We start from the raw sequence: 69200 nt of genomic DNA on the forward strand, positions 1-69200 counted from the left end.
TGTGTTTGGGTCCTTCTTTGGAAAGCTGTCACCTCTCCTTCACCTGAACACTGGGACTAACCCCAAATTCCAGGCAGTCACTTCATGTTTTTGAGCTGTAGTAGAACAAATGCATGGAGATTTCTTTAAGGCTACAAACTTTACAAGTTGGTTCCATTAACAATGACCTGGAGGCAGGAGTTTTTTAAACAGCATGAATCAAACACTTGCACATTTCAACAGAATACAGTTTACATTCATCTCTAAATCTGAGATTAAGAAACTATCAGCTGGTTTCTAACTGGTTTCAATACTGGTTTGAAGTTTGAATAATTTTACTGCATAGACATTAAATATTTTGTTTAAATATTAAACATTAAATCTTTTCCTGACTATCCAGACAGAAATAGAGAAAGCAGGAACAACAGGCAGGAGACGAAACAGTCCAGTTAACAGACTTGTGACTTCTATGCCATCTGTAACAAGGGGAGGGACTTCAGCATGGGTTTCAAAATTGCCTGGGAGCTGCTGTCTAAAGTCACCTCTACTTGGCATAAACCATTTTTTCTACACAAGGTGTCTGATTCCTACAAAGGCAAAAGAAACCCAGAAAACAAAACAGAAAGAACTGGGGTGGTCTCTCAATAAGTTATAGTGGATATCCTGTAGCACTAAAGGAACTGTCATTTTACTTCGTACTACTGAGCCCTTGCCATGCAGAAGAGCTCTTCCTGAGAAATAAAAAACTTCAATCCTGGTTACCCTCAGAGGACACTTTGAGCCTGGGTAAGGTCCTTAAGATGAAGATTTCCTGCTAGCAGGAAGCTATTCTCTACTAACTTTTAGGCTTGCTGCACAATAGTTGAAAAACAGGCCAGTTGGCTATTTCAGTAAATCTCAATGTCACAGCCCTTTTTTTTTAATGTTTATTTTTTTCAAAGGAAAACAGCAACAGCCAGTTGGAAACCTATTTATTCTTCAACTCCAGTTTTGTTTAATTTAGAAGTGACTTACTGATTCACTATATTAACCACCCCTCCCACGCCCCCCACCTTTCCTCTTTAAATATTTATCTTCTACTTTGCTGAATTCTTCTAAGGAGATTGTTCCAGTATATATCTCCAGGTCCTTGCTTTGCTCCTTTTACCAAATAAATAAATAAAAATAAAAATGCAAAATGCAATTCCACTGTGCATCTTAAGGGCTCCAATTGTCAGAAATAGAAAAGAAAAATCTTTGGAATAGCCAATTAAGTTGAATTAAAAAAAAAAACTTGCACGAGCATGTGTAAAATAGATAGTTCGTGGGAACTTGCTGCATAGCACAGGGAGCTCAGCTTGGTGCTCTGTCATGACCTAGAGGGGTGGGAAAGGGAGGGTGGGAGGGAGGCTCAAGAGGGAGGGGAAATATGTATACATAGAGCTGATTCACTTTGTTCTACAGCAGAAACTAACACAACATTGTAAAGCAATTATACTCTAATTTAAAAAATTAATTAATTAGTTAATTAAAAAAAAAAAACCCTTCACATGAATGCGGTTTCTTTGGGGGCAGAAATCCACTCCTATTATCCATCACAAGGTCCTGAGGGGTAACAGAAGCTGTGTGGGGCCTGCCTGGCACCTGATAGGCATTTGACAAGTGCTAATTATTATTCTTTTCAAAGCAGCTCTGTTGAGCTATAATTCACATACCATGCAATTCACCCATTTAAAGTGTATAACAAAGTGTTTTTTAGTCTATTCAGAGTATGCAACCATCATCACAGCCAATTTTAGAACATTTTCATCACACCAAAGAGAAACCCTGTACCCTCTACCACCCTATGCCACATCCCCTCCAGCCCTAAGCCACTCATCTACTTTCTGTCTCTATAGATTTGCCTGTTCTAGACATTTCATGTAAACAGAATTATACGATATGTGACCTTTTTGTCTGACACTCGCATTTAGCATGTTTTCAACGTTCACCCATGTTGTAGCACGGATCAGCACTTCATTCCTTTTTATGGCTGAAAAATAATTCCGGTGTATGAATATAGCCCACATAGTCGATCAGTTCATCCTTTGATGGCCACTTGGGTTGTTTCCCTTTTGACTGTTGGAATTGTGCTGCTATGAACATTCAGGTAGCTATTATTAATGTCACTGCCCTTGTCTTCCAAGATAACTAGGCCTGAGTGCCCCAGACTGTCCAGAGCACAAAGAAGGGAAAAAGCCGGGAGGGCTGTTTTGTACCAGATTCATCCCAAAGGGAGGCCCGGGTATCAGAGTTACATGGGATGGGGGATCCATCTCCCCATCAGCAGGGAAGCCCAGTATGTATGGATATGATTCAGGATATGAAGCAGGAGAGGAAGGCTGGGCCAGATTACGGCCAACTTTAGTACGGGGTGGGTAGGGGTGGTGGCGCCTGGGGAAGACTTCTGTGGGTGAGTTGGGCTTGGGGGTGAGTGGGCGTGGAGGGTGAGGCCGGTGGGAGGCCAGCAAGGAGGCTGAGGAAACCATGGCTGGTTTGTGTGTGTGTTGGGGGGTGGTTATTGCCATATCAGTTTGCCTCTGCTCTCTCGCCTTCCCTGTTCCCAGCAGCAACTGGTCAGGCTTGGGACTGGGGTGGGGTGGAAAGAGAGCCAAGGCTGAGGCAGAAGCTCTCCCTGGGCTTGACTTTGAGGTAAAGGCCAAGGTCAAGAAGAGCTGGGGTTTGGTGTTCTGGAGTGGGGACAGGAGGAAGGGATAGCAGAGAGATTCCTCTATTGGAAAGCAATGATGTGGGAGGGTGGGTGACTTGAGAGCGTGTGGCGTGTGGGAAGGTTCCTACTATGTGCTCCTACTATATGCCAGGCACTATTCACAGGAATGAAAGGTGATACCTTTCAATTGATGACTATATGGTTCCTGGACACTGATTTCTTTCTTTTTTTTTTTGGCCACGCCATGTGGCCTGCGGGATCTTAGTTCCCTGACCAGAGATGGAACCCACGCCCCCCTGCAGTGGAAGTGCGGAGTCTTAACCACTGGACCACCAGGGAAGTCCCGAGGCCAGTGATATCTGATTCCTCGGTGTTGCTGGGAGGCCACTGAGCCCCAGACCCTGAGGGGGCCACGCAGACTGGATCCTGGAGGTTTCCACAGCACCCAGGGCTTGGCAATGGCTGATGGCTCAAGGAAGGATTTCCTAATGTCCTGGGATGTCGAATATCCCTGGTCAGAGACGGAGCTGCAGGAAGTTCTGAGGCTGAGAGCTCTGCCAGCCCGCTGAGGTGGCAAAGAACTGGAATGAAGTGGATTAAAAGAAAATAAAGAAATACGCGGGATCCTTGGTGCATGCCCAGGTGTGTAGTGGCAGCTTCATGCTGACGTGGGGCTGAACAGCTGTGGAGTGATGCTGAGGGGCAGTGACACCAAGCCATTGGCGCTTGGCCAGCCCCCTGGGCACCTGCAGTCCCCCAGCTTCACTGGAGAGAAGCAGGGATTGTATGGAGGGGGAAGGGAGGGTGTGACCGAGGGCTGTGGGTGAGCTCTCAGGCCCTTGTCAAAAGTTCAAATCATGTAGGTTGGGGCTTCCCTGGTGGCGCAGTGGTTGAGAGTCCACCTGCCGATGCAAGGGACACGGGTTCGTGGCCTGGTCTGGGAAGATCCCGCATGCCGCGGAGCAGCTAGGCCCGTGAGCCATGGCCGCTGAGCCTGCGCCTGTGCTCCGCAACGGGAGGGGCCACAGCAGGGAGAGGCCCACGTACCACAAAAAAAAAAAAAAAAAAAAAAAGTTCAAATCATGTAGGTTAAACTCTGCTATAAAAAGAACATTGAAAAAGAAAAAAGTTCACACTAACCACAGGTGTGGCTGCTCCCAGCTGGTCCCCACATCCTGCTCCCCAGCCCACGGGGGCGGGGTGGGGGGGCAGGTCAGGGCCGGCTGTACCCTTCTTCAGGGCTAGACTGATCCAGAGCTGGGAGCCAGCAGAGAATGAGGGCTGGGTCAGTGGGTGCCCCGGGCAGTAGGACAAAGACCTGGCAGTTGAACTGGGCCCCAAGAAGGCCAGGGGTCAGGATCTGTGGGTGGTGTCTACCCCAAGCATGCCTGGAGGCACTCCCATAGAAGGGAAGGGTAATATGATCTCTGAGTCACCTGGGGCTGGGGTGAGATACCACTGATGATCCCTAGACTTTTGGTTTTGTCCTTGGTCTGTCACTGCTGACTCACTGGCTGCCTACCTAGGAGTCCCCTGGTTGGCCTGCTAGTTTCTCTCTCCCTCTTGGTATGTCATGGAAGTAGAGACAGCTTCTCTGTAAGCTGTCGTCATCAGGTGTAACCTGCCCAGGCTGCTGGGAGGGAAAAGGTGCTCGGTTCCAGGATCCCCTAGGGTCCGCACTCGTGGGGGTGGGCAGGAAGCAAGTAAGGATGACTCCAGCCCCTGGCTCTACACACTGGAGACAAGGTCTGTCTTGGCCCGGGGGAAGCAGGCTGCTCTGGGGGTCTATCTGGGCCTACCCTTGCTCAAAGCCTGTCCATGGCTCCCCTGGGCACCCCAGCTCTTGAGCTGGGTCCTTGAGGCTTTTCCTGATGTGCCCAACTTGCCTTCCAGCCCAGCTCCACCACCTGCCCAGCTCCAGACCCCACAAGGCCCCCGAAAGGCCCCTAGCCTCTGCCCCTTGCCGCTCCCCTTTTTAGAGAACTCTCTCCTTTCCATAGGCTTCTAAGCTTTTACTCACCTTTTACAGCTCTCCTTCCCTCTCCCTCCTCCAGGAAGCCCACCTTGGGCCCAGGATGCTGCTTTCCTCCAGAGCCCACACAGAGCTGCCTTCTCTGGTCTAGGGAGTTGTCTGTTTAGATCAGGGGGTCTCGAGGGCAGGCACTGGCCCAATTCCCACTGTTCTCATGATTCTCATGGCCCTGGAATGTCACATCAGTTCTCCGAGGCTTAGTTTTCTCATCTCTAGAATGGGACGGATGGTGCCCTGCATGGTTCTGTAGGGAGAAAAATTGATGTCTCATGATACTAAGGCACCTAGCCTGCTGTCTGGCCCAACTCCTGCTGACCAGTGGGAGGAGAGGGCTGGTGGAAGGAGGCTTCCCTGGCTGGGGGGTGTGGGCTGGGCAGGACTGATCCTCCAAAAGATTAGAAGGTCCTCGGGGATCCCCTGGCCTTTAAGTCCTCTTCTTCCTCTGCCTCTGGAAAATGGATGATTCTTACAATCAAGAGACAGGGGCTGCTCTGAAGTGAGGTAGGGGAAGCAGGAGGGAGGGATGGGGGGGTGGGAAGGAGTTCTCCTGTCCCTGGGATGGACCCCTCTGAGAAGCAGGGGAGTGGCCTATGAATGGTGGACAGCAGGGTGGGACGGTGAGGATGGCTCCAGTCTTGCATAAATATGGGCTCTTTGAAACTGCCAGGAAGAAGCTGGACTCAGAAGCACTAATATTATGGAAAATAATTAAAAACTCACTCAGTCCCATCCTGTCTTTCAGTCTCCCCCACTTCACAGAGCCCTTCCCCCCTCTGAGCCCCTCTCTCTAGCCAAGCCCATTCAGAGCACCCGCATCACCCCCCCCCCCGCCCCCGCTCAGCCCCTCCCTCTCTCTGAACCCAGCTCCATCCCTGCCATCTCTCCATCCCATTCCCAGAAGTGCCTGGGCTGTGGGGCTGCAGCCAGCAGCCTGGCCTTGCTTCTCTTCCTTGGAGATGCCACCCCACTCCAACTTCTCCCTCCGTGTATGTGGGGAACCAGGCCTGTCATTACCCCTTCTTGGGCCAAGTGGGGAGGGTGGCCACCTGTGTGGGCTGCCAGGCTACGGGCAGGGGGCTACCCACTCAGCCCAGGGCCTGGCCTCCACTTCTGAGCCCAGAGCCCGTGGCTTTCTAGGGCCTGGGCTGGGCCCACCGGACCCCTGTCAAGGCGGCGAGAAGAATCTCAGTGGACTGAGTGGGCCTTGATTCCGTGTTTTCACAGAGCCACCCAGTGCCTCAGAGGGAGATGTTGTCCTCCTTCCCCGGATGAGGAAATTGGTTGAGAGAGTTTAATTCTATTGCCCAGTGTCACAGAATTGGTAGTGACAGAGCTGGGACTCAACCCAGGGAAGGCTGGGGTCATCTCAGATGAGAGCCATAAAAGGGCCACCACATTCTGCCCCAGATTCTGAAAGTCCCAGCCTGGGGCCCAGCCCTCCCAGCCAGGGCTGGGCCTGCCCTAGTGAAATCCCCATTGTTGCCAGAGCCATCAGGAGGCGGCCAGCGCATACCGGCCCCGGGGTCTAGAAGTGACCGCCTGTTTGCTGGAAGCATCCAGGAGATCCTCCTTCTGGGACCATCCAGGGCGATGGCTCTGAAGTGACTCAGAGACACAATCTTTACACTCACAGAGAATTATGACACCCCATTGCAGATTATTTACTAAAATTTTTTTTTTTTACTAAAATTTAAACAAATTTTTAACTTAATGACATTGTCTCTGGTTAAAAAAGAACAGGATCTTAACTTGTGTCTGTGGGCAGAGAAGTTAGTGAACTCCTGCAAAAATAAATCGTTTTGAACCAACTTCCAGCTAGATTGATTTCTGAGCTGAGAGTGAGGTTTCTTCTTCTTTTTTTTTCTTCAGAAAAGCCATTTGGTTTTATACAGATCAAAACATATGTTTGGTGGGGAAGAATAATTTTAAGTTGACACCTGGCCTTAGAGTTCCCGGTCCCAGAGGAGACGAGTGAAGGGTCCCAGGACCCAGGTCCGCTCAGCCCTCAGAGATTCCTCTGGCTGCCTCGGCAGGGGTCTGGTGGACCCGCACAGACCAGAGAAGGACAAAGAATGCTCAGATAGCAGCAGGTCACCTCAGGGTTGGATGGGAGACTTTATCTGCCACTTTCCCAGGGACATGCGGGGAGCTGGGCACAAGGCTGTGTGGTGTGTGTATGTGTGTGTTGTGATCAAAGACTTGGCTGAGGGCTTCCCTGATGGCGCAGTGGCTGAGAGTCCGCCTGCCGATGCAGGGGACACGGGTTCGTGCCCTGGTCTGGGAGGATCCCACATGCCGTGGAGCGGCTGGGCCCGTGAGCCATGGCTGCTGAGCCTGCGCGTCCAGAGCCTGTGCTCCGCAACGGGAGAGGCCACAACAGTGAGAGGCCCGCGTACCGCAAGGAAAAAAAAAAAAAAAGACTTGGCTGAGACCCTGGGGACCATGGTCTGAGAAGTCCTAGCTCCCCTTTGGTGCAAGAGTAGAACCACAGCTGAGGGCCTGATGCTTTGTGACATGAACTTGGCTCTTTCCTCCTCACGGTCCCAAGCTTTTCAGCTCGCAAAGCATGTTCACATCCTCGTCTTATTTCACATCTGTCTTAGATCGGGAAAGGTGCTAATGTCTTCAATTTACAGAGAGCAGTTGAGGCCCAGAGATGGAGCTGGCTTCCCCAAGGTCACAGGGCTGGTGAGAGGGTTATGGGCAGAGATGGGTGACCTGATCTGGCTGGGGAGAGCGCTGTCCTTGATAAAAACCAGCGTGTAAGATACAATTCTATTGGCGTAAAATTAGACAGTGTATGTTGGGAGAAAGAAAAAGAAATAAGTGCTAACCCTGCCCTCTCAGCCCCAAAAGCAAAAGTAATGAATGGCAGACACATTAGTAAAGTGTCACAGTGAAAGCTTGTCTAAGCTGTTGGGAGGATCAGGCCCAGGGAGCCAGAGTAGGTGTAGGAAAATTGTTCCGGCTTTGCCGGTGTTTTTCCTGCAGCAGGTGCGTGGGACCCAGCCAGTGTCTCCTGGCATAAATGAAGCCTCAACAAATATTTCTCCAGCTCCACTCATGTGCAGAGGGCTCACGGCTCCCCCAGGACTGGCTCCTGTTTCTCTTTCACACCTGAGCACCTCGGGCTCCGCCTGAGCTCCCCGAAGACCTCCCCTGCCCTGGGCCTGCCCTTTGCCTTGGGCCCTCCTGCACCTGTCCTCCCCCTAGCTTTCAGCCCCTCCCCTGCCTCTGAAGTGCTTGGCTGAGCTGGGCAGGGAAGGACAGCTTCTTAGTCACTTCTGTTGGGCCACAGGTGGAAAGTTCTAGGGCCTGTGTGCTCCCCCTCCCCCCCCCTGCTTCTCCAAGTGCCAGTCAGCTGTGTCCCAGAACAAGAGCTGGAAGTTGGGGGGTGGTGTAGGGGGTGAGTGAGGGTCTAGCCGTCGGGCCAATTCACTTCTGTAGGCAGAAACCTTACTGAAGGGCTGGAATGACCAGCCCACCCCGTTCTGGGCAAGCCCCACACAGCCCTCCCTGGGCCTCAGTTCACCCATCTGTGCAAAGGCTGTAAGAGTCTTGCCCTGATTACTGATAGGCAGGCTGTGATGAGGTCACTGCAGGGAAGCGCTTATCGTCCCTCTGGAAGGGCAGTATCTCCGTTGCTCAGTCCACAGACCTGTTTGCGTGCTGTTCCTCGAAGCCTGGTAAGGAGAACGCCAGGGAGGCGTGGTCCTGGCAGAAACTATTCCTGTTTGTGTTGGTGTGTGTGCCTGGGGCTGAGAGGGAGTGGGGGAGGGCAGCTGGGAACCGGGATAATGCCTCCTGCCTTGTTGAGCACCTAGTATGTGTCAACCCCTGCGCTGAGCTCTGAGGCTGAATATCTATCCTTCAGGAGCCCCCAGCCTCATAGGGGAGACCGAAGTGTTTACAGTCAACCACAGCACAAGGACCTCAGTTTCCCCATCGCGCTAGATTATCCCTGCCAGCCCTATGGTTCCACAGGCTGTCAGCACGCTTTAAATAGCTCACAGAAGGCTTCTACCCAAATCACGCACGCAGGATAGCTCTCTTTCTCGGGAAGCTCAGGGACCACTGTCAGGGTCAGATTAGACACCCAGCTGCCCCAGGGCACCAGGCACGGGGCTGGACAATGCTGGGGACTCAGGGACTCATTGGAGCCCTGGCCCCTGGGATGAGCTCCCCAGCACGTGGGGAAGAAAGGGTGTGGGGTTCCCTTGATCCAGCCAGGATGAGCCTGGCCATTCTCTCTCCCCACCACAATGACTCCTTCCTTTAGGTTCCCAAAGCCCTGCCCTGAATCAGGCCCTTCCTAATCCTCGCCCTCTGCCCGGCTTTCACCTCCATCCTGTTTCCAGAGACCCCTTTCTCAGCCTGGCATCCAGTGCCCTTGCTGGTCTCACAGCCTCTGTGCCCAGCCCAGGGCTCCCTGATGCCTGAGACAGAGATTTCTGGCTCTTTTGCTCTGGCCCCTCCCCCACTACCCCATCTCTGGTCAGACTGGATTCCTCTGAATCTGTTCTGGTTCCCAGAACTAGCTGCATTTCCCCATCTTGGGCACCTTGGCCCTCGCTGTTGCCTCTCCCTGAAGTTCTCCTTCACCTAGTCCTGCTGCCTTGCCCAACTCCAGAGGGCCCCGTCCATGGCGATTTCTGTCATCAGTGCCCTCTGCAGCACAACCCAAGAATTCAGTGCCCGCTGGAGTTATGCCAGGCAACTCCCCTTCCGTCAGGCCCCCTCCCAGGCACCACCCCCTACACCCCGGCTGAGTTTTTCCTCCCCTTCCAAGTCTCATGGGACTTTGCTCCCATTTTGGCTTTATCGGAGCACCGTTCTGTGTATCTTCACTAAGTAAACACCTGTTTGCTGGACTGATGTCCCCAGGGTCTGGCCCATGGCTTTCTCTTGGTGACCTCCCCGACCTAATTCTGGCCAAGCCGGCTTAGCCCCAGCAGAAACTGGCTGAAACTTCTGAGGTGGGGGGCAGGCTTCCTCCTCTCTTTGGTCAAAAGGGCATCACCTCCGAGACCCCTCCTCCGGCAGGGCTGGGAAGCCAGGTGATGGTGGTGAGAGATGGGGAGGGCACGTGATGGACCCAGGAGTCCGGGCCCCCCAGCTCCTTGGTCCTTAAAACTGGACCACATCAGGCCAATGTCCAGAGGCGGGTAAGGTGGATGCATGGATGGCGAGACTCTTAATAGTAATTATCAGGCCAGTGATGCAGCTGATGTGGACTCTGACAACAGTAATCATGGTGGGGCTGCTCTTTGACGTTCCCAGGACTCTATCCTCAGACCCTCTCCCTGAAGGTCGCCACCTTCCATCCAACCACCCAAGCCTGGAATGAGGGAGTCCTGGGGTGTGGGGACCCTGGTCTCCAGGCCCCAAACCTGGCTGGGCCCAGCTCCCCCCTCTAGCCCCCCAGGTATGTCCAGGTGTTTGCAGGCTGTGACTCAGTGTCTATCTCCCAGATGACCTCAGCACAGGCCTGGGGGCAGGGGGAAAGGGTAGTTTCCTCTGACACTGGGTCTCCAGCGTGGTGACTCAGGGGCCAAGGGCTGGGGCCTGAAAGTTCCTTTGTTGGCAGGCTCAGGAATCTAGAGAAACTGGTCAGGGGGCGGCTCCAGGGACTGAAACCCCTCCCTCGGCCCCCGCCCCTCCCGCGGAGCCATATAACTGCTCCAGTCTTTAGCCTGAGAGCTTGCGGCAGCTGTTGGCAGGAAGGAACTGGTTCTGTTACACTCTTACGCTCGCTGGGTTTGTGCCTCTGAAAGGCATCCGGAGCTGCTCCAACTGGCTTTGCCTCTGGACTTGCTGTGAAAGACCTCCCTGCGAACGCTGAGTGTTCACCCTCGGCACTTGGACACCTACAGCCTCCAGGGCCGGATCCCCACAGCCTTCCAGGTCCTAGACCCCAGCAGACGCTAAGCTATGGCTTCCATGGGGCTGCAGGTGATGGGTATCGCTCTGGCCGTGCTGGGCTGGCTGGGCGCCATACTGAGCTGCGCGCTGCCCATGTGGCGCGTGACGGCCTTCATCGGCAGCAACATCGTCACGTCCCAGACCATCTGGGAGGGCCTGTGGATGAACTGCGTGGTGCAGAGCACGGGCCAGATGCAGTGCAAGGTGTACGACTCGCTGCTGGCGCTGCCGCAGGACCTGCAGGCGGCCCGCGCCCTCATCGTCATCTGCATCATCTTGGCCGTGCTCGGCGTGCTGATCTCGGTGGTGGGCGGCAAGTGCACCAACTGCGTGGAGGATGAGAGCGCCAAGGCCAAGACCATGATTGTGGCTGGTGTGGTGTTCCTGCTGGCCGGCTTGCTGGTGTTGGTGCCCGTGTCCTGGACGGCCCACAGTGTCATCCGTGACTTCTATAACCCACTGGTGGCCTCGGGCCAGAAGCGGGAGATGGGTGCCTCGCTCTACATTGGCTGGGCCGCCTCTGGCCTGCTGATGCTCGGTGGGGCCTTGCTTTGCTGCAACTGCCCGCCCCGTACCGACAAGCCCTACTCCGCCAAGTACTCTGCGGCCCGCTCCGCCCAAGCCAGCAACTACGTGTAAGGCGCTACCGTTGACTCTTTTCCTTTCGGCTTTGTTTCTCCCTGGACTGAGCTTACTGTGACCCCAGGATGGCCCTGCCAAGCAGGGACTGAGCCAGGCCGCTGGCCAGGAGCCCTCAGCCCCTTCTGGCCCTCTCGGACATTTTCTCAAAGTCACCTCCAACACTAGCAAGGATGGATGGAAAGAGACTCCTGTACCACCCTCCTCGGAATGGCTGTGGATACAGGGGGCTGGCTCCTGCTGGCCCGGACAGCTCAGCCCTGACTTTGCTTGGGCTCTGCCTGAGTGGGTGTTCAGCGGACCATGGGACTATGCCCGTCTTGATCACTGTCTCCTTCTTTGATCCTCCCCACTCCCTCTGCCAGCATCCTCTGGGTGGGTCAGCAAGCACTTGGGCTGTGCCTTGCCCATGGAAACCTGTGGCCACGAGAACGGCTGCCTTGCTCACCCACCTGCCCTTGGAGCATAGTTGCCGAGCAGAGAGTGGACAGACAGGTTTAGAGGGGAGGGGCGGAGGTGCTACAAACTGGTTTGGGTAGTGGCGGGGGAGGGGGCTACAGGTGGCCCAGGCTGCACACACCCCTTCCTGTCCCTGCCCTGCGGGCTCCGAAGGACCCCGGGCCCCTTGAGACTGGCCACCTCTGGATCCTCGCCCCTGCCAAGGTCATTGGAGAGCCTGGAGAGGCAGGGGGAATGCTCTTTCTCTGGCCCTAACCCCAGGAAGTCCTGGGGCTTTCCCCTGCTGCTACGTGGTTTCTGTTTTGTAATTTAAAACTATTTGTCACGGTAATTGCTATTATTTTCTACAATAAATGGGACCTGTGCACAGGAAGACTGTATCGTTTCTGATTTCAGCTGTGGAGGTGGAGGGGAGGGCAGGGTTGGAAGCCTGGGCAGGGGGCTAGTGAGGGGCAGGACGACCGCGTGGTGGCCAGGACCAGAAGACTTACAAAACTGGTTTTGGGGAATTGTGAGACATCGAAACTGGCCCCGACCTTTGGAGTCACCTTGCTCAAGCCCTCCATTTGTCAGAGCGTAAAGCCCAGGACCTTAGGAAAGTGCTGGGAACTGTAGGAGGGCGGAAAGATGCGAACAGCCAGCCCTGGGGGATGGGCCACCTGCCCTCCCCTCCTTTTGTTCCAGCTCTGTCTGGGCCTCCGGGCTGGTCTGCTCACCCCCCAGGTCCCTTCTCCCAGCCTTTGCTCAGGCTGTCTCTGCCCTCAGCCTGGAATGTCCCTTTTCCTTTCTCCACCCTTCTGAATTCTGCTAGTCCCGAAGGCTCAGCTCTGCGCCTCCTCCTCCATGAAGCCTTCCCCTGGCTCCTGTCTGGAGGCATTATCATCAGCCCTGTTCACATCCCCACCTGGTGCTGGTGTGGACAGTCACCGAGGCCCTTTCACCTGCCCAGCTCTGGGGCAGCCTCCAAGCTACGCCCTGAGCCCCTCAGCTCTGCATTCCGATCCCTTTAGAGATGAGGAAACTGAATCCTGGACACGTGAAAGTGTTTGGCCAAGGCCCAGATGCGTGAGCACGGGTTCCTGGTCTGTGAGTTAGAGGGAGAGGGCCCTCCACCCTGGGAGGGGTCAGAGTCACATCTGTGGCCCTATCGTGCCTGGCACAGGGACAGCCAGGGATGGGGTCCCTCTCTGTCCTGTTTCTTCTCTTCTGTCCTCCATAGGGACAGATGTCACTCTTTGCAGGGGTGAGAAAACTGCCGAGCCAGAGTTCTGCTGCCGCTTCTGGGATTCATTTAATAGGCATAGCTCTCCTGAGGGGCAGGGTTGGTGCAGCGGCCTCGTTTTACAGGCAAAGCAGAGGAGGCCCGACGAAGGGCCTGGCGAGGCCTCATGGAGGGCCGGAGGCCAGCTGGGGGCTAGGCACTGGGCCTCACTCCCTCAGCCTGGGCTGCCTCCTGCTTTCGGTACAGATAGACGATGCCGGAGATGAAGCCGGAGATGAAGCCGTCGCTGTCAGAGGCACCAGGCCCCACCTCGAGCTCGGAGGTGGCCAGTTCCCACTGGTCCACAGGCCAGGCCACCAGGCGTTCCCAAGCCCCGGCCTGCTCCAGCCTGGCCAGGGTGGCCTCCAGCGCCTCTTTGTAACGCAGGTTGGATGGGTTGGTCCTGGTGGTCAGACACAGCAGCCCACCTGGGGAGGGGTGGGGAAGGAGCAGGTGAGTGGGGGAGGGGCAGGAGCCAGGGACAGGAAGGTTGTCCCCTTCCTGCTCACATCCTCAAGGGAGGAAGTTCTCCCAGCTTTGTCCCCGGGCCAGCCTTTCCCATCTCCAAGCCCCTGGTGCTCACTGATCCCTCCTCCAGGAATACCCTCTGCTTCCTCAGCTTACTGGCCTCCTACACACCTTTCAAGGCCCGAGTGTCCTTTATGCTGGGAATTTTTGGCTGAATCCCCTTGACAGAGGGGGCTCCCTTCTCACCGTTCACCCAGCCCCTCTGCTGGAGGATACGGCTGTGTCTGAATGCTCATGGGCTTTGGACCTTGGGCAACTCCCTTCACCTCTTGGAGCTTCAGTTTCCCAGCTTGCAGGGATGGTTACCCTGTCTCACAGGAAGGCCAGCACAGTCAGTAAGCACTGGCTGAATGAATGAATGACCTTGTCACTCCAGGTCTTCTCCAGGCACCTAGCGTATGCCCAGTGCGGGCTCAGATATACCCAGGAGAGACAGGAGTCTGGAAGGCCTCCTGGAGGAGGAGGTAAGGAGAAGCAGGGTGCTACTGGCGGAGAGGGGCTTTGTGAGAGGAAAGGCTCTGAAGCAGGGGAGCCTGTGACATGTGGGCAGGCAGTCTGGTGGCTGAGGGGACTGGCAAACACAGGCTGGGCGAGGAGGTCTGGTCCTTACTGGTTCAGGTGATGGGAGTTTCCTGTCCTCCTGAGCCTGATCACTACCTCTCTCTCTGATGCCACCAATGTCCCTGCATCTGTCAGCCTCTGTGGTTCCCTGAGGATGAGGCCTGCCTCGACCTGCCTTGACTTAGCCAAAGCCCCTGCTGAGCCCAGCAGGGGTGAAGGGGCAGGGAGCAGATGCAATCTTGCTGTGATGGGGCACCTTCGGGGCTTCTAGATCCTGTCCTGCAGCCAGGTCTGAGCCTCGTGATCCTCACACTCCACCACTCTCCTTTCTACGTGGGACTTCACTTAGGCTGTGTTCCTGCATGGACTGCCCCATTCCAGCTATCCCAAATGCCTCTCTTCTCTGAATTCTCAGGGCATGGAGCACCCACAGCCTTGTGGGCCCACCTCGGGCTTGGTCTTTTTCCCCTGGCCCCTTTCCGGGGCACGTGGGTTGGGTGTGTACCTTCTCCCCAGGGCAGAAGCAAGCACGGGGCAAGGCACACAGTAGCAGCACAGTAAACACAACCCTCACCTGCACATCAGCCCCACTTGTGGAGTTTATAGAAAAGCACTCACATCTATCATCTCACCTGAGCAGCCCCATTTCACAGATGAGGAAACTGAGGTCATGCAAGAGAAAGAGACTCCCCCTAAGTTAGTGGGGAAGCTGGAAGATGAGGGAACTAAACGGAGCCCCTACTATGTGCCAGGACTGAAACACAGGCCTTACAGACACTACTTGACCCAATTCTCACTGCCATCCTACGGGGAAAGGACTGTGCCACTCTGCTTACTGATGAGGAAATAGAGGCTGGAGAGGAGAGTGGAATTGTTTCCGGTTTCCCAGTGGATAAGAGGCAAGCTGGCAACCTGCCTGCCCTGCCTGTTTGCCTGGGTGTTGATGGTGGCAGCTGAGGCCGAGCCTGGGCCGGCAGCTGTGGCTGGGATGCTAGGCTGTGTGACCCTGGGCATAACCCTACTCTCGCTTGGCCTGAGGCTTTCTGAGGCTTGTGTCTGTGGGTGTGGAAAAGGGAAGGTGCCTGCGTGTGGCTGGATGGGTTGCTTCTCACCTGGCTTGGTAACCCGCAGGAGCTCAGGTATGGCACTGCAGGGCACCTGGCCGTCACTGAGGGCGCCCACCGTCAGCACCGCGTCGAAGGTCCCTGTGTGGAGGTGAGGATGTGGTGTGGTGGTTTGTCTTCAGTGTGGCCTCAGACCACACTGGAGGATGGTGCGCATGATGGCGCCTGGGGAGGGACCAGGCCTGCCACTGGTGTCTGTGGGACCCAGATCCCGTGGGGGATATGGCAGATGTGGCCCAGTCCTGGACTGAGGTCAGATCATGGGACGGAAGTTTCAGAAAAAGCATCTCAGTGAGGGATTGGGGGGCTCGAAAAGAGAATAGGACTCAGTGTGGGAGGGGGCTTGTGGAGGGCTAGGCAAGGGGGATGGAGTCTTGGCAAAAGAAAGGGGCTCCGTCAGGTGGGCTTGGTCAGAGGGTGTGCCTTGGGGTGCTGAAGGGGGAGGGGGAGTACCTTCAGAGCTGGGTAGAGGCTCCTGACCCAGGGTGCAGAGGCTGAGACGCTGGTAGAGGCCACGGGCCCGGGCCTGTTCCAGCATCCCTGGGCTCCCATCCACCCCATGCAGCTGGAGGAAGCCCCGAGCCTGCAGCTGGGGTGGGGGGACCCAGTCACAATTCATACCTGCCACCTCTCAGTTAGGTCCCTGCACCTCGGGGAGGACAGTGGTCCCTGCAGTGGATGTAGCCCAAGTGTTTGGAACCAGTGAGTCTGAGCAGGGAGGCGGGGATCTGGGGCCTGGGGTAGTAGGAATTTTGAGCAAGTGGGGGCTGAAGGGAGGGCAGGGGATCTAGGGTGGTCTCACCTCTGCAGCCACTAGGCCAGTACCACAGGCCACGTCCAGGATCAGGGCAGCATGGGGTGGACCTGGAAGGGCTTGGGTGAGGCAGTCCACTGCGAGCTGGGGAGCGCGGTACTGCAGGGCGGCCACGTCCTGGGGACAGAGTGCTGCACCAACTGCCACCCCGTGCCCCAGTGTTTGGGGGACCTCCTTTTGGGTGGTCTAGGAGTCAGCCTGGCCAAGCTGTGTGTGTTGGGGGCCCAGGGCCTGCTGGGACTACAGTGAGGGGAGAACCAGGTATGAGGTGCTTTCCTCTGTCAAGGGGCAGGGACTGGAGAGTAGCCGTCAGCCCACTGCTGGGGTCTTTTCTGTGGGCCTTGGCATGGCTCTCTGCTTAGTTCATAGTGACCCCTCAGTGGCACCTCCGCCTGGACTTCAGTCCCAGGGTGGGGACGTCTTGGCCCCTGATCTCTAGGGTCTGCCAGTCTGGAAGATGGGGCTGGTGAGAGGGCAGGGCCACTGTGGATGCACTGAAGAGGAGCCAGTCCCAGAAGAGACAGGACTGCAGGGCTGCACCCAGGTCTTACTTCCCTCTCACATTCGTTGCCCTGGGATGATGCAAGGCTCACTATTCCGGCTTTACAGACACGAAAACTGAGGCCGGGCGAGCGGATGGAAGCAGAGGTGAGGACCCGGCCGGTTTACCTGGTCATAGTCCAGAGCCCATTGGTCATAGAAGTGAAGCTTGTGGGCCAGGTCGGTGATGCCATGCGAAGCCCCCACTCGCGCCCGCACCTCGGGCAGGCTCCGGCCCTCTTCCAGAGCCATCCTCCTGTGGGACACGGCTTCCGTGTCCTGAAGCCCACCTCAGTCTCACCTCCCTCCCACCCATCATGCCCAGCAGAGGAGGCTGTCAGGAGGGGGCCTCTCCCGGCCACCAGCACAATGCAATCCCATTTCACTGGGGGTGGGGGTGGGAACACTGAGCGCAGGGAGGACGAGGCTGGACACCTGGGGGCTCAGGGCTGCTGGAAGGGGTGTTCCCCGCGGCGGGAGGGAGGACCTGCCCCACCTCCTTGTCGGCCACCGCGAGCGGGATTCCAGGGCGGAAGGGCCCCTTAGGCGGTAGGGGTTCAGAACTCACCACCAATCTGATCCGCCAGCGGGGTGGGTGGGCGCTGGAACTCGCGGATGGGCCGGTACGCGAGCCTGGCCACGCCCCCACCTCCCTCGATGATTGGTTTTCTGCTAAGAGAAAATGCCCAATCAGAGGAAAGCGCTGGCAACTCGCCCCCCACCTCCACCACCAGCCAATGAGTTCAAAGTTCTTGGCCCGCCTTCAGTCAGGGAAGATCCCAGGATCTTGTTGAGAAGTTTGGAAGGTATCTGGGTTGAGTAGTGTTCTCTGTGCCCTCCGGACTCCTGACGTCCTTTATGCTTCTCCAAAGCATGAGCTTTTAGGCATCAGCCTTCATTTTTAGAACAGTCACCAAGATCCATGCAAGGCTGTCCAGTAGAACTTTCTTTGGTGATGGAAATGTTTTATAAATACACGCTGTTCAAGTGGCTGCTGAGCGCTTGAAATGTGCCTAGTGCTGCTGAAAACAAACATTATAGGTTGGGACTTGAAGCGAGTCGCACTTCAGATGGGACTTGAACCCACCATCTCTGGCTTAGGAGGGGACTTGAACCCACAGTCTCCCTGGTGAAATCACATACCTGGTCTCAGGACTTAATGAAGCTCAGGTTCTTTACGTGTTGTTGCGGAAGGAATTCAGCAAGAGGCAAAGTGATAGGTAAAAAGTAGACTTACTGAGAGTGATACATACTCCACGGACAGAGTGTGGGCCATCTCAGAAAGTGACAGGTTGCCCTGAAATATGGGGAGGTTAGTTTTTTTGGGCTGGATAATTTCACACGCTAATGAGTAGGGGGAATAGTCTAACTATCTTGGAGAAGGGGTGGGGATTTAATGGTTGTGCCCTGCCCCCTTCCTTCCTGTCTCAGCACTGAGGAATGAATTTTAAAATTTATTTAAATAATTGAAACAGCCATCTGTGGCTAGTGGCCTCCGAGTTGGACAGAGCAGGGAGACTTGCTACTCAAAGTATGGTCCACAGACTTGCAGCACCTGCGTCAGCATCATTAGCTTGGGTTGCTCCAGGGGAGGACCTTAGGGGAAATGCAATTGTTAGAAATGCAAATTTGTTACAAATGCAAATTCTTGAGTCTTATCCCAGGCCTATCGAATCTGAATCTGATTGTGGGGGGATGGAGTGGTCATAGGGCCCAGGGATCTGCTTTTTAACAAACTCTCCGGGTGATTTCTATGCAGCTGAATTTTCAGAAGCACTAGCCTAGAGAACCCTCGTAGGGGATCGAAGTGTGGGCAGGCAGTTTGGGAGACTGTTGCGGTTAGCCAGGCAGGAGATTCATGTGCAGGGTTGATGGTGCCATTCATAGTGGGGGAACCCAGGAAGAGGAGTAGGTTTGGGGTGAAGAGGATACTAACAGTTTGGGAATGTTGACTTTGAGATGTGTACTTGAAGATGTCTACTTGATGCCAGAGTCTTGAGCTCAGGAGAGAAGCCAGGCTGGAGACAGATTCAAGGTCATGAGTACAACCTGTGGTGACTGAAGCATCTGGCACAGGTGAGATTGCTCAGAGAAGAGAAAGGGGAGGGGAGAGGCCTCAGGATCCAGCTTGAGGACCTCCAACACTTCAGTGTGGCAGAGTGTAAGGAGATCGGTTAGGAGGTCCCCAGAGAAAGAGAACCAGGAATGGTTTTCTGGACAGAAGAGAAGCCATTTTGGCCTAAGCCATTTTGTGATCTAAGCCTGGCCACAATGCTTGCCCTTGAACAGGTCTCAGTAACCAGTGATCTTAAAGGAACAAAGGAATGCAGGAACAGGGAAAAGGCAGTGAGACAATAGTGCAGTGATCAAGCAGAGTCCTAGTTCATCCTCAAAGGATATACATAATAATATATCTTTGAGTTCTGTGGGAACTAAGGCCCCCACCCAAGTGGAGGACGATGATGATGTTGATCCTCCTGACTTCAGTCAACTAAAGCTTGGACTCTGTGGGCCTTTGCTCCAATTCTATGCTGAATTCTCCTCTGCTCAGGCCCTTCATGAATATGCATATACCGTTAGCTTAAAACTTCCCCAATTTTGCCGTTCAGGGAGGTGCTGCTTTGGGAAAGATCCCAGGTGTCCTCCTTACTTGCTGCAGGTAATGAATCCTTCCTTCTTCCTATCTTTGGCTTGGTTGTGTCTTTTGTCTCAACACCCACCAAGAGGTGAACCCAGTTTTCAGGTAACAAGAGGAGCGTCTAGCAGTGTTGAAGAAAACCCCGAGAAAGTAAGGATGCCAAGAACAGAGTGTTTCAAAAAGATGGGGGAAAAAAAAAAAAAAAAAGGACTTTCCTGGTGGTCCAGTGGTTAAGACTCGGTGCTCCCAATGCAGGGAGCACAGGTTTGACCCCTGGTCAACGAACTAAGATCCTACATGCCACATAGTGTTGTCAAAAAAAAAAAAAAAAAAAAAAATCTGCGAAACAAAAAGATGGGGGACGGCCAACATTGCCCAATGTACTGGTAGGTGGTGTAAAATGAGGCTGAAGAATTGAGCACTGGATGTAGGGACATGGAGACCTTTGGTGGCTGAGGTAGACCCTGATAGTGCACACTAGTTACCAAGTTTGCCTCTTGTCCCTGAGTTAGACTACACATCCAAGCTTCCCTTACCTGTAGGTGTGGCCGAGTGGCCAAATTCAGGCCAGTAGACTGTGGGTGGTGGTGAAGTGCTCCATTTACAGACCTGGACCATAAACGCCTCCTATAAGATCCTCTATGGAGAGGGCTCCAAGCACCCAGAGGAGAGTGGGTCTGTAGATGGAGGAGTCTGGAGCCCTAAATGATTGTGTGGAGCCATGCCCTCTCCACCAACCTGCACTGCACTGTAACATGGACAAAAATAACTTTCATAGTGTTAGGCTACTGAGATTTTAGGATTTGTCTATTACAATAGCTATTGTCATTTCCCTTAATGACCTTGGCAAGAGCAGTTTTGGGGGAGCAGAGGGAGTGGGAGAGACCCAGATTTCAGCTGTTATCTGTGTAGGGGAGCAAAACTTGCCACCCCAAAATGTCTCTTTGGCATGTAGATTATGTTGAGCTGGAAATGATGACGGCCAAAAAGACTCAGAAAGAAACTTAAAAAAATAAATCTATTTTGTTGAAGTATAGTTGATTTACAATGTTGTGTTAATTTCTGCTGTACATCAAAGTGATTCAGTTATATGTATACACACACACACACACATATATTCTTTTCCATTATGGTTTATCACAGGATATTGAATATAGTTGCCTGTGCTATAGATTGTGGGTGGTGGTGAAGTGCTCCATTTACAGACCTGGACCATAAACACCTCCTATAAATCCTCTATGGAGTGGGCTCCAAGGATCTTGTTGTTTATCCATTCTATATATAATAGTTTACATCTGCAAATCCCAAACTCCCAACCCATTCCTCCCCTCCCCCTGTCCCCCTTGGCAACCACAAGTCTGTTCTCTATGTCTGTGAGTCTGTTTCTGTTTTGTAGATAAGTTCATTTGTGTCATATTTTAGATTCCACATATAAGCGATATCATATGGTATTTGTCTTTCCCTTAATGAAACAGTAGGGAAGGGGGCAGGGCACAACCTTTAAAAGAATGACATAGCCATTGAGGATATGACACAAACTGGTTAGAACCAACTAGGTTCAAGATGGCAGAAGGGGCTTCCCTGGTGGTGCAGTTGTTGAGAGTCCGCCTGCCGATGCAGGGGACTTGGGTTTGTGCCCCGGTCCGGGAGGATCCCACATGCTGCAGAGTGGCTGGGCCCGTGGGCCATGGCCACTGAGCCTGCACGTCCAGAGCCTGTGCTCCGCAATGGGAGAGGCCACAGCAGTGAGAGGCCCATGTACAGCAAAAAAAAAAAAAAAAAAAGATGGCAGAAGATTCGACTACCAGTAGAACTTGAGCCTCACTATATACTCATTGTAATTCATTAGCATATGCTAAATGACACATCCACAGGCACCATGACAGTTCTGAGGCCAACCATAAAAGAAAAGTGAGTGGGGCCCAATTCCTGGAAATCTCCTCCCCTTCTCCAAAATAGTTGGAATAATCCTCCCACTCGTTAGCCTGTGAAATTACCCATCCCATAAAAACTAAGCACCCCATATTTCGGGGCTCTTGCCTTCTGAGATGGCCCACACTCTGTCTGTGGAGTGTGTTTCTCTCTAAATAAATCCACTTCTTACCTATCACTTTGTCTCTCACTGAATTCTTTCTGCGATGAGACATCAAGAACTTGAGCTTTATTAAGTCCTGAAACCAGGTGTGTGATCTCAATTAAAAGACAGTGGGAGGGCCTCCCTGGTGGCGCAGTGGTTGAGAGTCCGCCTGCCGATGCAGGGGATACGGGTTCGTGCCCCGGTCCGGGAGGATCCCATATGCCGTGGAGCGGCTGGGCCCGTGAGCCATGGCGGCTGAGCCTGCGCGTCCGGAGCCTGTGCTCCGCAACGGGAGAGGCCACAACAGTGAGAGGCCCGCATACAGCAAAAAAAAAAAAAAAAAAAAAAAAAAGACAGTGGGGGGCTTCCCTGGTGGCGCAGTGGTTGAGAGTCTGCCTGCCGATGCAGGGGACACGGGTTCGTGCCCCCGTCCAGGAAGATCCCGCATGCTGCAGAGTGGCTGGGCCCGTGAGCCATGGCTGCTGAGCCTGCGCGTCCCGGAGCCTGTGCTCCGCAACGGGAGAGGCCACAGCAGTGAGAGGCCTGCGTACTGCAAAAAAAAAAAAAAAAAAAAAGACAGTGGGTTCTGGCTGGGTTAGAGTCCCAGCCCATGGGTTCAAGTTCCAATCTGAGTTTAGGCTGGGTTTGAGTCCCGGCACCTGGGTTCAAGTCCCAATCCGAGGTGCACAGTTTCATTGACTCAGAAAGAAACTTTGACCTTCCCCCTTACTGCCTAAATCATTTAGATAGAGTGGCTGTTCCTGGAATAGAGCTATCACCAGAGGTATCTGCAAAGAATGTGGGCGAGGTGTGGTGGGAGGAAATTCTAGGAGGGGTCTAGAGATCAGAGTACACTCTGTATCCCATTGTCTCTGCTTGGTTCAGGAACATCTGTTTACCAAACATTTACTTTTCCATCTGTGTCAACTGCCTTCCTCCTTTCTGAAATTCCAACCCCCCACCCTAACATCCTCCTTTGTCTTTAGCTGAAGATGATATTTAAGGTGAGTGTTTCTGCCATTTTGGCAAGTTAATCAGTTTTCCTGGGTCTCTTCCATGAATGCATGTTATTACATTTTGTTTGGTTTTCTCCTCTTAATCTGTCTCATGTCAATTTAATTCTTAGGTCAGCCAGGAGAACCTAGAAGGGTAGAGGAAAATTTCTTCCTCCCCTGAAACCGAATCCCCCTGAAACTGAGCTCTCCTGCCAAGTTTATGATTAACCTCTATCCAAACGTTATTCTCTTTCTTGTCCTGCACCTGTTCCCCTCAGGATTGAGGAGTATCAAAGTAAAGGGGGGAATGAAACCCTCCTGAGTACAAAAGCCTCTCTGTGTTGCCCAGTTCCTGTTTATAGAAAACGGCTTTTGTCTCTTAGGCCTTCTCTGAGTTCCAAAGAGCAGGCACAAGCATTACTTATTAGGGAAGTGAGGGAATGCGGAAACAAAGAAAAAGCAGTTAAGTGAGAAAATGACAGTAATTCAGTGATAAAACAGACTCCTAGTTCCTCTTCAAGGAATATATTGACATAACCGTCTGACACATACCTTGGTGTTGTTCTGCAGGAAGTAAGGCCCTCACCAAGGTGGAGGATGGTGACTACATGCTGAGTATAATCAGTAGATCCCAAACCAGTTGGTCAGAACCGGAAGGTTGATGATGTTCCTGGAACACCATCCTGTTACCTCACTACCAACCAACCAGAAGAAAATCATGCACTCTGCAGCCCTCACCCCAAGCGTTGCCTTTAAAAACCCTTCCCTGAGGACCGTCGGGAGGTTCAGGTGTTTTGAGCACAAGCCACACATTCTCCTTGCTGGGCTCTGCAATACACGCTGTACTTTCCTTGACCACAACCCCTTGTCAGTAAATTGGTTTTGCTTCACGTGGGCGAGCAAACCCAAGTTTGGTTCGATAAAACCCTGACACCAGCCAAGATCCAAACCCCAGTCTGTCTTAGTCTAAAGCTGTACCAAGAACATGCTGTGAACCCGTTGTGTTCAGCTGCAAATAACAGAACACCTGTATAGCTGTGGCTTAAACAGAGAGGGATTTACGGGTCTCAGACAGGAAGCTGAGACTGGGCAGCATGGTCTGGGGCTCAGTTATGCCATCAGGGACCCAGGCTCTTATCCTCTTTCCTCTTCTGCCACCTTTTGCATGGAGACCTTTGTCCTCATGTCTGTCACCTTGTCACAGCTGCTACACCTCCCAGTAGGACAAAGGAGAAAGGGCAAAAAGCTAGACCAGCTGAGCTTACTCTGTTTATTCCAATAAACAAAAGCTTTATTGGAAGCCCCGCCCCATGACTTCTGCATCATCTTATTGGCCAGACTGGGTCACATGGCCACCCCTGAATCATTGCTGGAAGGTGAGTGGGAAGTGGGGCTGGAGATGGGAGCTAGCTCAATCAGCTGATGTCTGGGCCCTATCTCTGCAGCCTCATGTTCCATTTAGGTCAATAAATATTTATTGTGCACCTTCTGTTTGCCAGGTCCTGCACAGGGCACTGGAGGCAGTCATAGAGATGAATCAGAAGTAGCCCCCACTCCACCCTGTTCTAGTGGAGGAGGTAAGGCTGGGGTGTCTTCTCCTGTCCAGGCTCTGGTCACCCACACCCTCCACATCCAGGACCACTGCTTTGTCTGGGGTGGGGGTGGATGGGTGCTATGATGTTGAGGAATGTCACTGTGGGGAGTGACCCTTCAAGTAAGGTGGATGCCCCAGTAAAGGCAGTCCTGTTGGACCATCTGAGGGTGGCTTGGGTTGTCCCAGAAGAGGCCCTGGTTGGGGAGAGGGTCCCGTGGGCCCTGCCTATCCGATCTGTCCTCGTAGGCCCTCAGTGGTGTCCTGCTCACCAACCAGGGCGTGCAAGGTGTGTGGGCACCTGTAGCTAAGGCTCCTGCTGGAGGATGAGACTTGCCATGTAAGACACTGGTAAGGGTGCTGGTGGCCTCTGGACACCGCTTTGCTCCCCCCAGCCGTGGACCCCAGGCCCCACAGACTTCTCTCTCCACAACCGACTACATTCCTTCCCCTCCGGAGCCCAGGAATCTGTCCCAGCCTCGGGGTGAGAGGCCTTTCTCTGACCTATCACATTTCTGTCTCCTCTAAGTCAGTCTTCTCAAGTTTCTGTAACTTTTGCCAAACACCATCTTCCCCCCGGGCAGTGGATAACACTGGGTCCCGCAGCTGTCAAAATGGGGGAAAGGATCAGGTAACAGAAAATAGTTTTGGAGTGAGGAAGGGGTCACTATGATCTCGGGTGGCCTCGGCCTGCAGCGGCTTGAAGCAGGGTTTCGGTTCCTGGCCAGAGATTGAGATCTAGCCACGGCAGTGAGAAAGCTGAATCCAAGCCACTAGGCCACCAGGGACCAGGGGCCAGTGACAAGGCCCTGGCCCGTCAGCTGCGTAGAGATGCATTTCCACATAGAGATGGAAAGTAGTGAAACAAGTAAAGTGTTTATTAGGAGGAAATAGGATACATGTGGATAGACACATGGGTGGGCTCAGAGAGCGAGTGACACTCATGGCAGTTTGAATCACTCTTACGCGGCATTTTTTCTGGCTTTCTTTTGGCCAATCATCTTGCTTTGCCTGGTTCTGAGTCCATATTTGGTATATCTCAGGGTCCTCCCCTGTGTGCACACACATCTTTTAGCCAAGATGGATTCCAGCGGAGAGGCTTATGGGTAGGTTGACATCACTTATTATGAGGTGACGCCCCCTCCTTTTTGACCTCTGAGGAGCCTTTCTGTGCACGTGTAGTCCGGAAGGTCTCCTTGACCTCGAGAATGAGAAGTCTGTGGTCTCTGTGTTTTATCTGGGCGGGTCCCAGCTCTCCTCTGCTCCTGCTGTTTTGGAGGATCTGCCCACAGCAGACAAACTCTAGCTGCTCAGCCTGGGGCCCGTCTATCTCCTGCTTCAGTCGTAGCAGCCGTTCACGTTTCAAAGCTATTGTCGGATCTCAGATGTACAAAGGCCAAGGGTTGCCGGTGGTGGAGGAGAGGCCAGAGTCATCCTGTGGCCAGAAGGAGTGGACAACGGCGAGGGCATGACGGGGCAAGACCTGGCAACGCCAACGGGCATGAGTTCTGGTGGGAGGCACGACTTTCAGGGCATCAGGTGTGCGAGGGTGGGGTGTGTGCATGTGTGAGTATATGGGGGTCAGTTGGGATGTTTCTGAATGCAAGTGTCAGAAACCCAAACCCACCCGAGTCAGTGTTAACAGTAGGGGTTTGCTATTTCCTCTTACAGGAAGTCCGGCGGTCACCAGAGCCAAGGCTGAGCCTACTGATTTCACTAAGGACCCAAACTCTATTCTCTGGTTTGCCATGCTGTACGTTTGCTCTGTTGGCCCCTTCTGGTCAGAAGATGGTGACAACAGCTCAGGCAATCATGTGTCCTCACAGACAAAGCCCCAAGGCACGCTAGGGTTGGCCTTGTCTCCTGGTCTCTCTCTTTTCCTTTGGGGATGGAGGATATTTTCACCGGAAGCCCCAGAGGCTGGGAAAGCGAGGTCTGGTACTTCCAGGCTCAGGTGTAGGAGGTGAGCATGGTCTCCAGGAAGGAGGGAGAGGCGAATGGCTGTTGGTACAAGCTGCAGTGCCTGCTCCTCGGGTGTGTGCAGACTTGTGCAGAGGGGTGGGAGCGTCTGCAGGTGTAGCTGCTGCCTTGGGCAGGACCCGGGCCACAGGGAGTGCGGTCACCAGGCTGTGGACTTGGTTTTCTACCCTGAATGAGCTACGGGGAGTTACAGCGTCAGATCTGCATTTTACAAAGATGGTGAGAGTGGACCCTGTGGATTGCAAGGGCAGAGCCTGTTGCAATTATTTAGGCAAGAGCTGGAGTCCTGAGCAGTGTCAGGGGCTGCCCTGGGGTTAATGCTGTGGCGTTTTGGGGGATGAGGAGAGAGCAACTCCCCTTCTGTTGAGCTTCCTCCTGCCCCAGGAGCTGCTTATTCTGATCTCCTTTGCCGCCGCCTTCTCCTTTCCTCTCCTTCACCTGTACCCAAAGGCGGGCCCCCGGGCTCAGTCCTGGGTCCTCTTTCTTCTCCATCAACACCTACTTCCTAGGTGATCTCATCCAGTCCCATGGTTTTAAATGCTATTTATATGCCAACGATTCCCAAATGGGTGAATAGCCCTGATTCTTCCCTGAACTCTGGACTTGTTCGCCTGACATCTCCCCTCGGAGCCCACTCCCAAACCCCTTGCCCTCTCCGCAGTCCTCTGAACCACTAGGCGTCCAGAGGCTCAGCCCAAACTAATTTTCTCCCATCCCTCTTTCTGTCCGTGGGCAAATCCCGTGGCTGCTCCACTCCACCCCTGCCATTCTGGTTCCACTCACCTTCCCCTTTCGCCCAGACCCCTGTGGTGGCCCCCAAACTGGCCTCCCTGCCTCCCCCATTGTCCCCACACCCAGTCCGTTTCCCTCACAGCAGCCAGGGATCATATTATTATTTTTTAAACTTCTTATGGGAAATTTCAAACACACACAAAAAAAGAGATTAGTACAATAACCTTAGTGTTTGTTTATCACTCAATTTTAGTTGTTAATAAAACATGCCCAACCAGAATGATGTCTTTACAGTATAAGTTTGGTGAGTTTACCCTCCTGCTTAAAACCTAAAATCCAGTTCCTTACCAACCTCATCCTTAACCTCTCTCCTCCTCACTCTGGCATCCTGGCCTCTGCTGATCCTGGAACATGCCACGGTGACCTCAGGGCCTTTGCACTGCTGTTTTTTAATGGCCTGGATCACTTCTTTCAGATCTTTGCTTGACTGGCTTGTTCTCAACCTTGAGGTATCCACCATTTAGAATGAACAAATGTTAACATTTTGCCATTATGGCTTCTGAATCTTCAAAAGTAGAAAAAAGGAAAAAGCATGACAGATGAAGCTGACGTTCTCTCTGACTTTCTCCCTCCTCCATCTGCTGCTCCAGGGAACCAGCTACCATCACAAATGGGCAGGGACCTTCTAGGTCTTGTATCTTAAAAAAGATTTTCACTGTATATGTGTTCAGAACAACATATAATATTGCTTAATGGGCTTGAAAAAATTATACAATTGCTATCATTTCACAGCTATTACTCTGTAACTTTCCCTTTTCATGTAACACCGTGTTTTTGAGATCTGTCCACATTGATGCACACAGATTGCATTCATTTTAACCACTGCTTAGTCATCCCTGAGACAGATACACCCAGTTTATTTATTTCCCAATTGATGGAAAAATGCTACCACACGTAGTCTTGCACATGTTTTTTCATTCACAGGTGGATGCTTCTGGAAGGAGTGCTTTTCAGACTGGGGTTTGCAACCCATTAGGAGGTAGTGAAAACAATTCAATCAGTTGTGAAATAAAATAGATAGAAAATAAATGCGCACATTGCACGTAATAAGGGTAATTACTGTTTTGTTAACTTCGTGTTTCAGTTTCACATGTCTGAGTAGTGGGCAGCTTTGTACAGCACACTCCTTACTGTGGGTGGCTCTCAAAGTCTGAAAACCAAGTCTGAGAGCCACCCACGGTAAGAAGTGCTGGGTCAGGGGATGAGCAGTGTCTGATGCTCTGGTCGCCCATGAACATATCCACGCACGGTGAAACGTCAGACTTTTTTTTTTTTTTCAAATGAGTATGAGATAGTATCTAATTGTGGTTTTTTTTTTTTTTTTTTTTTTTTTTTTTTTTTTTTTCTTTTTTTTTGCGGTATGTGGGCCTCTCACTGCTGTGGCCTCTCCCGTTGCGGAGCACAGGCTCCGGACGCGCAGGCCCAGCGGCCATGGCTCACGGGCCCAGCCGCTCCGCGGCATATGGGATCCTCCCAGACCGGGGCACGAACCCGTATCCCCTGCATCGGCAGGCGGACTCTCAACCACTGCGCCACCAGGGAGGCCCCTAATTGTGGTTTTAATTTGCATTTCCTTCGCTTACTAATGAAGTTGAACATCTTCTCCTACGTTCATTGGCTCTTTGGTTTTTCTCTTCTGTGAAGTGCCTTTACCTATGTGTTCTACTGAGTCATTTGATTTTATATTATTGATATGTAGGTGTTCCTTAGATATTCCGTGTATTCTGGCTACTGGTCCTTGGACTGTCTCATGGGTTGCATACATTTCTTCCAGGCTGTCACTACCTTTTGGCTTTGCTCCTACTGTCTCTACACCAGATTCAGCAACAAGGAGTTTACCAGTGACTTGGGCCAGGGCAGTGGCCATGGAAGTGGGGAGGCAGGGGCTGAAGCTGTATGGCCAGTGGCTGGTGACTGCATGACTTCTTTCAACAATATCATTTAAATGGTCAAGTGAAGGGGCACTGAGGAACATTTTTTTTTCTTTTAATAAAAATTGTATACATTTTTTTTGGCTGTAACTTGCGGCTTGGGGGATCTCAGTTCCCCCAGCAGGGATTGAACCCCAGCCACGGCAATGAAAGCGCCAAATCCTAACCACTAGACCACCAGGGAACTCCCCAAGTTGTATACATTTAATGTGTACAACTTGATGTTTTGATACACATATACATTGTGAAATGATCACCACAAACCAGTTAAACAACATTTCTGTCACCTCTACATAGTTACCGTGTGTGTGTGTTGAGAAGATTTAATAAAAGCTATCCTCTTAGCATATTTCAAGTATACAGTGCAGCACTGTCAGCTGTCATCACCATGCTGTACATTAGATCTTTATGCCTTATTCATCCTGTATAACGGAAACTTTGTACCCTTTGATCAATATCACCCAACTTCCTGAGCCTCTGACCACCACCATACTACTTTCTGTTTCTAAGAGTTCATCTGTTTTTTAGATTCCACATATAACTGAGGTCATGCGGTATTTCTCTTTCTGTGTTTTGCTTATTCCACTGAGCCTAATGTCCTCCAGCTCCATCCATGTTGTTACATCTCACGTGTGGGAATGTAGATTAGTACAGCTATTATGGAAAACAGGGTGGAAGTTCCTCAAAAAATTACAAACAAAACTACCTTAGGATCCAGCAAGCCCACTTCTGGGTATATATTCAAAGGAATTGAAATCAGTATTTGAAGAGATATTGGCACTCCCATGTTCACTGCAGCATTATTCACAGTAGACAAGATATGGAAACACCCTAAATGTCCTTTGATGGGTGGAGGAACATTTTCTTTAGGACACAAGGAACAAGCAGGGAGAGTAGTTGAGGATGGGCATGGGTGTGGGTGTGTGGAAGATCCCAGAGGGAGGTCTAAGTGAGCTGGCAGAAAACAAACACATGAAACACATTGGTTCTGAACAAACTGATCAGTAAATGAATTGGTGAAAATTATTTGCCATGGTTGTTTTTCACATGTTGATTTTTGTACCACGCAGGTGTGACTTTGCGCAGGTGTTGACGTGTTTTTTCCCATTTATCCAAACTTTTTTTTTTTGGGGCGGTGAATGTTTTTGAACAATGGGATGGTTTGGCAACTTTGTATCCTTTTAAAGAACACTTTTAAAAGCATTTCCATTCATTTTTGTGTAAAAAAATTCTTTTTTTTTGTGGTACGCGGGCTTCTCACTGTTGTGGCCTCTCCCGTTGCGGAGCACAGGCTCCGGACGCGCAGGCTCAGCGGCCATGGCTCACGGGCCCAGCTGCTCCGCGGCATGTGGGATCTTCCCCGACCGGGGCACGAACCCGTGTCCCCAGCATCGGCAGGCGGACTCTCAACCACTGCGCCACCAGGGAAGCCCTAATGATTTTTTTTTTTTTTTTTTTTTGCATTTAAGTGGTTTCAATCAAGCCATCTTTAGAAAGAAAAAAAATACAAATTCCAATAAGTTTGAAGGCATATTTTATCATTTTTGCGTACCTCTGGGGGGAAAAATGAAGATTTGAAATAAAGTGAAGTTTTAATATTGGAACGAGAAAGAAAGGAGAATGTCCTGAACATTTCTCGGTCGTTTCGCCTCCAGCAACCCAGGCAGGACGGGACCTGCACCGGGCGAGCTCCTCGGAATGACTCAAGGTTGTTGTCGCAGGCTGAGAAGGGACAAAATCAGCGACGGAAAACTTTGCATCAATTTGCGCAGCGCGCTCGGGTTCGGCGGGCCCCCGCGCCCCTGGTGTTTGCTGCCCCCGTGCGGTCGCGCCGCCGTCCTGCACCTTCAGGGAGCGCATCTGAGAGCCCCTGGGACTGCGAGGAAGTCGAAGGCGGGCTTCCTGCCTGTCGCGGCCTCTGTCCTGGGCCGGGGAGGAAAATCTCCGCGGAGACGGGCAGGGACTGGGGAATGGCGCCCCCTGGCGTTAGGCAAGGCAGCGGCCACTGATAATTCGGTTATGCCACCAGGTCCATCCCATTAGGGAGTGGAGGTATTGCCCGATACCACATAGCACAATAGTTCATGGATGGCCTGGAACCTAAGTGTTGAGTAGGAAAGAGAAAGGAGTGGAGGGCTCCCTACTGAAGGATCCAAGCCGGGGGTGGGGTGGGGGGGCTCCTTCTGCAGCAGCTCCTGCTGCTTTCATTCCAGCCTGGCAGGTGGGGATCTCCGAGGCCATTACTCCTTCATTCATTTATTAATTCAACAAATATTTATGGAGTTCCTGCTATGCACCCGGCGCTGTTCTAGGCACAGGGCACAGTAGTGAACAAGATTCATGGTCCCGGCCTTCAGAGGTGTCTTGACATGAAGGTCAGGAGGGAAGGTGATGGGGTGACTCTGACTCTGGGGTTTCTGGCCTTTGGGACGGCATGGCTGGGACTGCCCTTCCCTGAGCTAGGTTACGAGGAGGTCCTGTGTTGGTTTTACACTCCAGGAGCAATCTCTGACCTCTGTTACTGGATTTCCAGCCCTCTGTGTTCCTCCCTTCTGTGGTCTGAGAGCCGCAGAGAAGCCTTGCTATAATCTAGCTTGGGGACCAAGATGAGGGCCCTGGTGAGGGTGGGGGACAGTTGATTGGAGCTGAGACTGAGGCCTGGGCCTGGCATCCTAAAGGAGCTTGAGAGGTAGGTACCTTGAGGGGCAGCCCTGGGGGCAGTGGGGCAGAATGAGGTCTCCAGCTCCTGCCTGGACCACATGGTCCAGGGAGTTTGGTCAAGATGATATAAAGGATGATCAGCTCAGCCTTAGTGACAGTGGAATTCTGGGTATGGTGATGCCAAGTGTTAAAAAACCAAAAGTCAACTAAGTAAATTGAATATCTAATTGGCTTTATTCAAAAATTCATGAGTAGGGCAGCATCCCACCTAGCAAGTAGAAAGGTGCTCTGAGGAGCTGTTCAAAATGGAAGGCTTTTACAGGCAGAAGGAGGGCGGGGCAAGAAAGTAAAGACAGTGGATTAATTTAGGCAGGGTCATCTTCCCTTAGGGGTAGGCAGGGGGTCTTAGGCAGATTACCTCACTGGTGTTGACCAGGTAATTCCAGACTAATTGGTTTAAAACACCACTCCTGGGAGAGGCTGAAATTGCAGTTAGGTTAGGTATTAAGTCTTGGTGGGGCTTAGCACAAGTGACTCCATTTTGGGCCTGTTGTTTCTTTCTAACAACTCTCCCCCTTTGATCAAACTCTCAACATAACTGAGAGATGTGATCAAAATTTTAAGTGTTAGTACCACTCACCTACTGCTCTATAGTTCTCAGTTTTTGGTGATGCTGCTTTGTTGCTGAATCTGTGTAGTATTCACAGGTTGCACAGACTTCAGACTCACAATTTTTTAGTCAATCATTCTCTTTGTTCCTTTTTTGAGGTCCAGTCTTAGGGAGATTTGTTTGGTGATTAGCAGCTGTAAATATGCCTTTAAAGCTTTAGAGAGAATGAAATGCACCAGAGATATTATTATAACTATAAGCGGGATAATTCCCAATGTTAAGAGTGCACTTGGGAGCCATGGGTCTCCAAGACCCAAACCAGTCAAAATCAAATTAATCAAAGAAAGACCCCATTGAAGGAGTCACCTTTTTAAGCCAAATCGTTTGCTCAGTGATCTTATGTAATTGAGTTTCAGCTTCCCCAGAAGCATTCATTCTAGGTACAGCAGGTGGTGTTGGCCACAGAACAGCTCAGCTAAAAGATAATCCTGTTATAAAGAACAACTTTGGCCAGAGAGTCTAAGGATCTTTGCTGGGTAGCTAGTGTCTTAGCAACGGAATCGGCAATGTTTTAAGAGTTAAGGAGAGGGTTTCTGATCATACTCCCATTGGATTTACTCCTAAGCCAGGGGTCATTCAGGTTTTTAGTGCATATGGGGTTAGAATCTTCTAGCCTGAAATAAAAAATTGTTCTAAATTCCAGAGCTTACACCCCCTAGCAATGGCCTGGGAGATATGGGTGATGACATTATCTTTCCAGGCCAATGCCAGGGTAAAGGAGAGGAAGAAGAGAGAGTTTCATGTTTAGTTAAAGTATAAAATCTTGATCCAGTGTCCTGAGTGGAAACAGTCTACTTTGATGTTAGCTACTTTTCTTCCTAGCCAATTTGATTTCGATGTCTCCAGTGTTTGCACAGCACCCACCAATTTTTGCAACTTTTTGGCTTCTGAGATTCCTGTTAGCAATAGTCTTTACTGGACCCAGTCCAGCTCAAGTTGGACCCAATCCAACTCCAGCTGGTAACCACCAATTCCTGGGGAACTTTGGACTGGGGGAAAGCATTGAACCAGCAGACCTCAGCAAATGAAGAGGGCAGCCTGAATCCAAACAAATGGGGAACTACTGTAGCCATGGCAGTTCCCAATGTGGAATGTGGGGAAAGATTCCAAACAAATGGGAAACTGCAGACTAAACCACCAGCAGTTCCCAACATGGAATCTGGGGACAGAATCAAGGGCTGGGGTTTCCAAACAAATGGGGAACTACCTGGAAAGCCAATTAGACCAGGAGCTTGACGCAAAGAGAGCAGAGCTCGCAGTCATGAGGAACTTCCCCTGGCTTCAGAAATGGTGAGAAAGACAATGAACTAACAAAGGGGTGTGCGGGTACCACACTTGTCTTTCTCATTGTCCCCAAAAGCCATCAGAAGTTCGCTTTGGATCCCACTACTGCCACCAAATCTGTTAAAAGCCAAAATTCAACTGAGTACATCTGAAGATCTAATTGGCTTTATTCAATAATTCATGAACAGTCAGCATCCCATCTAGCAAGTAGAAAAGTGCTCTGAGGAGCTGTACAAAATGGAAGGCTTTTATAGGCAGAAGGAGGGCAGGACAAGGAAATTAAGAAGGTGGATTATTTCGAGCCAGGTCACCTTCCCATAGAGGAAGGCAGGGGGTCTTAGGCAGATTACCTCATTAGTGCTGACCAGGAAATTCCAGATGGATTGGCTTAAAATTCCACTCCTGGGGGCTGAAATTGCAATTAGGTTAAATATTAAGTCCTGGAGGGACTTAGCACAAGTGACTCCATTTGGAGCCTGTTGTTTCTTTTTAACAGGGGTCATGGTGGGGGGCAAGCCAAAGAGGGGAGGAGGGACAGGATGGAAAACAAATTGCAAATGCTAGTTTCAGCCCCCATCATCTGACTCCCAGCAATCGAGCTCTTCCCAAAACCTGCTCCTCCTCCAACCCCCACCTTAGTGGGCAGTACCTCCATCTACCCTTTGCCCAAGCCTTCTGAGGAGGAACCCCTGACCCCTGCCTTGCTTTACCTCTCTTTCCTCAAACTTCTATTGGGAAACAATTCCCCCCAGGTCTCCTGTGTTTCTGCAGAGGAGATGGTTGCTTTTTGTTCTGGGTGATCTTTTCCAGCATGCCTTGGAATATGTAACTTCTTCTCAAAGCACAGGCGTGGTCCAACATGATAAAGATAATGTCTCTCTCAGGAGCAAAGGGCAGGCTTGCTTATTGCCCATCAGAAAAGATTGGGGTTCCCTAAGCTCAGGGTTTCTCTTCTGTAATTCACCCATTCAGTGTACAGGTACCATCTGCCCCTTTTCATGTCATTTGGATTTGGGACTCAAAGAGCCAAAGCAAAATACTTATACTCCAGTTTACTGCTAGTGCTGTAATACATTGTCCATCCTCTCTGACCCATGAGTCTTGTGCCTTCTACCAGCATCCAAGAAACCCCAGCAGGCCGACTGGTAGCTTGCAGCTAGGGTACCATCTTGGACCTCTCACCATTCTTGACACTTGACAGCTTCTAACTCTGTCAGTTCCACCTTCCACACGTTTCTGGCATCTGTCCACTTCAGCCCCCGTCCTGGCTGCCATCATCTCGTGCCTGGAGGGCTTATTGTTGTGGGTTCCTATCAGATCTCCCCCTTTCCCCCCAAGAGCCCTTCTCTGCCCTAGTCTAGCCTCCTCATGCAGCTGGAGGGACTGTTGTAAAGTCCCCGCTGATGTCCAGTGCCTTGCTGCCTTGGCTCTTCGATGGCTCCTATCATTTGATGGAATATTCTATGACCCATGTGGTCCTTGCTGACCTCACCATCTACCTCGTGTTCCTCCCCACCTCCTACTTTATGCTCTAGTAATACTGAATTGTTGGAATCATGCTGTTCCCTCTGCCCAGACCATCCTTCATACTTTCTTCTCTGGAAAACTCCTACTCATCCTTCAAAACTTATTTCAAGGTGGCCTTTCTGAAGCCTCAGCGACCCCTCAGGGACATAGTGTTGGAGACATAGAGGGTGGGTAGGGGAGGGGCAAGGGCAGAGGACAGAGTGGAGGGACTTTTCACGCTCTACCCTCTGGACCGCTGCTGTTGCCCCGTGGGGAGGAAACAAATGGGTGAACAGGACTTGCCCTGGGCAAAGGTTGTCTTTGACCTTCCAGGGACTTATTATGGCAGGTTGCCATGTACAACTGGGCGGGTCGTATCCTGCACAAGGGTCCTGGCCGAGGAGGGTAGTGAGACTGGAATCGCGCTGTGTGCCAGGGCAGAGGGGCCCTTCGCTCACGGTGCCCTGCACTCACAGGACCCTGCCACCAGAGGGCGTCTTTAAAAATCTTCTAAAAGGTGTGAGAGCCTCATCTTGCAGCATCTTGGGGCATCTGCTGGGACCCAGACAGGAAAACAATGCAGGAAACGCTGTGATCAAGTTTCTGGATTCTCCCAGATTTCTAAGCCTTTGACTCTGATTCATGGCTCCAGAAACCTCTCTGAGATGCTCCAGGCAGCCTGTGGCCCTGAGGGGTTTCACTCAGCCAAGTGCCCCCTTTCCCTCTGAGAATGCCTCTCTCCAGGATCCTCTGAGGCCTTTTGTGGGCACATTTTCTCTCTCCTGCCCTCCTCTAACTGAATCTCAGAACCCACTGACATCGTAGAATAAAGGTCACAGCCGCACTTCTCTGCTTCTGTGACTGGGGACCAACCTTTAGCAAAATGCAAGAAGGATGGATGGGGGGAAGGGTTAGGTAGGAGATTTCAGATTTGGGTGGCTGAGGCTTCCATCTGCCTCCAAACATTTTGTCACCTGAGGCCCTGGGGGTGAAGATTTCTATATCCCAGGCCTTTGCTCCTTCGGGATTTGGAAGGACGTGGGAAGGCACAGCGCTCTCACGCTGCCTTGGCCGCCCGTGCTGGGTGGACGGGAGGTTCGTGGAGTTGATGTCCACGGGAGCAGTCTCCAGTTAGGAAGTCGACAGGATGTGGAAGACAAATATCCCAGTTTCCGTTCAGCAATGGGACGGGAGGCAGGTAAAGGACAGCCTTTTGCAGCAGCTGGGTCCCCGTGGTAACTTGACCCCCACCCTGCAGTATCTGAGAGGTCACCCTGCCTCTCCCACCTGGAGGAGGGGTAGGAGGGACAGACATGGAGGCTGTCCCTCCGGTCAGATCCAGCCTCTTGGGGACTCTGCTGGTGGTGGTGAAGCTCTCCACACTGGTGAGTGGGGTTTGGGGGGCAGGGGGCGAGGGCCACCTCAGAGCTGCTGGACTCCGCAGGTGAAACAAGGTGGCTGCCTCCCTCCCGGAGTAATCCGACAGTTCTCAGAAGCCCCACCTGCAAGCCACAGTGCTGGAATTTTCTCTATAGAGGGTCACTCCTGTGGGTTAAGTTTGCCCTTCCCATCTGTCTTTTTCAAACTTGCAAATGCTTACCATTGGGGTCATGTCTCCAAATCACAACTCCTCAGTGGGCTGAGTTATCAGAAAAAGGTCCCCTGAGTCTGCTCCTGTGGCAGAGAAAGGGGCGATTACACAGGGCAGTAGAAAGGCACACATGGTTGGACTGGAATCTCAGCTACTCTACTCTTTAGCTGTGTGACTTAGGGCAAATTGCTCCACCTCTCTGAGCCTCTCTTTCGTCTCCTGTAGCCTATCTTATAGGATCATGTGGGATATAACAGGTTTCTCTCCTTCCTGGTTTCTACCTCGCGAGCTGAGGGGTGGAGGTGCAGCTCCTGTTTCCTGTTTCCATCTTAATTCCTCTCCTAGCTGGACCCCTGGACCTCCTTCCTTTTTCAGCATTGCTCCACCCCCTTGGCTCTGCTGATCCCGCCCACCGTGGGGCACACAGCCAACCCCGGGGGACTGCCTTCCACACTGTCCCCTAGGGCTCCAGGTGGTCCTCTGGACCGGAGCATGTGGGGTCCGGATTGGTGGGTTGGCGATGCTTCGGGGCTAGAGGCTTTAGGGCTCTGATGAGGGGCTGTTCAGCTCCAGGACTCAAGTGAGTCTCATTTTCAGCCTCTTTCCCCATCCAGGCCCACTCTTTCTCCCAGTGGATGGGAGGCATCACATCTACTTTGTCACCCAGGACAGGAATCTGGACATCTTCTTGGGTTCCCCACCCCCTCACCCCTCACAGTAGGTCAGTCATTCATTCTGTCACTGTCCCTGTGCCTCACACCTGTCTACCCCTAATGGCACTGCCTCTGTCATGACACGAAGAGGCAACTGATAAGAAGGAATCCCAGGTGCTTGGGAGAAGGAAATGCTCTGGGTTCAAATCCTGCAGGATTAGAGGGCTGAGGGCGATCGTCATTCCTTATATAATGATGATGATGATGATGATGATGATGACAGTAATAAGTCAACCTCCTTCAGTCTGGAGGTTTGTAAATAACCATTTAAACCCAAAGGAAAGGGAATCCCTCGGTGGTCCAGTTGTTAGGACTCAGCGCTTTCACTGCCACCAGCCTGGGTTCCATCCCTGGTCAGGGAACTAAGATCCTGCAAGCCGTCTAGTGCTACAAAAACAAAATGCAAAACACAAAACAAACAAACAAACAAAAACAACCCAAAGGAAAGAAAATCAAATATGATATGAAACACCTCTAAAGCCCCCTCCTGAGAATGGAGCCCTTCCAAGTGACGGATAAAGATCATTCTTTGGGGGGGGAATTGAGGGGGGAGGGCCTGGCCCAGGGCGGCCTGGCATCCCCACCCCCACAATAAAACTTGGGACAGGGAGGGCTCCTGCCCCAGGTGAGTGGCAACGGGTGGTGGTCGTCTCCTCCTCCTGCAGCTGGCCCAGAACCGGGCCCACCTCTGCAATTTCCTGCCCCTCAAGACCACCCTCTTTAACCACTGGCTGTCAGGGCTGACCCAGGAGGCCCAGGAGTCCCACCCACACCCCAAGATCTCAGCCTTCCCCGTGGGCCGGGTTCTACAGGCTGGGCTGACACTGATAGAAGTCCCTGTGTGGCTGGTGTGTCAGGCGCCCAGGCTGGTGTGGACAGGTGTGCTGGGCTGTGCCCGGGCCTCGGGCCTGGCCCCAAAGTGGCTGGGTGCCTGGGAGCAGCTGGGCCTCTCTGCGGCCACCTGGACAGACCTGCTCATGTCATATCTGCACAGCCTGATGCTGGCTGCCGGGCTGCTACTACTGCTGACCTGGAGACTGCCAGAAAGCCCACTGTTGCAGCCTGGGCCAGCTGCCCAGGAAGGTGGGTGGGGTGGGTGTGGGACAGGCTGGGGAGGGAAGGCCTGGGGCACTGGGCCTGGGCTGGTGGGGTGTGGAGGCTGGCAGCAGGTAGTACAGCGTGTGAGCTCCTGGCCATCACCTGCCCATCCACCTGTCCCCTCCAGGCTCTGCTGGAGAACCGCGTGGTGCTGGGGACACCGGCGCCGCTGAAGCGTCTGCACTGCAGTGTGGAGAGCATGGCAGCAGTCACCTCCCGGCACCTGGCCTACCTTGTCACCTGGACCACCTACTTCGCCTCCCACCTGCTGCAGGCTGCCTTTGAGCACACAGCCCAGCTGGACCAGGCCCAGGAGGCTGAGCCCCAGAAGGCCTCGGGGCTCTAGTGTGAGTCCCCGCTCCCTGAGCCCCCAGCCCCCGAGGCTGGGCCAGTTCTGCCAGAGCCTGGAGCTCCTGTAGAATAAATGTGTCTCCATCTGCCTCTCCTGTCTGATCTGGCCTAGGGTCTCACTCTCTGCCCCTCTTCCGTACTGGGCTGGGTGTGTGTGTGTATGTGTGTGCGTGTGCACTCGGGCGTGTGTGTGGGTGCATGCGTGTCCTAGGGCCGCCTCTGGGAAGGAAATTTCCTCCTGTGAGCACCTGATATGTGTCAGGTAACCCTTGCAGACACTTTCCACACATAATTTTGTTTAAACCACTTACCAGCACAGGCATCCAGATGAGAAAATTGAGCCTCAGAAGGTTGAACCTTCCCAAGGTCCCAGAGTAAGTCAGGGGAAGAGGCAGCACTGGACCCTAGGTTTTTTTATTTCCTAGAACCCCTAACTTTATCGAGGTCCATGTCCCTGCTTCTCAAGACTTGGTGCCCAAGGCTTTAGGGATGATGGGTAGTTAGAGACTCTGGCCTCTGGGGGGTGCCAGGGCCTCACATTTCAGAGATTTAGAAAATTCCTTTGAGGAGAAGTTACTCCTGGGCCAGTCTGCAACTAGCCCATGCATCCACTCACACACTTGGCCACTCATTTTCCCACCTATCCATCCATCCATCCATCCACCCACCCATCCATCCATCCACCCATCCATCCATCCACCCATCCACCCATCCATCCATCCATCCATCCATCCATCCATCCATCCATCCATCCATCCATCCATCCATACACCCACCCACACACCTACCCATCCATCCACCCACTCACCCACAAATCCATCCGCAGATCCATCTCCTCCAGGGAGGGGGAAACACCCGATATCTCAGCACTCAGCCCTAGCTGCTCAGGTGCAACTGAAGGGGTGCTGATGTAGCCAATGCAAGCTCAGGCTGCAGTGGGTCAGATCCTCCTGACGGCACTCTTAGGTGAGTGATTCTGTGAGGGGAGGGGAGGGACGGTTTCTTGGGAGTTAGTGATCACCGCTTACTCATTCCCAAGCCTGACGGCGGTGTGAGTGTGGGAAAACATTCTAGAGAGCTCTGCCCTGCTTTCTCCTTCTCCATTCTGGTTCCCAGGGAAGCTAGGGCTGGATTCCTGCCCTGCCTCTCAAGTAAACCTGCAGATGGCCCAGGGTGGGTGTGGGGTGAACTTCCAGGCCCTTCTTCTGAGTCTAAGGGGGCAGGCCCGGCCTGCCCCTGTGGGGAGACTCTGAAGGGCTCCCAGCTGGCCGACCAGGCAGAACACCTGCTGGGGAAGGTCCTGCAAGGTCCTGGTGAAGGGATCAACACAACTGGGACTCCAGAACCCACACACAGCATGTGGGGAAAGCTGAGGGCAGAAGTGTGTGACATTGGCCCACTGCTGCAGGTGGGGACTGGGGGGATGGGAAGGAGGCCCCAGAGCAGGCCTGTGGAGCTGAATGGCCTTTGAGCTGCCAGGGACCAAGATGGTGTTTGACAGGGCTGTGGCTTGGGGGTGGGGTGGGGGGCGGGGGAGCTGGGAGGCAGGGAGCAGGTGGAGAGGGGCCTCAAAGGCCAAGAATGGAGGGAGGTGGCAAGTACCTGTGCCAGCGGGGGAGAGAGGACAAGATCCAGCATGGAGCTGGGGACCAGTGACGAGGCTCGTGTAGCCCTTGGCAGTGGACGGGGGTGGAGGGTCATGGGGGGTGAGGGGAGGGGGGTATGTTTTTCTTCTACTAAAAAAAGTTGTTGTTGTTGTTTTAATTACCTGAAGTACAGAGGTGTTAAGGTAAAACTGTTTCCTTTTCTCTGGTTCTAAACTTCTGAGAAACAGAGTCAACTGTGTGTGGAATATCTTTCCAGTCACAATATAGGTGCAAACCTGCGTGCATGCACACAATGCACCTATAGATCGTACTGATAGGGATCCAGTCACACTATACATATCGTTAGGCCTCCCCTCTGGGCCTCAGTTTCCATGTCTGTGCAATGTCGGTGACCTGGTGATCCCCGATGAGACAGCCAGCGTTCAGGGGACCTCAATATCCTGGACGCCCCCGCCGGGAGTTAGTTGGTCGCCAGCTGGACAGGAGGGGCCGGGCTGTGCAGCTCCGTTGGGCTCTTACATGAGTTGAGATCTGGCTGCATGAAGCTTACACTTCCAGGCCCTGAACATAAGTCCTCCCGGGCCTTCCAGGGGCCCTGGCATCACGGGGTCAGGGCTTGGGAAGAAGGGAGGAAGGTGTGAATTTGCCCTTGGCTTTTCCTCACAGGCAGTGGGAAGATCAGAGGCCTCTTGGGGTCAGGCAGCCTCAGGTTTGAATCCTGGACCCACCACCTCCTGTCTGTGTGACCTTGGGCAAGTCCTTAACCACGAGAGCCTCAGTTTCCCCACCTGGGAGCAGGTACAACCATAGCCTTGGGCCTCACTGGGCTGTGCTGGGCCTGTGCATGAACTGTGCCAGGCCTGGTGTGGGAGACGCTGGGAACCGCAGCTCCCACTCCTGGGCATGCGGCCATCCCAGGGGCCACGGGGACCTTGTTCTGAGGTCGAGAGGGCGGGTGATCAGTCCATCTGTCTCAGGCCTGAGAGTGTGGAGGGGCCCTGGCCTGATAGAGGAAAACAAGTGGGGGACGGTGGGCGGGAGGTGCAGGCAGGGTGGGGGGACTGGCTGCAGGGCTGGCCAGCAGCTCCACGCAATCTGTCTGCTATGCAGTCCCAGGCCTGGCCTGTATTTATTTATGCTGAGCGTGTATTTATATCAGCCCCTTTCTCATTAATAGGGCAGGAAATGGCTGGAATTGTTACATACCTGGCGGCCCAGGGGTCCCGCTCGGCCAAGACACACAGGGCCCTGGACGCCCAGCCACGATTGTGAGGGCCCTCCTCCTCAGCCCCAGTCCTAAGTCCCTGGCCTTTCATTGAACCCCCACCCCCCATGCTTTGCATTGAGCACCCATCTACTTCCTTGGGATCCTCGTCACCCCCTGAGCCCACAGCCCTCGGAGCGGGGCTCATTTCAGGTCTGTCCCTGTCCTCCAGCTCCTGACCCCATCCGAACCCCAGGAGGGCCAGTGGTGTCAAGGTGAATCTCGGAGGATGGGGGAGTACAGGGCAGACCCCAGGCAGAACAGCCAGAGTATGGGATGAGAAGTCAGGGGATGGGATCCTGGAGTCCCGGGGTGGGGCTCTGGGCAGAGGAGGAAGTGAGGGGATGTGAGAGGACCCTCCTGAGGCTTGGGGGTCATCCCAGGGCTCTGTTCCCCACCAAGCAGAGCTACACAAGTAGGCTTGGACAGACCCTGCAGCCCACGGAGGGTGTGTCTGTGTTTACCACCCAACAGGGGTCCGACAGGGGGTGGGGCTCATCCGTGTCTTGCCTTCTGGGCTACCATGGCTAAATGGGGCTTCTCCACTCAGGGCCCGGCAGCCCCCTCCTCGGCTCTCACGCTGCACGCAGAATCAAGCCAACATCTCTCTCCAGGCCCCAGCTCTTGGGCGCGGGCCCCAGGTGGGGCTGCCAGAGCTGAGAGGCGCGGCCCCCTCTCCAGAGCACTCGCCTGACATAACCTATTAGTGCATCTTGCCTTGGGGCAGCTGGGCCTGCCCACCTCTCTCCTCGGTCAGGCCCAGAGGCCTCCTCTAGGCTGGGATTCCCAGCAGTTGCTGTGGTCAGGTGGGCCTGACCTCCAACCTCTGCCCACTGTGACCACCATGCCCACTCTTGAACCACCACCTGGTTCAAGAGTCCAGAGCTGGGGCCACTGTGCAGACGTGGGGACTGAATCTTGAAGAGGATGAGGGGCTTTCTGAGGGCCTGCCCTTGGCCTCCAGCCCTGCCCTCTCAGCTGCACTGCTAGGGTCTGCTGGAAGGCGTGGTGGAGGGCAGCTCCGGACATTGAGGAGGGGCTGCCGCAGGGGCCTCTGGGCTCCTCTAGGCTGTCCCATCATAAGGACAGATGCACTATGTGGGGAGAGGAGGGCCAGGCCCAGGGACGGTACCCCCTTGGGGCTCCCTTAGGAAGGCTTTCCTCAGACACTGTGTTGATCCTCCAGCCCGCAGAGCCCCAAGTCCGGGCCAGGGGCTGGTCCCTGGTGCTCCTCCAGCCCTGCCTGGCCCAGCCCGGGCTCCTCTGGGAGCTCCCATCTCTGAGATGGGGACACCGCACTCACACAGGAGCTGTGGGGAACCTACGTGGCAGGTAAGGAGTTTGCACACGGCTTGCATACAGTGGTGCTCAGTGAGCAGAAGCACCTCTTTTTTTTTTTTTTTGGCCGCTGCCACGTGGCATGCAGGATCCTTAGTTCCCAGACCAGGGATCGAACCCGTGACCCCTGCAGGGGAAGCAGGGAGGCTTATCCACTGGACTGCTAGGGAAGTCCCCAGAAGCACCTCTTTCCAGCTTGGTGGCTGAGTGCCTGGGGTCGGGGGCCGTGGGGGACAGTGGTCTGGGGTCTTTTGCCTAGCTGGGCTCCTGTCCCTCCACTCCCCAGGGGGGCAGCACTGTTTGGAGGAGGAGGCTGAGGGGCGGGGCCTCCAGAACAAGGCTGCATCCTCTGAGATTCTCCTGGGGCTGCACTGTGTCCCCGCACCCCAGGGACACTGCTTCAACGGGCAGGGCAGCATCCCCTCCCACTGCTGCCCCAGCTAAGTCCTAGGTCACCTGAGTCTGTGGCTGAGAGTGTCTGGGTAGGGGTGGGGAGAGGCAGGCATCCAGCCCTGGAAGCTGCAGCCCCCAACAAGCTGCCTGTAGTCTGAGGGACTTCAGACCCTTTGTTCCCATTGGGGTCCTGCCTGTCCCTGACTTGCATGACCCTGGGCAGGTCCCTGGGCTCTGTCCCTGCTCATGAAATGAGGCAGGGGTAGGGCTTCCCTGGTGGCGCAGTGGTTGAGAGTCTGCCTGCCGATGCAGGGGACACGGGTTCGTGCCCCGGTCTGGGAGGATCCCACGTGCCGCGGAGCGGCTGGGCCCGTGAGCCATGGCCGCTGAGCCTGCGCGTCCGGAGCCTGTGCTCCGCAACGGGAGAGGCCACAACAGTGAGAGGCCCGCGTACCGCAAAAAAAAAAAAAAATGAGGCAGGGGCCTCTGGGCGCGGTGGCTCCTGGGTCAAAGTTTTTGTGAATCCTGAATCCCTCTCGGCCCCAAGGCCTGTGGGCTAGGGTTTGGGGCGCTGGAGAGGGTGTGAGGGGGGATGCCCTTTGGCCCAGGCCTCAAAGCCCCAGGGCCCTGGGCCTGGATGCTGCCGCCGAGCCCCAGAACCCCCCTGCTCTGATCGCACACATCTGGAGCTGCGTCCCGTCCCCGCCCCAGGCCCACATCTGGAGCCCAAAGCCACCTAGCGGCTAAACATGGAGCGTTTGGGCCCCGAAGAGCCTGCTCCCATGTTAACGCAGCGCATCTGGCCCCTGGCTGCTGCTCTGTTCTGTCTCCACAGTGGAATGCTGGCTACACATCTGGAGGCCGGAGCCCTGTGGCCATCCCGCCTCACCCCACGCCCAGAGGGAGTGGAGTTGGTGCTGCCTGGAGTGCCCTGCCCTGAGGTGGGGTTCCGGTGTGTAGAGGGCTCCCTCTTCCCTTCTGATGTCACAGCTCACAGGGCTTCTCCTGGGGGCTGCCTTGGGAATAACTGAGTTTTGACATAATGTAGACACATGTTCCCTGATGGGAGTGGTGACAGCTGCCACTCTGCACCAACTCAACTGGCAGCCACGTGGCATTGTTTGAAAGAGCCTGTAGGGCCTCCAGGATTGCCTGCCTGCCCACCCCCTCCTGGTGTGCCGAGGGTGCTGCAGGGTGAACCACCCATGGGCTGACAGTGGGACTTCACTGGGTCCCTGTCACGGAGTACACCTCACATGATGTGCCCACCTGTCACTTCCTTTCTACCCCCTTCTCTGCCAAGACATGTGCTTTGCAGGATGGGGTTAGATGTTTCCAGAGGCCCCAGACTCAGAGAAGAGAGCCTGGAAAAGCAGGTGGCCTGAGGGAACTGGGGCTGGTATGTGGGACAGACCACCTCGGGGCAAAGGGTTCCTGGGGCAGAGACACAGCATGGGGTCTCCCGGGGGAAGAAGGCAGGTCTGGGTTGGAGGAAACTTTCACGCCATGGGCACTGCCCAGCGGTGGCCTGGACTGGTTCTTCCTCAATGGGGGACATGACCCTTCTGACCCCACTGGGGACATGGGACCCTAAGGAGTGAAAGAATGTGGGATTCTCAAGTGATTGTGGTAGTGAGCTCCCTGTCACAGGGGGATCCAAGCTGGCAGGGCTGCTTACCGTCAGGAAGATGGCAGAGGCTATTCTCACAAGGAGCCCAAAGCTGTGTTAGATAGCTTTCTATCACTGTGATCCAACCCTATCATTCCAAGCGTCTAGAATTCTGAGACTCCTTGCCTTCTACGACAGGAGGCACAAACTGCCCCACCCTCCTGGGTGGAGGCCAGATATTTGGCATGGAGGGTGTGGGGGGGGAAGCAGAGGAGAGAGGCACTGGGAACGCAGAGAAGTGTTGCCAGCCTGTGGCCTGGGACTGAGGGCTTTGCTGCCTCCCCGCCCAGAATGGCCTCCGCTCTGGTGCTGGCCCAGCCTCCAGGGCCTGGGATGTGAGCACATAGCCGGCCGGTTCTGCATCCTGTGGTCAAGCTTTATTGGAGCATCACTGGCCCCAATTGAAAGGGATCCTTTATTGCCGTCGCCTCCAGCCTGGAGGCCCTGGGAGCAACACGCAGTTTAGGCCACAGAGCTTCATGCCTCCTCGTGCATGCACCTCCTTACTCATGGAAAATCTGAGTCAACAAACATGCAAGACGGAGACACAAATAAAAATGAACGAGGGCAAACATTTATTGAGTATTCACCAGGGGCCGGATACAGTTCTGAGCCCTTTACTTGTATTAACTCATTCCAGCCTCCCTGGAATGGGGTACCATTGTTATCATTAATCCATTTTACAGACGGGAACCTGAGGCTTAAGGTCCACTCAGCCATTGGGTGGCAGAGCTGGGATTCAAACCGGGTGGCCTGCCTCCAAAGTCTGTGTCCTTAACCACTGCTCCTCCCTGCCACTCTGCAAGTGGGGTGGGTAGGGAAGACGGAGAGCAGATGTAGAGATGGATGGGGTTGGGGCATGGGGCGCTGAGGGCTCTGAGGCCCTGAGAAGGGATGCTGCCATGCCCAGCCCAGGAGGGGAAGCAGACCAGCTCAGCTACAGGGGTCATCCTGTCCTGTCCCCCAGGCCTTCAGATGAGGTGTCAGGCATCCAAGGGTGGTCCCCTGCCTTGTCAAGCCTTCCAAAGTCAGAGGCAGGCTTTGTCAGTGTTGGAGCCGGTTCCCCAGGCTCTCCTGGAAGGCAAGAACCTGGGGCTGCTAGCGCTGTGAGGGTCAGCCCTAAGCCTACCTGCTCTGTGGCCAGTGTCCTGGGGGGACACCTGCTCCTGAGGTGGGGGCAGTTTCTGGAGGGTCACTCAGAGCTTCCAGGGCTGGGGCTGGTGGTCTCCATGGATGTGAACGTGTGTAGGGGGTTTCCCTCTGTCCACCTCTGCTGCCATCTGACCTGCCAGAGGAACTAAACAGACAGAAGGAAGAGAGGGCATTCTGGGGCCATGGGCCTCATCTGTGGACAACTCAGACGGACCTCCGTTGTTCCACTGGTACCTTCTTCTTTTTTTCTTTTGGCTGTGCTGCGCAGCTTGCCGGGTCTTGGTTCCCCGACCAGGGATTGAACCCGGGCCCGACAGTGAAAGCTCAGAGTCCTAATCACTGGACCTCCAGGGAAGTCTCCACTGGTACCTTCTAATAACGTCTCTCACCCAGAGCTCCTGCCCGTCTTGGGCACGAACAAAGCAGCCATCCTCACTGGGTACTTCCTTTGTTCCAGTCACCACCGTGAGGACTTGGCCATAATGGAATATCTCACTTAATCCCCACAACTGTGGCAGGAAGGTGTTATTATCACTCCCATTTTACAGATGAAGAAACTGAGGCTCAGAGAAGGTAAATCACTTCTCCACACAGCTAAGTGGTTCAAATCTAGGGCTGTCTGACACCTCCACCCCTCACTGAGCCCCTAATTCCCACCCCTACCAAGAGGGCTGGGAAGAAACCTACCCCCATTCCCCAGACTCCTGGGCCTGCGCCAGGCTTTCCAGAGCCCCAGCCCGATGCCCCCTGTTCCCTAGCTGGGCTGGCTTCAACCAGGCTCAGCCTGGCCTTTAGGGGCTGGCCAGGGGCCGAGGAGGAAAACAATGGGAGAGAAAGGGAGCGGAAACCCTCTGGAAGTGAGCGGGGAGGGAAGCCAGGCTGCCAGGGGGTTCTGGACAGGCTGGGTCCCTGAGTCCATGGGGCAGGGGGCAGTGGCGGGGCTTAGGGTGCCCAGACCATGCTTCCTGTGTGCGTTTGAGGTGCTCTGGCCCAACCCTGAATGGGGAGACCAAGGTAACAAGGACACACACGGGTCCCATCCTGTGGTCTTAGGGGTCTTGGCTTTCTCTGGGGGACCCCTAGGCTGAGGAAGTGGAGGAGACCCCTGGAAAGACGCAGATTAACTTGCCTCTACACTGCTGAGTTTGGCAAGAGGAGGAAGCTGCTGGTTCAGCCTTGATAGCATCTCCTCTGCCCCCGGGCAGGCAGAGAATGTTGGGAGAAGGGGAGGTGGGCTCAGGGCCCTTGACTCGGGCTGCACAGAAGGCCCTCGCTTGACCTCCCAGCTGGCCCAGCTTTCCCCACAGGCTCACCAGGTGAGCTTCCAGCGGCCCCTCCTGGCCCCTCGTCCCTTCCCCAAACCCTGGGGTGCTGTCCTTTGACATCCATTATGTTATTAACTTGGGGGAGAGCCCAGGTCACTCTGAACCCAGGGCCCTTCTGCTGCTGCTTGCCAAGGTCCCAGTGCCTGGACCACCTGCTCTGTGTCCATCCTGGTCCCCAGGACCAGGTCTCTCTTAGCCTCGGTGCTCTGGTCAGTGACCTGAGTGCTCAGGATAGGAGACTGGTCCTCAGAGTGGCCTTTGAATGCTGTGACCCTGCAGCCTTGCTCACTCAGGGCCATCACCTTGACCCCCAGGATGGCAGGGTCCAGCCCTGGTCTAGGCATCCGGGCTGAGCCCAGGTTTCCATCTGAGACTCTGGATTGGCAGGTCAGCAGCTCTCGTCAGTTGGCCTGAGGGACGCCATGGCTGAGGGCTCTGTCTCCAGACCCTCACCTGGAGGTGTCCCTGTCTTGCTCCCATCCCAACAGCCCCTGGCCTCACCTCAGGTGCATCTCTCTCCCTCTAGAAGCCACTGCCCTCTGGGCCCTGCTCCTTCCCAGCCCTGGGAGGGGCCCTCAGGTGCAGCTCTCACCATTCATATCGGCGGGGGAAGGAGATTATGGTGAACAGGCGCCCAGGGTGGTGGGGGGCTGCCCTCCTTCTCCATCTGCCCAGGGGCCCAGCTTCCCCTTTGTTTCCTCCGTCTGAGCTGAGGATTGGGATGAAGGGCTTTGACCATGCTCTCAATCCACCAACACTGTGGAGGCCTCCTTGGTGCCAGGTGCTTGGGGTGAACCCTGGTTGTACTGTTAACAGGTTCTGGTGCCTTGGATCACTTACTTCCTGCTTCTGGCCTCAGTTTTCCCCTCTGAGGAATGGGGGTGGACTTGAGATGTTGACGTGGCCTTCCAGCTCTTGCTGGGGTGAAGCTCACCTCTCGCCCTTGTGTCCAGGCCCCCCGACACACACACACACACACACACTTCTAAGGCCACAGGGCTCCCTGACCCGTCCCCAAGCTGTGACCATGGCAGTCTTTCCAGTCTCCAGCCTGGTGGGCCTTGTCACCAACAGTGAGAGGGTGGGGGTGGGGGGTGGAGGTCTTCCTGCCTCCCCCTCTCCCCCTCTTCAGGGCCAAGCAGCAGGGAGCTTGTCAGGGAGTGAATCCTCCCAGACAAACCAGGCCAGTCAACAAACAGACGACCAAAACAACAGAGAAAGATTATGAAATCCAGATTCAGGGAAAGAGGCCACTCCAAGCCTCTCTCCAGGACAGGGGGCAGTGAAATTGGGCCAGGCCTGTGGGTCAGAGCCGGCCTGGCCCAGACTATTTTTGTACTGTCTGGGGGATGGGGGCCGATGAAATCCCAGCTGTGTTTCACCAAAGCACTTACCCCTTAAGCCCGGGCTCCATGTGGTGCAAATTCATTGTCACTTAACTCATCACTCAAGGCTCTGAGCCGCACCCCTCTCCCCTCCCCCCTCCCAAGAAAGACAAAAACACACAGTCTCTGGCAAGGGGGAGGTGGGCGTAAGGGGCTGTGACAGGCAGGCTGACTGTCTTGACCTGAGCTGCCCCCGGCAGGCGGCTGGCCCCTCCATCTTCCCGCCTCCTTCCATCCAGCCCCGGCTTCCTCAAAGGCAGGCTGCTGTGCAAGCCCCACTGAGGTCAGGTTGGGAGCCTGGGGTCACTGACATCCGCCCCACACCCCCAGCCAGCGCTGGAAACAGGAACCTGATGCGCCCCGAAGTCTGTGCGCAGGAATGCCTGGAGGTCACCACGTGGCAGTGTGACATGCGGATGTGTCCGCGCCAACAACACAGGCGATTTCCATCTGCTTTATCTCCTTGTTGCTTTTCACGTTTGTCGTTTGTACCTGGTGTTCTGCACCGCGGGGCTGTGCTGGGGTTGGTGACGGGAGAATCAGACTGGATGGGAAGCGTTTCCGCCAGGGCATTCAGTCTTTATATCGGGTGTGGGGACGGAGACCTCTGCTTTTACAAACTGCACTGACCCCCCCTGTGGCTTACTGAGCCGGGTGGCCATGGCTGAGGGCGCATTTGGTGATGGGCTCCCCCAGCCCGCCCCACCCGCATGTGCACTGATCCCTCAAGCCCGTATTTTAGCCGACACCAGAATGGCTTTTCTCAGGAGGAGCTTCACCTGGGACAGAGCAGGCCCCCGACTGCCATCTTATCCCACTTTGGGTGCCTCTCTCTCCCCCTAGACCGAGAGAGGCAGGGTGGGGGGTGACCCACCCTAGATCCTCAATGCCTGGCACGGGCTTTGGTCTAGAACCCAAGTGCGGCAAATGCTTGTTGAATGAATTAATACATTTCTCAAGTGACCTCAGAGTGCTATGTGCATTATCTACAGGCCAGATTTATCCAGAGCGGCGGCTCTCCAGATAAATATTGACAATCTGGCTTTTGTATATTCTGCAGTCAGGGACAAAGCTCCCTTTCTGATTTGGGCAAGAAGGAAAGAAGTCCCTAGAGACAGATGACCCCTGAACTCTCCTCTCACCACACTGGGGATGCCTGTGACCCCCTTTGCTCTCGTGACCTTTCTGCTGGGCCACCCCATTAGCTTTGGTTTCTGGTCCCCAGAGGGAGGGGGGCAGCAGGGTGGAGCTGCAGGATTTTGCTTTCCTGGGCAGGGTCAGGCAGTTCCCGAAGCAGCGGAGTTGTTTGGGTGCAAACATTTCCCTGTATTGTCCGGCTTCAGAAGGCAGCCAAAAGTCTAGGCAGGAGGGAGGGAACGGCAACAGGATTTTTCTCCCTCCATCCCTAAGAAGACAGGAGCCTCAAAGCACACATGTGGGGCTTGGGAGGTCATGTCAGGCCCAGGGGGATACAGAGGAATGAGGAGGAGACAGAATAGGGGGCTCAGCTGGGCAGGGCTGGGGAGGCAGGTGGATTGATCTTTGATTCAAGTCCAGCCAAAGGATGAGGATGTACCTGCCCCAGGGGATGCCTGGAGATGCTGTCATTTCCTTGCAGGCTGGGTTTTCCAGACCAGCCATGGTTTTCTCTTCTGATGCAGCAGATAGCCGACCTCCCCTCTCGGCTAAGCTTGCCTCTCCTCTGAGGCTTCTGCTCTTTGACACCTTTTCCAGGGTAGGTGGCTATGAAGATGGGGCCTCCAGGAGGTTAAGAGAGGGACGTCCGTGCAGTATGTTATTTAGGTCTCAAAAAATGCCTGAGTTACGGATGGGGAAGCTGTGGCTCAGCAAGTAGCTGGGACGGGAGAGCCCAGAGCCCTCTGCTGCGGTAAGGTCCCAAAGCCTAGACCACCCACCCCTGTGGATCTCCAAGGTGCCTGCTCTCTCTGTCTTGGGGCCTTTTAACAAGATGCTCCCCTGACTTCTGCTTTTCCTCCTCTGGAATTCCAGAAAGATACTCCTCTGTGTCAAGATGGCAGTGGGCAATGCCACTTTGCATTTTGAGTGTGTTTCCCAAGTGATGCTTCATGGAATGTTGTTTTGGGAGAGGAAAAAAGATTCTGGACCCAATAAGCTGGGGAAACACTGGATCTGACAAAGTCAGACAGGCTTCTCTCTTGCGGGACTTCTCAGAGCCTTTAAGTGTCTACTTTGCTCTACTAAGGAGCCCCGGTGTGCAGTGTTTCCCATACTTATTTGATACAGGTGCCATTTTTCCTCCTGAAATCTTTCCTAGGAAAAGTGGGACATACTTTGGGCCATGCAGGTTTTGGGGACACCTCAGGAATTCTTGGACTTGAAATGTCAAGTCACCCAACAGAGATGGTGGCTGTGGGTAAAGATGCTTCTTTTATCATGTCGAGTGGGAAATTATTCTTTTGACATCGGAGGAAGTTGGCCAATGGAGGTTCCCTGGTGTCAAGCAAGTGTGGAGATCTGGCCACAGGATTTGCCTTCTTTTCCTTGGCACTGAATGGAGAAGAGCTGGCAGGTGGCCAGAACAAGGAGGTAAGGACAGACCTTGTTCGTCTCTCTAATTTATTTTGAAAGTATGAGTCATGATTCGGTCATCTGTGACCAAGATTGGGCAAGACCCAGGCAGTGGGGAAGTTGGATTTCACTCATCAAGTTGGTGTGAAGTTCTGGAATGGGTGATCCCAGCTTCGGGAGAGATCTGATTCCAAGACCAGATTTGGGAGTGAGTTACCAGGACTCAGGACATGCTGGGTTCTTACCATGTAGCTCCTTGTCCCCTCCTGACAGCTGGAGTCCCTGGACCCCACTGGCAGGCTCAGTTCTGCCCCAAACTCTGGGGCCGGGCCTGACCTCAGCTAGGACATTTCTGAAGGAGCCGAGTTCAATGTCCAATCTTATGTCCTGGTTCTAATAACGGAGGCTCAACTTCGCTCCCAGGGCCTCTCTCATCAATTCTTCCCCAGCAGAAGAGTCCTGAACCCCAGCTGTGTGCTGGGGACCTTCTTGCCTGCTACTGGATGTCCCCAGCTGTGCCCTCCTGCTTGGTTCCCAGGTCCCAGATTCCTGACACTAAATCCCACTGACCTGCTCGACCCCCTTCCTCCCATCAACTCTGGCTCCTCTTTGCATCTGCCTGGGCCCCAGGCCCGCTGGATGGGCTTTTTGCAGGTGATGTTGTCTGAGAGTCCACTCCACCTCAGAGGGAGTCCAGCTGCTCAGCCCAGAACTCTTCCGGTCTGCAGCTTTCTTGGACGCCAGCCGGGCAAGAAGGAACCATTCACCCCAAGCCTGGGGATAAGACCAGGCCTCTTGAAACTCATTCACTCACTTGTTCATTCATTCAATTACTTATTATTTCTTTTTTTTTTTTTTTTTTTTGCGGTACGCAGGCCTCTCACTGTTGTGACCTCTCCCGTTGCGGAGCACAGACTCCGGATGCGCAGGCTCAGCGGCCATGGCTCACGGGCCCAGCCGCTCCGCGGCATGTGGGATCTTCCCGGACCGGGGCACGAACCCGCGTCCCCTGCATTGGCAGGCGGACTCTCAACCACTGCGCCACCAGGGAAGCCCTACTTATTATTTCTATCAGCGTTTGTGGACTCAAGCAAGATCACACTCTAAGTCAGTGGTGCTCAAACTTGAATGGGCAGCATAGGGCCCTGCAGAGCTTATTAAAACACAGACCATTGATTTAGTAGGTCTGTGGTGGGGCCGATCATTTGCATTTCTAACAAATTTCCAGGTGATGTTGATGTTACGAGTCTGGGGACCACAAAGAGGGGAGAGGTCAAAGCTATTATCAGTAGTAAAAACCCACCTATGGACTATCTTACCAGGCTATTGAAACCAGAAGCTTCCACAAGAGAGGTCTGGATGGAGTGAGGCTGTGCAAGGACCTGGACCTGAGCAGGGAGAGGGGAGACAAACCGAAAGACAGACAGAGACCCAGAAGGCTGGTTGGGGACGCAGAGGACAAGGCTGTCTGTTTCCTTGGCTGGACCAGCCCTGGAGGTCAAGGTCTGGGGCAGGAGGGAGGCAGGCAGGCCTAGGAAGTCTGGGGCCACGCAGAGCGGAGGCTAGGATTCGGCCTCAGGCCCAATGCACCTGACCCGTAGGTCTGAGAACAATGGCTAGGCCAGTGTTGCCTGGCCTGCTGCCTGGCACATCTCTGTTTTCCTTCCCGGCTCCCATCTCCCCGACCTCTCCTCGCTCACTCTCCCTCTGGCAGGCCCATCCTGTCCGCTGGACCCTGGACAGCACATTCCTTCATGCTGATCTTTTCCCAGCGGCTGCAAGCACACATTCTCACAGTGAGGCTAGAAGAGAGGCCAGGGACTGCAGCGATGCGGACGGGGGCTCAGGCAGGAACCCCTGGGGCCCTGGACCCTCATTCAGAGACCAGAGGGCTCCCGGGAGGGGGAAGGGGTTCCCTAGTGCCCAGCCAGCCCTGGGAACTTGGACCGCTTCCTCCCCAACCTTGTGTTTCCTGCTGTTAGGTGAGGACCAGACACTGTGGGCCCCATGCACAGCCCCCTCTGTAGAGTGTGGCCCTGGTCCAGTTGGCGCTGGGCATGATCTGTCCCCCTTGGATGAAGGCTCAATGCCATAGAGGAATGGTCCCTTCTGGAACAGGGCCTCCCCCTGGGTCAGGCCACCATTCCTGAAAGTCCTGTGCTGCCTCTCTCTTCCCCATACCTGCATGGCCCCTACGTTCAGAGGGACCTGCTGTCCAGCCTGGCAGCAGAGAGGCTGGGGGCTCATGTCCTGGTCTCCCTGGAGTCTTTCCTGAGCTGTTTATGCCGGGCCAGGTCTCTGCCTTGGGGTCAGGTTCAAGGTTCAATTTGGGGTTGGGGTCAGGATCAAGGTTTAATTTGGGATTGGGATTAACGTCAGAGTTCAGCCTGGGCTGGGCTCAGGTGTCAGCCTATATTTCAGGTTAGAGTTCAGTCTGAGAGTGGAGTTGGGGTTCAGTGTCAGGCTCAGTCTGGGGTCATGGTGGGGCTTCGCCTAGGGTGGGGGTTGGGCACTCCGGGTTTGGGGTCAAGGCTTGGACTGGCCTCAGACTAGGTCCTCAGTGTGTGGACTGGACCCTGTGTGGAGCTGACTGAGGCACGTATGTGTTAAAGGTGATCCCTGTCCCCTCCCCACTGTCTCCCTGCCCCCAGTGACCCCCCACCCACAACCCCTCAAGCTGTTTCCTGATTCCTGAAGCCTCATAACAGGGCCAGAGGCAGAATGAGGCCTGGGGCTGGGCTTGGCGGCAGGAGAGGGTGTCCACTTCAGCTCTTTCTTCAGCAAAATGTGTCCTGATGCCTGGGCTGGGCCCAGGGATTCAGCGGGTACCACATAGTCCCTCGGCCCTCTCTGGGCCTCAGTTTCCCTGTCTCAGAAGCTCAGTGCTGGCGAGCTGGGCTGACCTGCAGAAACATGGGTCTGCAAGAGGATTGGAGGGGTGACGGCGGGTGGGGGCCACTTCTAGAGCTCTGGCCTGGAGGGAGGGGCTGCCCTGGGCAGGGGAGGGAGGAGGGGCAGGCAGGACAGACCTCCCTGGGAGCCCACTGGGGACAGGTCTGTAGCCGAGGAAGCATCTGTTGTCCCTTAGTGGCCGATGGCGCCACCTCCGTAAGCAAAGGGCCTCCTTCTGTGGCGTGGAGCCTCCCACATGACAAACGTGGCTTCAATGTTAGGGCAGTAAGAGGTCCCAATCCTGGCACTGGACTCCAGATGCCCTGACACCTGCCCAGAAAGTGACACCTGCCCTGCTCATCAGCAGGGCCCCAGAACACCGCAACAAGCCCTCTGCACGCAGGAGGGCAGGTCAGAAGACCGAGGCTGCCCTTGGCCTCTGATCCTTCTCTTGTTCTCTTAGCTCGGCCCCCTAATCTGGCCTCCTCCTGTCAAAGCCGCAGACACAAAGAGAAGCCCAAACTGACGTCAGGCAAAGCGTCCACAGGGCCTCTGTCTCTCCCAGAGATTTGATTCCGATGCCCAGCGTGGATGTCTGTGGTTTTTAAAAGGTGAAAATGGCCCACAACCCTGCTTCTGTGTCTCCACCAAAACCTGGCAAGATGCGTAGCTTGGAGGAAGATGGGCTCCAGGGTCCTGGTCCTAGACCAGAGTTGGGCTGGACTGGTGAGCCCCTTCCCCTCTCAGAGGTCCCCCCGACCCCTCTCCCCTGTTTCAGCTCACTGGCAGACCCCAGCATCCCACGCTCTCCCGCTGTCCCTAGCAGCTCCTGTCCCCGACCCTCCTGCCCCTTCTTCCTCCCAGGTCCTCTCCACGGCTAAGGCCCTGACCTTCTGGGCCCTTCCCATGCTGAGGCCCATTGCCCAGTCCCCCTGGGGGCTACCTTGTTCATGGATCTCTGGGTGCCCCTCCCCGCTGAGACCCCCGCCACACTAGCCCTGAGCCTGGACACAGAAGGTGCTCAGTGAGCCTTTGCTGGCTCAGGATGGATAAATTCCTCCTCGAATCTGCATTTGCTCATGCTTTGCCCCACTTCAGTGTGGACATTTGAACCACCGATTTCTGGGAACCATTCTGTGCCGCGAGCAGGGGCTGCTGGGAGGAGCCCAGGGAGCCAGATGGCCATTGTGCCCTCGGTCAGCATGACCTGGTCCAGCCCAGGGGTGGCCCCTCCAGGCAGTGGGCTGTGATGGCCAGGCTCTTTCAGGGTCAGCACACGGTCATTAGGCCAGTCCTGCTTCCTGATGCCTGCCCTGGGCACTAGAGCCCCTCCCTTGACATCAAGGGGCCCACAGTCCAGGATGCATGTGGAGAGGAAAAGTCCTCAATCTCTGATTCTTGCTCCAAGCCTTCTCGATTTCTGCTGCAGCCTCATGGCCACTGCCAGGCTGTACGATGACTCCTGTGGGCCAGGGTCCCCCACACCATGGTCAACCTGACCATGACCTTGCGTTACTTAATCCCCTTGCTTTCCAGTCATTTATGGAATATGGTCCAAACTGCTGACGTCAGCCACCCACACCCATACTTTCTATTCCCTGTCCATTCATCACTTCTCTGGCTCCTGCCAGGACTGTTCATATCTCTGAGGCTTTACCTGGTCCCTCCTCAGGCCTCACGTCTCAGCTAAGGCAGGGATTACCTGCACCTTTGCCTCCCCAGGTGCCCCACTAGAACTTGAGGGCCCCTAAGTGTGGTCGGTGTCTGGGAGTCCTGTGCTTGTCCTCAGAGCACTGTGCCATGAGTGTCTGTGCTGCTGAGTCACTGTGTGATCTGGCAGGCCAGCAGCCTTTGCCCCCTTGTATTCATGAGACCACTGAGGCCTGGAGAGGGGAAGTGACCATCCCAAGGTCACATGGGCGTTACAGCTCACCCTCTGATTCATCTTTGCAATTTTCCTTCTGTCGATCTATTGTTGCCTCTGGGCTCCCCTGAACGGGCTTCACAGAAGACTGGACTGCTGGGGAAAACACCTCTTCCAGGAGGCCTTCCCCCAACTCCCCAACCTTCCAAGCCATGGACATAGGCTGCGGACCAGCTGCCTTGGCAACAGCTGCCTGGCGTGGTACCCGTGAGCATCCTCATCAGAATCTCACCTTCACCTCTGTTGCCCTCTGACCATGGGCAAGCCCTTGTCTTTTTTTTTTTAAACCCCAATTTACCTTTTTTATAGAATGAAGGCATTGAACCTGCTGATTTCTGAGGCTCTGCTTTGGAACCAGGGGTTGGTCAGGCACGCAGAGCCCAGGGTCTTGGTGGCTTCCTGTCGTCAGGACAAAGTGTAACTGGAAGAACTTGGAGTGGGAGGCAGCGGTCCTGGGTGAGAATCTGCATCAACCTCTCAATAACTGTGTGGTCTCGCGCAAATTCCACTCTGGGCCTTCATTTCCGAAGAAACGGGGAAACCTGCCAGGCTTGGCTTCCTTCAAGGGTAATTAAGCGCGACCGTGGCTTTGAAGGTGTTTGCTGAGTTGAACAGCACCGTGCAGGTGGATGTGCCGTCTCCGCGGCCCACAGCGCTCCTCCCAGGGCCCGGCTCAGAGAGACTGGGCGGATGATCCCCACGTGGCACCCTGCCGAGGGAACGTGGCAGGTGACTGGACGCTGCGTCCCCAGGCGACTTGTGCGGGCAGCATTCCCGGCAGTGCATGCTCTGTTCCCAGCTGATCCCACTGCTGGGTAGCCCCCCCACTGATGGGAGGGAATGGGGGGGCCACCTGGCACTGGCCCAGCCTGGCTGGCCTCCCACCCCATGTTTTGTTCGCAGAGTTTGGAATGTCCTGGGACGCGGAGCCAGGCTCCCTGGGGGGACACTGGTGCCATCTCCTTGATCTCATTGCTGGACAGGTTTCTCCCTCATTGCAGCTTGGGACTCGGCAGGCTCCCAGCCCCAGCTGCTGCCAGTCCCACTCCGTCTGTGTCTGTCTCAGCACTGGCAGCCAGCAGCCATGCAGCTGGGAGCTGGGGGGCTTCCTGGAAGGTGGGGGGGTCAGTTCTCCCAGGCCGTCTGCCGTGGGCCCTGGGCATGCCTTGAATAGCCTCTCTACAAACCCTTTCTAGCTGCTCTTATTCACAAACCCCTTTGCCCGTGACCCCCTGATACTGGGGGTCTGTTTGAAACGATGTTCTCAGGACCTAAGAGACTTGGGAGGGGCAGAGTGGGCTAACTGCTCGGATTTCTGGTCTCCTTAGAGGGACAGTCTGTGCACAGAGTGAAAAGACACGTGTATGTGTGTGTGTGTGCATGCGTGTGTGTTTGCACGTGCATGGAGTCTTTTTTTGAGTTTCTAGTTTTTAGTATCCCTAGACTTGATTCATTGCAGGAAGAGGCTGGGGGGAAGGGCCAGGGAGGTCAGGGGTTTTAGTTCAGGAAAGAGTCCATCCTCTCCTGGACAGCACTTGCCTCTGGGTGGCTGTACGCTCCGTACCCCGACTTGGGCCCACCTGGCTGGAGAGAGGTATGGTGCGGCTAATCCTGCTGTCAGAAATGTGCAAATGTGTGTGTGTGCCTGTGCACACACACGCACACGCACACACACGAGTCATTCCTGAGCCCCCAGGTCAGGAAGGAGATTGATTCATCCTTGCCTAGCTACGGGACACTCCTGGTGTATGCAGCTCACACCTGGCTGGGTCGTGGGGCCTGGGCATCCTGGCAGTACAAAAGGGAATCCTCTCTGGGGGCACAGATCCCTGGAGGGACCCTGTGGTCTGTCCTCAGCTTGGGCAATCCCTGCCCTGATGTAGGTCAGCACCCGCCCCAGGCTCGGGTAAATGCTCTTCTTTCCACATCATTAATGAGGAGACTAAATAAGTCAGCGCCTCTGGCAGGCCCCCTAGCCCCCCTGGCAGCCTGGCTGGAGCTATTAATATTCCCCGCGTTTATGACGCCCCTGGCCCTGCCGATAGGCTCCTCTCTCTCTTCGCTGTTGGAATGAATTTTGTGAATCAGAAGGGGCGGGGGCGGAGAGGCAGCCTGTTGGAATCCAGGACGATGACATCTCCACCTCCTCCTGCGGCGGGTCTCACTCACTAATTCTATAAAACAGTCACCGTGTCCAGCCCAGCCAGGGGCCGCTTGCCTAGCCGGGCTGCCTCATACCTCTGCTATGCTCTACCTCCCCGGGGGGCGGAGGGGCGGCGCTGGCCCCGGCGCCAATGATTCAGGCCCCCTGACACCTTGCACTGATGTCAGTGGGAACAGAGGCCTCAGGCCCCGGGACCTTCTGGCCTGTTGCCTGGGTCCCCGCCCTGCACAGGGCTTGGCCTCAGTTAGTGCCTCTCGTGACCTTCCCATGGACGAGGCCTGGCTGGGGGAGGAGGCCACGCCAGACAGCCTCTCCCTCACGCTGTCCCTTTTCTGAAAGCTGCCTGCACTGGCGCCGGGCCGTCCCCCGGCCTCCTCGGGTTTCGAGGACTGTTCTAAAATTAATATGGGGGAATTCGGAGAATTTGCGAGCAAGTCCCCAGAGAACTGTGGCTGCCCTGAGGGCAAGGGTCCCTGCTTCTTCCCACCCTCCACCAATTCACATTTCTCTAATTGTCTATGCGGATAGATCCCCACTGGGCAAACTCACTCCCTGAAGGGCGGGGCAAGTTGCCTGCACTTCTTACCTTTGGAGAAGGGTTTTCCCCCTCCACACCCCCGCCAGGGAGGAGTCTTGTATACAACATATTCTCTTGTCACTTGAAAAATGGTTTGCAAATATTTTCTCCCATTCTATGAGTTGTCTTTTCACTTTCTTGATAGTATTATTTGAAGCACAAAAGTTATTAATTATGATGAAGTCCAATTTATCTATTTTTTCCTTGTGCTTTTCGTTTCATATCCAAGAAACCATTGCCAAATTCAAGGTCATGAAGATTTATCTCTATGTTTTCTTCTAAGAGTTTGATGGTTTTAGCTTTTACATTTAGGTCTTCAATCTATTTTGAGTTAATTTTTGTATATGGTGTGAGGTAGGGGGTCCAACTTTATTCTTTTGCTGTGGCTATCCAGTTGTTCCAGCACCATTTGTTGAAAAGACTATTCTTTCCTCATTGAATGGTCTTGGCACCCATGTCAAAAATCAGTTAACTGTAGGGACTTCCCTGGTGGTCCAGTGGCTAAGACTCCACACTCCCAGTGCAGGGGGTCGGGTTTGATCCCTGGGCAGGCAACTCGATCCCACATGCCACAACTAAGAGTTCGCATGCCACAACTAAAGATCCCTCATGCCACAACGAAGATCCTGCACGTGGCCATGAAGATCCCATATGCTGCAACTAAGACACGGCACAGCCAAATAAATAAAAACATATTAAAAAAAAGAAGAACTTATGTAAAAAGTGAGATCAGCATGTGACCCTTAAGCCTAGGTCAGTGGCTTCCCAGTGCCTGCTCTAGGGCCCACTGCTGGGGCCCTGGCCTCTGGGGGACATTTCATCCTCATCCTAGGTCTCCCTGCCTCTGGCCTGCCTTTGCCCTCGCCTGCCTCCTCCCCGCTGCCCAAACGGTTCTCCTAAAGCTGATGCTGCCGCTTCCCTGCTTAAAACCCATCTGATCCACGAGAGAAGTTTGAGCTCTTTGGCCTTCTATTTAAGACCCTTCATCCTTCATTGCCAGCTCTGTGCTGATAGCCCTTGTGGGTCTTCTCCACTGAGTCGTCCCAGATGCTGCAAAGCTGTCAGATGCAAGGGAGGCTCAGCGATGTTACCAGATCGGCTGTTCCTCTGCTGGACCCATCTCCACCTGAGGCAGGTCCATCCTCCCGACTTCCTAGACACATCTTCCTCCCCCGCCTCGATTCCCTACAGGCTGTTACCAAATCCTATAGATATCACCTACTAAGCTCCCCTTGTGTCCCTCTTATTCATGGCCACCAAATTTGGCTTTTATCCTGGCCGGCTCGTAGACCATCAGAATGATCTTTCTACAACACTGATCGTCTCTCCTTCAAACCTTTGATAACCCCCTATGACCTCCAGGGACAAAGCCTGGGTGCTGACGTTCTGACCTTGCCCACCTCTGCCCTCTCCTCAGGCCTGCCTCACGACCTCTGTGGGGCCCCCTGTGGACCCCCCGACTGCCCCCACCTCCCCAGCTCCATGCCCTTGACAGCTCTTTACTCAGGCCTGCCTGCCCCTTATGCCAGACTTGCCTCTTTAACACAGCATCCCCACCTCCCAGGTGGAGGGAATCCCTCCTCCCAGATGGCAACCATGGCAACCGGGACACTCTGTCTGTCCCTCTCCCTCAGCCAGGACCAAGCTCGGTTTTCTTCCATACCACAGAGCCTGGCATGGGCCTGGAAGAGAGCGGCCATCGGCCAATATTTGCTGAACAATGAAGCCACGAGACGCTTTGGAAAAGGCTGAGTTCACTGAGCCACAGTCATGCTCAGTTCATTCTTTTTTCTTTTTTTTAAATAAATAAAATTATTTATTTATTTATTTTGGGCTCTGTTGGGTCTTCTTTGCTGAGTGTGGACTTTCTCTAGTTGCAACGAGCGGGGGCTACTCTTCGTTGCGGTGCGCGGGCTTCTCACTGTGGTGGCGTCTCTTGTTGTGGAGCACGGGCTCTAGGCACGCGGGCTTCAGTAGTTGTGGCACGCGGGCTCAGTAGTTGTGACTAGCGGGCGCTAGAGCACAGGCTGAGTAGTTGTGGCGCACGGGCTTAGTTGCTCTGCGGCATGTGGGATCTTCCCGGACCAGGGCTCGAACCCGTGTCCCCTGCACTGGGAGGCGGGTTCCTAACCACTGCACCACCAGGGAAGCCCTCGTGCTCAGGTCTGAGTGCTGTGATGATTTGAGGAGTCGCTGGTGGGTCTCCAGGAGGCAGCGGCCTGCAGGAGCCAGCATTCTTTGCCCCCTTTGGATTCACGAGACCACTGAGGCCTGGAGAGGGGGAAGGGACAGTCCCAACGTGGCTCTAGCTGCCACGCAGGGCTCTAAGCCCTGCATCCTGAGAGGGCCTCTGCCTGGGTGTTCCCCAGCTTCCCAGCACCTCCCGATCAGGACTCCCCTCTGCCAGTCATGTCCCTCTCCCACCCCCGCAGCTGGGCTCTGGTCACCTCCACTTCCTCTCCTTGTCCTCACCCGTCTACCTGCTCCAATTTGGCCCCCACCCTGCTGCTCCCTGGAGACCAGGGGCCTCTTTGCTCATTAATCTCAGGGCCTGAACCAGTGGGATGGAGCCCCCCTGCCCCCGGCTCCTCCTGGCTTCCCTCATCCTCAGCATCTCTCCAGGACCAGGCCTGGCTCTCTGCGGCCCCCACCTCACAGCCTCCCTGTCCTGCGTGCTGCCACGCAAGCTCTGCTGGACTGTTCTCAGGCACTCTGCTGCTTCTCCATGGCCATGGGTCTCCCCTGCTTGACCAGACATTTCTTAAGGGCAGGGACTCTGTGAGTTTTCTCAGAATCCCCAGAACCCAGCACAGGTCTGGCGCAGGAGGGGCTCGGTCAATGGTTTAAAATGGAATTATTTGGAAAATGTCTTATTCTCTGCTTTCCCCTTGCCCAGAGATGAGATATGATTTGAGGGACACAAGAGTAGGCTTCCGAGGGGGGAATATATGATTGGATTTGGGGGGGATTTGCTTTACCAGTGGGGGAGGTCCTAGGACCTTCTGGGAGGGGGGAGAGGCTATAAGGGGCAGGTACCAAGAAACTTCCCTCCTCTGGACAGCAAATATTATGGAGCTAATAGCAGAAGGCCCCCCAACCCTGTGTCCCATACCTCTCTCCTGTCCTGGGGTCCTCTCTCTTCCCTGGGGGTCCTGCCTCTGGCCTCCTGGTCCCCAGCACATGAACCTGCTACACAGCCTTGACTCCAGACACTCACAGCAGCCCCAGGCCCGTGGTGACTGTGTAGCTGGGAGGAAGCTGCCCGCTGGGGTCTGAGCTCCGAGCCCTCACGCTTGGTTCCCGTCTCCACCCCACTACCCCTCCCGCCAGCGCCTAATCACTTCCATCTGCCCCACTGACTCATGGGGCTCCAGCTGTCAAGGTTCTAAAAATTTCCAAATTCCTCCCCACCCTGTCCTTCCAGGCTGTTTCTCCAGCGCTGGCCCCCTGCTGGCACCCCCATGTACCCAACAAGCTGCTCTTCCTCACGCCACACCCGGTAGGGCAGCGGGTGGCAGAGGGGGGCTTCTGCAAGGGGCTGGGCAGGAAGGGCCTCTGAACCCCTCTCCCCCTGGGGAAGGCCCTGACAGCAGCAGAGAATATGGGAGCTGGAAAACCAGGGTCAAAGGAGCCATCAGGACAACCCTTCCATTTTACAGATCAGAAAAACTGAGGTCCAGAGCCAGCAGCAGAGCTGGGTGTAGAATGCAGGCCTTGGGATCCTGGTCCAGGGCTCTCCTACTTCTGCTGTCACTCTTCCTGCCACCTCCAGCTTTCCCTCTGGGCTGTGGGAAAGGCAGCTTCAGCCCTAGCCCCACCTGCCCCAGGGACCAGGGCTACTTGGTGACCAGGAGGGGCCTCTCCATTCCCCTCACCCCCTGGCCTCTTCCCAGCTGGCCTGCTCCTTCCTTCCCCCTTTCCCCCCACCCCCAGGGTAGCTCCTGAAGAAGTGTTTGTATCTAAAGAGTATTTCCAGGGCAATTTGCCTTCCTGGCAGGTGTGTGTGTGTGTGTGTGTGTGTGTGTGTGTGTGTGGTGGTGAGAAAGGGAGGGGAAGAATGGGATCAGCTATGACACCCTCACCCCCCGTGACCCACAGCCCCTCTGGGTTTATAGGACTTGGGCCCTGGGAGCCCATCTCACCCTTGATCTTGGACAGAGCCTGAGGATGACTGCTTGAACCACCCATCCTCCCTTTTATAGGGCATCCTCCATGGATGAACTATGGGAAGGGGGGCAGGGTCCAGTTCCCTCAGCCTAAGGAGGCAGAGGGGTAACCCTATGGTGAATAGCTCCCAGGGGCCCCCTCTTCCTTCTTCTGCTCCTCAGAGGACCCTCTCCCAGGAAGTCCCTGACTACACACCTCTGTATGGCCCCCCGACTTCTAAGTTGAAATCCTACCCACATGGCAACACTTGCCAGGCTGTGCGTGGCAGCGCCCGTCCACTTCTGCAGCCCCAACTTGCCTTTCTCCCTGCCATGCCTGCCACATACTTGCCCCTGCACGGCCCCTCCACTCCCCACGGCCGGTCCTCTTTACCTGGCTTCCTCCTCCTTCAAGCCCAGCTTGAGGGTCATGCCTCCTCCTCCAGGCAGGCTTCCTTGGGCTGCCAGAGAGAGCCGACCACTGCTCCATGGGCTAGATCACACCTGGAGCTGACCCACAGTAGCTCGGGTCTCCGTGTGTGTGGTGACCTGGTTCTCAGCCCATGTCCCCTCCAACCACAGAGCAATGCCAGGGAGGGGTCCCTGTGCCTCTGCACTATGGCCTCAGAGCTTGAGCAGGGCCTGGAGCCTGAATTCTTCCCTGCCTGGACTGCCCAGGCCTTTGCAGAGATGTCCAGAGAGGGCCCAGACCTTGGGCTGTTCTATCCTGGACTTCACTGAAGCCCCAGACGGAGAGGGACATGGCAGGGTGGTCAGGGCCAGGCAGGCAGGAGGACAGAGGTATGGCCTAGAGTGGGTGGCCCAGTGGCAGCTGTGTGGCAGAGCCAGACAAGACTAGGGTGATGCAGAGGGAGGGAGAGAGGGAGGGAGGGAGGGCCTGGGTCTCTTGCTGAGCACACCCCACGTGAACCTCCTCCCCCATCACTAAGTCCCTTCTCCTCTGTCTGACCCCCTTCCCCTCCCTGTCCCCCTCCCTCTTATTAAGTCCTATCCTAACTGCACCCTCTCCCCCCATTTCCCCCCCTCCGCCCACGCTGGGGCTGGCTTTGCCAGGCATGTTCAGTGGAGCCCCAAGCTGCCGGGCAGCAAGCAGCCCGGCTGCTCCAGGTCCTGGTGCTGTGGCCTCTTCCCAGGATCTGGCCTGGAGCTAGGCGCTTTCTGGGGAGACCTCCGGCTGCCTCCCCCTCCATGGCATGCGGGGAATGCAGCCCCTGCCCACGCCGGCCCCCTCCACTGCGGGAGAGGAGCTTAGTCCGGTGGACTTTTAAGGACTAAACAGGGAGCGAGCTCTGTCCCTGGCCTGGCTGAGCTGTCCTCGGGTCTGATCCCATCTTGGAGGGGCTTGGCCGGGTGCCCCGGTGGGGAGAGGTATCAGCGCTTAGATTAGGAATGGACCAGGGCAGGAATCATGCCGGCTCTAGCTGGGCCCCTGTCCCTTCTTTGTCCCCACTCGGGTGATACTGAGGGCTGAGGACCCCTGCCCCTGTCTAGCAGGGGCTCCGGGCCTGGAACTTATGGCCTCTGGTTTGGACCGCCCACCCTGAGCTGGGGCCTCTGGGTTCTTCTCAGAGGGGCCTGGAAATGATGAATGTTACAGTGCCGGGGACCACAGCTACCATTTCCCAGTGCCGGGTCCTTTCCTGACTCAGCCAATGGCCCTTAGTTTTATCATCACTCCCATTTTTAGATGAGAAAACTGAGGCTCAGACACATTACCTGTCCAATGCCTTACGGCTGGTCTCTGGCACAGTCAGGATTGAGACCCAGCCCTTTGTCTCCCAGTCTCGGGGGACAGAAGATGAGACGGAGCAAGAGTAACACCTCCCTTTCTGTGTCCCCTGTGATCTTTCCTTTGTCACTGCAGTTTTGGGTCATTCCAGCCACCCTCCAATTGTCAGGTAGCTCCTTGCCCGTCTGTGCACACGACTCCTGAGCCCCATGCTGTGTACCCGAGGCCCAGAGGCTTTGGCCAACATGATATGCTACTCGGAGCCTTGCACCCAAACTTTGGGCCTCCCATCCCCGACAGGCCCAGCCTCTCCCCAGAGGCTGGGAATGGCCTGCCCTGCCCTTATCCATCCTGGGCTGGTATTAGGTCCCTCATTCCCAGGCGTGACTTTCAGACACTCCACTGCCCAGTTCTGCCCCACTGCACTGTGGGCTTTGACTTCTCCTTGGGTCTCAGGGCTCCAGGAGGGATGACCATGTCTGGGTCAGCGCTGGCGCTGCCCCGTGTAGGGAGGCCTTGACCAGGCGCTTGGCCAGAGTCTGGGGAGAGAACGGACTCATGAGAAAGCCCCGAGGTGCCAGGGATTCCAATTCCTGCTGGAGGGAGCCCGTCCTCCCCCTCGGCCACCGAGGCCGTCCCTCCCAAGGCCAGCCAGCTCTCTCCCCGCCCTGCCACTCTGCTTTGTCTCAGCCACTTCCTGGAGAACCTGCGGCTAGACATGGGATGAGGGACAGGCCGGACTCGCATCCGTTGTTTGCTGTGTCTTGGCCCCATTGTCACCTGGAGTTACCTGTGGCCAACCGAGGGAAAAAAACCACAGTGGATTTCAGGCCAGCTGTGTGTTTGCCAGGAGTTTCACAAATGTTGCCTGCTGACCTCAAGGACCCCCAGGGTAGGGGTTACTCTCTCTGTTTTCCAGGTGAGCGAAGCTGGCCTCAGAAAGGTCGAATCATGTAAGAGTGGGTCCAGGAGTTAGATTCAGGGTCTGACCCAAAGCTTGAGCCCTCTCCTCTGCCCCCAGGGCGTCTCAGAGCCCCAGGTCAGGGATGAAGACTGTTCAGGGACAGCCCTGCTGAGCCCTGGAGAAGGACGAGGAGGCGTTTTCACCCCAGCTTGCAAGGAGGGGGGCTTCCCCTCATCAGATGCAAAACAGCTGCCAGCTGCCCCCGCTCAGCCTTCCCTGCCCACAGACCCTTCTCCAGTCACCTCCCCAGGACGCCTCCCCTCCCTAACCGGTCCAGCCCAGGCCTCCTGCCCCGAGTTGGGAACTATTTATACCTGTCCTTGGCACAGAGATTCCTCAGGGGACCAGGTGAGCCCGAGGGTGGTCGGGGACCTAGCAACCTCCTTCATCTCTCTTCTCTGGGCAGCCCGTGGTCCCCTATCCCACCCTCTACTGTCACCACTGAGGGAGGGATGAGAGTTGGGGATGCTGGTCTGATGAGGGAGGTACAACCCTGGTCTGGGATGATGGTCTGATGGGGGCAAGGCCCTGTCCTAGGACATTGTCTCAATGTGTGTGTGTGTGTGTGTGTGTGTGTGTGTACATAGCCCTGACTCGGGAGGCTTACTTTTAGGGAGACATAGTCTTGCTCTGAAAAGATGGTCTGAGGATGGAGGCACAGTCCTAGAAGGAGGCAGTGGGGAGGGAGACCTGAAGTTGACGCGGGGAGAGAGACGGGAGGCAGCTGAGTGTCTGCTCCTTGACCATCCAGGAGCAAGCTTCGGGCTCGGCCAAGCGTGGGGTCCGGGCAGCAGGGTGGGGTGGGCCAGGCCGCTGCAGGGAGGGAGGGCTCTGGGGGTTGGAAGGGGCTCATGGACAGATAAAGGGGCTGGGGGTTGGGGTGAGCAGCCTCGCCTGCCCCCGACTCCTGGCCCTTTTTCATTCCCTGGACACGGAGCAGGTGGCAGGCAGCCTTCCTTGAATGTCCCCACCCCAGCCCCGCCGTCTGGGTCCCAGACGTGGCCTCGGTTGATGGGGCCATGTTCCCTCCCTGGCCAGTTTGGCGGCCACTTCAGACACGCTTGTGCCTGGATGCCCCCCCTACCCCGCCTCGCCGAGGACAGAGAACACAGTCTGCCTCCCCCGGCTGCCCCCGCCCTGCTAATCCCGAGCAAACAGCGGGGCCAAGAATGTCTTGCATACTCTGGCGGGCGGGCTAGCCACGAAGCCTGCTGGAGGGGCATGAATCACGGCCCCCGCCTGCCAAGTGCTCACATGGGACGTGTTCGAGGCTGGCCGTGCCCAGAGTTGATGGGGAAAAGGGAGGGAAGGAGAGCTGGCAGCTGGGATGGGCAGACAGAGAAATTTTGAGGGGAGAGATGTCTGCTGGACCCATCCCTGGTGGCAACACAGAAATTATGTTATAGAATTTTAGAAGCCTGGAATTATGCAGTATTGACTTCTTGGAATTCCACACGTCTGAAATGCGAGATTCAAGGAATGTCACATTGCCCTCCTCCGACAGCATGTTGATGCCAAGGCCCCATTCTGCAGGTGGGGAAGTGGAGGCTCCAAGGGGGCAGAGGGCCCTGCTCCAGGTCACGTGTGGAGTCAGAGCTGGTCTGGGCTGAACCCTGGCCCTCTGCCTCCGGTCTGAGCCCCTTCCAGTCCCACGTGGCAACGGCAGGCAGTGTCCGTTCCAGCCCCCTCCCAACATGTCTGTGTGCTCCTGGCCGACGGAGAGCGGGGAGCGTTGGGGGCACGGGTGCTGGAGGACCTCCTTCTCCTCCTGCTCTGGCCTTACTCCAAGCACAGAAACCACCGCATGGTGACTCCTGCTTCCCTGTCTGCAAAATCCCCCTGCCCAGCCTTCCCTTCCTTTTTGTTCCCAACACGAAGGGAGCCTGCCTGATGCCCAAGCCTGCTCCTGCCTTCTGTACCTGCTCACGCACTTGTCCCCAAACTGCCCACTGAGTGCCGGGTGTCCACCGGCCACAGAGCCCTCCCCACCCCAGAAATCTCCCTGCTCTCCCATGTCTGCAAATGCTTCCTAGCCCTACACATCACCACTCTCAGTTCACTCTCATCTTCAAATGAAAAAAGTCCCTCTGGGTACCACCCTCCCTCACCTTCGCCCCCGAGCTTTCTCCATCAATCCATCCACAGTCAAGTTTCTTCAAAGGGTTGTCTACACTTCCCATCCCCCACTTCCTCACTGTCCACCCTCTCCAGAACCCTCTCCAGTCTGGTTTCTGTCCCCAGTCCTGCATGGATGGAGGGATGGATGCTGGGGCTCTTGTGATTAAGTGCCACTGCTCCCCAACCCCGCTGCACCCCAGCCCCGCCTGTCATGAACCCCCGCCAACCCCGGTCCCTTCTTGCCTCCCCAGACCCTCCCTCTGAGCTCCTTCTCGCGCCGGCGGTCAGCGCAGACCCCCTTCTCACCTCACCGTCCTCTTCCCTGGGGCCAGCAGCCTGATTATCAAAGAGAAAGGGCTGATGACCGGATCGGATGGCCAGCTCGGCTCTCCCCAGGGCTCCAGACCAGGATGTCCAGAACCAAGCTGATGCACCCACCAGGGTGACCCACAGGCCCTCGCACTCAGCTGGCTGGGCTCCCCCTTTCAGTGAAGCTACCCCTACCACCACCTACCTGATTCTCAGGCAGAGATGCGGGCATCCCCCGAGACTCATCCCTCTCCCTCACCCCCACCCCTGGTCCCATTTATCGACCAAGGTCAGTCCACACAATCCCATGACTTTGTTCTCTCCCCGCTGCCATCGTCTTCATTCTGAGCTCATCTGATCTGGCCCGGACTATTGCAACACCTGCATCACTGGTCTCCGCCCCTCCAGCTGGCCCTCCACAGGGAGCCAGAGGGACCTTCTGCACAAGCAAGCTTGACCCTGCCACTCCCCAGTGCAACACCCTTCACTGGCTCCCCACTGCCCACAGGCCCTGTGGGACCCTCTGTGGCCAGGTCCATGACCATCCCTCCAGCCTGACCCAACACCCCCGCTCTGTATTCCGTCCACCTTCAAGCACCCACCACCCCCGACCAGGCCCTACTGATTCTTGCTTCTAGTCTTTCACCTCCCATTCCTTCCCTTTCTCGACAAACTCTCTGTCCAAGTTGAAAGTCCCCTCCTGGTGGTTTCCGTGCTCCTGCAGCACCTGTACTTACCACACTGCCTGGCTGCGTTCCCCACTCAAGGGTGAACTCTGAGAGCAGGGCTCTACCCATCCTTCTGGTCTCTCCACGGCCTGGACCAGAGGGTGTGCTCACCACGAACTTACTGAACAAATGAATGAATGAGCCCAGGAGGGCATTCTCCTTGGGGACCCTGCTGAGATGTTGGGATCTCAGGCCCCAGCTGCACTTGCGGCTCTGTGTCCTGGTAGGTCTGAGTTCTGAGCATTTTTGCCATGGGCTGATGGCTGGTGTGTGGAAACTTATTCTCCTCTGGGATTTCTAACCCCATGGGAGAGGGGCAGAGCCGGGTGAGTGCCTGGGAACCAGGAGGGCTGGCAGCAGCGGAAGGCAGGAGTAGGTGGTCAGGGGATCACGGGCTCATGCCTGGGCTGGCACTTGGCTCTGACTCTGGAGGACCAGGGCCTTTGAGGATTTGGCTGGGGAGGGGGCATGAGACCTGTCCCCCACCCTGTTCCAGGCCTGCCCTGGAAGCCCAGGCTGG

At 55.0% G+C, this 69200-nt stretch overlaps 3 protein-coding genes across 4 annotated transcripts; 2 read left to right on the top strand and 1 right to left on the bottom strand.

Moving 5' to 3' along the window:
- Positions 1-10281: 10281 nt before the first annotated feature.
- Positions 10282-12093, top strand: CLDN4 (claudin 4). Its single transcript, XM_081255402.1, has one exon. The coding sequence runs from the start codon at positions 10632-10634 to the stop codon at positions 11259-11261; it is 630 nt and encodes a 209-aa protein (XP_081111528.1). The 5' UTR covers positions 10282-10631; the 3' UTR covers positions 11262-12093.
- A 77-nt stretch (positions 12094-12170) lies between these two features.
- Positions 12171-17186, bottom strand: METTL27 (methyltransferase like 27). Of its 2 annotated transcripts, none has more exons than XM_081255400.1 (6): positions 17117-17186; positions 16678-16804; positions 15997-16125; positions 15648-15783; positions 15183-15275; positions 12171-13409 (listed from the first exon to the last, which is right to left on the bottom strand). In XM_081255400.1, exons 2-6 carry the CDS (start codon positions 16798-16800, stop codon positions 13135-13137), a joined length of 756 nt encoding a protein of 251 aa, XP_081111526.1. In that variant the 5' UTR covers positions 16801-16804; positions 17117-17186; the 3' UTR covers positions 12171-13134. The 2 variants fall into 2 exon arrangements, with proteins under 2 accessions (XP_081111526.1, XP_081111527.1); XM_081255401.1 differs by lacking the exon at positions 17117-17186 and adding an exon at positions 16984-17110.
- An 18800-nt stretch (positions 17187-35986) lies between these two features.
- TMEM270 (transmembrane protein 270) lies at positions 35987-38499 on the top strand (the record flags this gene model as incomplete). Its single annotated transcript, XM_081256198.1, is given in 5 exon segments — positions 35987-36058; positions 37643-38013; positions 38015-38031; positions 38156-38418; positions 38422-38499. Coding segments are annotated over 5 exon segments (801 nt in total).
- Between the last annotated feature and the right edge of the window lie 30701 nt (positions 38500-69200).

The sequence above is a fragment of the Mesoplodon bidens genome (assembly GCF_964165515.1).
Source record: "Mesoplodon bidens genome assembly, chromosome: 15".
Taxonomy (NCBI): Eukaryota; Metazoa; Chordata; class Mammalia; order Artiodactyla; family Ziphiidae; genus Mesoplodon; species Mesoplodon bidens.

What these genes read in the sequence shown, in the direction of transcription:
- CLDN4 (XM_081255402.1), top strand. Translation starts at nt 10,632, where the DNA reads ATGGCTTCCATGGGGCTGCAGGTGATGGGTATCGCTCTGGCCGTGCTG.
- METTL27 (XM_081255400.1), bottom strand. Translation starts at nt 16,800, where the DNA reads ATGGCTCTGGAAGAGGGCCGGAGCCTGCCCGAGGTGCGGGCGCGAGTG. An exon ending in GGGCTCTGGACTATGACCAG is followed by an intron (nt 16,126 to 16,677) that starts GTAAACCGGCCG and finishes CTCTGTCCCCAG; the next exon opens with GACGTGGCCGCCCTGCAGTA. An exon ending in CCTGCGGGTTACCAAGCCAG is followed by an intron (nt 13,410 to 15,182) that starts GTGAGAAGCAAC and finishes ACCCCTCCCCAG; the next exon opens with GTGGGCTGCTGTGTCTGACC.